This window comes from Clytia hemisphaerica, unplaced genomic scaffold, assembly GCF_902728285.1.
Source record: "Clytia hemisphaerica strain Z4C2 unplaced genomic scaffold, Clytia hemisphaerica genome assembly, whole genome shotgun sequence".
Classification (NCBI taxonomy): domain Eukaryota; kingdom Metazoa; phylum Cnidaria; class Hydrozoa; order Leptothecata; family Clytiidae; genus Clytia; species Clytia hemisphaerica.
This window is the reverse complement of record NW_027104408.1, coordinates 1-57,360: the sequence shown is the minus strand read 5'-3', so window position 1 is coordinate 57,360 and position 57,360 is coordinate 1. Positions and strand designations below refer to the sequence as shown.

Here is a 57,360-nt window from a genome sequence, read left to right as displayed (position 1 = left end):
CGGGAAACTATTATAACTTTTTTCCTCGGGTGGTTGATTTTCAATGGCCTTCAGAAGTAAGAAAACTAAGACCACCTTCTTCCAGTGTATCTCAGGTTTTATTTATTTAATTTTAGTGTAATTTTATTAGTTTATTTAACATTTAATATTTTAGCACAACAAGTAAACTTATTAAAGAACGATCATTTATGACGATTTCATAGATTTTTAAAATATGCACGACTTGAAGACGAAATAAAGTCTTCCAATATTGAAAATGAAATTTAAATAATACTTCAACATTTTTTACACTAAACTATACAAAATTGTTCCATCATAAAAATATCAAAATTATCGCAAGACATGGAACAATAGAATGAGAGCGATAGACCTTTTCATAAATTACGTTACCTCGTATTCAAAAAATTGCTATGGTAATTTCTATAAAAAACAGTTGAAGACTCAATGGATTTAATCACCTCGGTAATGGTTTGGAAACGAGGCAGTCCTTTTTCTGAAAATGATTAATAAAAAAGTCTATCGTCGGATAAATGGACCCTTTTCAGCCACGTTTGTAAAATTTATCTATTCTTTCCTGGACCATATCTGCCTCCTCCGCTTTTCTACATACCACTTGTCAAGATCTTTAGCGAACAGTCTTTCAATCTGTTTGTCCCGTTTAGAACTGTAACCTAGAGTAGGAATACTCCGATCATTAATTGTAACACGTGTGCCTGCCGATAGACTCGGCATCGTAGAATGTCTTTGTTTTAAAATTGAATGTCTTTTGAGTTTCTGTTTTTTGCCTTCATTTCTAACCTGATGCTTCTTAGATTTCTTTCTGTATAAATCTGGATTAGAAATCTTTGACCTATCATGGGTAGATATCCTACGATGCACTTTTATAGATTTTGTAGGATGATGCTTATGTGAGCTTTTCATTCTCTGGAATTTCAGCCGTTTTCTCAAAGAAGCTTTTTTAGATGTCGCCAGTTTCTTCGCAGCCACACTTACAAGATCTCTTTTAGCATTAGAAATATTATTCGTAGTTTTCAGTTTTTCTTGCATAAAACCTCTATCTACAAAAATCTGAACTTTAGCGGTGTTTCCAATGGTATTGTCTTTTGATCTACGAACCGAATAAGCTTTAACAAAACCGTGAATTGTTGGATCCAAATGTATCTGGTGTAATTTTTCAGCTGGATGCACAATATTATATTTTCTCGTGTTATTATTAGCGTTTAAATGCTTTTCATGGCCCTTAGCAATAGCTTCAGCTAGAACATTAGTTAATTTTTCCTCCAAACCATCTGTTAGGTTAGCACCTACTACTAGAGCTTTGTGTGTGATTTTCTGAATAATCCCTTTGACTCCTTCCACGGAGTTGGTGTCTTCGTCTGAGGACACTTGGTCCCGTTGTGTTTGTGGTAACTGTATATCTTGAGGTAAATCATTATTTGACGCGTCGTCGTTTGGGTCAGCTCTAGCAAAAGGCTGAAGGACTCTTATGCGGGGTTTACGCTTCCTTCTATGTCTCTTCCGCTTGCGTTTCATTTTCATGAGTTGAGCAGCAGCTGCTGATGCCAGTAGAGAGGGAGATTGAGGTAGGGGAAGAGGTGGAGGAAGGGCTGGGGGAAGAGGTGGAGGAAGTTGAGGTGACTGAGGTAGAGGAAGAGGAGGTAAAGGTGGAGGTTGAAATCCGGGAGGAGGTGCTGCTGGAGGGGCTTGCGGTGACTGAGGTGGAAGTATCGGAGGGAGTGGTGCTGGTGGAGGAGGGGGTAAGGTAGCAGCAATGACAGGTGGTGGAATTGTTGTGCTTGTTGTGTTTATGACTGGTGCTTCAGTTGGGAGAGGCTGGACAGCTGAGATTGGTGGAGGTGGTAGACTAGGTGGTGGGGGAGGAGGAGGAGGTGGTGGCAGTATAACTGGAGGAGGAGGTGGTGGAGGGGGAGCTGGAGGAGGAGGAGGAGTAGGAGGAGGAGGAGGAGGTGGAGGTGGAGGTGAAGGTGGAGGTGGAGGTGGAGGTGGAGGTGGAGGAGCCTGAAGAATTATAGGTGGCGGTGGAGGTGAAGGAGGTGGAGGTGGAGGTGGAGGTGGAGGAGGAGGTGGGGACGGTGGTGTCTGAATGATAATCGGTTGGATCTGTGGTGGTGGTGGTGGGGGTGGGGGTGGAGGAGGTTGGGGTGGTGGTGCTGCTAGAATAATAGGAGAGGATGGAGGAGGAGCAATTGGACTTTGCTGAGCAATCTGCACCGCTTTCTTTCTATGCTTTTTCTTCTTCTTCTTCTTGATGATGATCGGTGGGATCGGAGTGGGAGAGTTGTCTCTTAGAATGGGAGAGACAAGAGCGGGTGGCGATTGCATGATGATAGGTGGGGCTTGTGGAGGTGTGGCAGGGGCTTGAGCAGGAGGTGGCTCCCGTATGATTATTGGGGGTGGTGGTGGAGGGGGAGGTTGGGGCACTTGTGGTAAGGGTTGAGCTTGCTCTCTAATAATTACGGGTTGTGGGACTCGAATTACTTGAGGAGCTTGAGGAGGAACTAATGGATAACCTGGTGGACGTTTCCTACATTTACAAGGATGCAAGCATGGGTCTGCAGGATTTTTATCTTGACAAACTTCATTGCAGTTACATTGTAAAGGATTTTGGTTCCCATTTATATTATTACAGAAAGGGGGGACACAGCCTATGTTACCTGTAGTGGGAACCATCCCAGCCATAGGGTTCATCGATACTCCACTCATCCGGTTGGTGGTAGGCATACCACCTCCGAATGGGGTCAGAGCACTGCCATAAGAGCTACACATACAGGGTTGATTGTTAGGGCACATACATGACTGATCAGGACTGTAACTTGCGACTGGAAACATTTCCATACCCATTTGTATGTTGGCATTCGGATCGTTACAGTTGCAGTAGCATGGTTGTTGCTGGCAATTACATTGTTCTCCACATTGACACATAGGTTGGTTACAAGAACAAGGGTACTGGTCACACTTACATGAGGGAGGTGTCGGAGAGCATGTTTGTTTTCGTCTTTTACGTTTTCGGAACATTGATTTCAGTTGGGTGAGTAAAGATGAGTAGTCAGGCTGGGTTGGGGATGCCTGAATACCTGGAAGTTGAGCCGGCGGCGGTGGTGGTGGGCCAGGGGGAGGCTGCATACCAGGGGAAACAGGTGAAGATGGGGGAGGCTGCTGCCATCCTTGACTTTGGGTAGGCATCGGAGGTGGAGCCATTCCTGCTGCAGCTCCTTGAATTTGGGCAGGCATCAGAGGTGGAACCATCCCTGCTGCAGCCTGGTATGGGTCGTAGCTTGGTTGTTGCTGATATGCTGCTTGTTGCTGTTGCTGTTGCTGTTGTTGTGCTTGAAGCTGCATTTGCTGTTGAATTTGTTGCTGTAAAGCCATCTCTTGTTGTCCTTCTTGTTGTTGTTTAAGCTGCATTTTTGCCAAATCTGCTAAGTCTTCAGCCATCCTGTCTTTGGAGCCATCGCATGGAGGACAATCACTGCATGAACCACATCTTTGAGTGCCAGTCATAGATTCGTAGAGTTTTGGTTTGAAGAAATATGTACTTGGTTGGGGATTGAAAAGAGTATCTTTGCGTTCAGCTTTTGTAGTCTCATTTAATGGCTGTGGCTTTTTAAGCATTGAAATTGATATCAATGGGACTTTGTTATTGAAGGATTTATTTCTGGTGCTTTGAGGTTCTTCATGGTTTGCTGTATTTCTAAGGTGTAGGTCATTTTTATCACCAGGTTTCAGCTCTTTTGCAAATTCGGTTAAGATTTTCTCAACTTCTATTTTTTGTGAGCTATCTCCTGAAAGTTTCTTTAGAATATTCTTGGTAGCTTCGGTCACTAAGTTATCCACTTGTCTGGTGTTTGCTGGTGAGTTTGTTGATTCCAAATTATCTAACCTAATCTCCCGGTTAACGACTTTTGATTCGGTTGTGTATGATTTTTTAGATGGATGGTAGAGTTTCATTGAATCTTTATATAACTGTTTGGCCACTTCTTGCTCAAGAGCTATTTCGTCATCTTCTTGTGTAGGTTGGTTTAGATTGACGTTGATTTTGATATGGTGTTTAGCTGCTGTTGAATCCATTGGTGGTTTTCGATTGTCAATAAAGGGCTTGGTAGGTGATGTTGTATTGTCCGGACTTTCTTTCAATTCAGTTCTTGTTGATTTAGTAGAATTTTCGAATTTCATTAAATCTTTGTCAAGCGTGTGGTTATGTTCTTCTGTTTTGGAAATATTGATTACATGAGATTGTTTATCATTGGGTAGAGGTGACAAAATGGCGGTTCCTGTATTGTAAGAGCTAGATTTATCAATTGTTGAGTTAGTACGTTGTAAGTTTGATATATTGGACGGCTTCTCATTATTGGTTGGATGAGATGTTAAGAGGGATTTCTCAGATTTGGAAAGCTTAGATTCCACGTCCTTTGATTCATCTGAATCAAGAAGTGATTCTCCTGACTTTGGTACGTTTTGTGCATTCGTTCTTGGGTTAAATTGCAACAAATCTTCTGTTCTAGATGAAGGTTTTAATATGTTTTTGGTCGAGTTTGAATTTTCTGGTTTTGAAAGCTCAGGTTCATCATTATTCGATCCAGTCTTTGAGGTTTTCATTTCATTGCCCTTTGAATAAGATGTTAAAAGCAAATCTCCAAACTTTTCGGCCTCTGATTCCACATCTACATCTGTAGTATCACTTGGATTGTCACTTTGAAAAAGAACTTTTTCTGATGGAGAAAGTGTTGTGACATTCTCAAGCTTATTCAACTTTTGTATGACCATATCAGCTTTGTCCATGAGGGTGTTTCTCAAATCTGAGTCTGAAGGTTCTAAAGATATGCCTGTAGATTTCTTCTGCAGATGTTGTGCGGTGGGATGTATATTACGTGATAGATTCCCAGTATTTTTTTCCTACAACAACAAAAGAAATACATGTGTTCGTTCTACTTGCATTAATACACCCCTGTGTCACAGACCCGCTGGGACCCCAGCCCCACTGGAAAATTAAGCAAATATTTCGTCCCCGGTGGGGAAATACCCTTAAATTTCAGCCCTACTGGGAAATCGACTTTGATTTCATCCCTACTAGAAATTCCATGTTTAAAAATTGTACTCCAAATCCATCCCGCTATGTTTTTCAACCTTGGAACAATAGTATTTATATACCGATTAGGATTTCTATCCCCACTGAAGATAAAAAGTTCCAGCGGGGCTGTGAGGCAGGGGTGTTTTAATAGATGAACGAATGAATGGATTGGTGAATATTGCTAGGTTTTCGAGGTGATGCTTAGCCAAATAAGCCAAAATATCATCATCAATCCCCGCCCGCTACTACACCAAACGGAGAGATTAGAAAGAAAAGTAGATCTGAACTTTGGGTAATCTTAACATTAGATTTTAGACTAAAACTCGAAAATGGTCAAATAAGACTAAATATAGTCTGGAATTCTATAAACCTTTCCCAAATTAGAAATATTCGATCAAATCAGATAGCTCAAAATCAACTTTCTCGTCCGAAGCGTCCGAACTTCAAATTTTGAATATTTAGAAAATAACCAAGATTCCCAATGTAATTTGACCCAGATTGTAGTACAAAAAGCATTTACCTTTTGACTAATAGATTCCTTCTTTCTGATGTTAGATTCACCATCACCATCAATGAAGGGGACACTGGGTGCTGTGTCTCTAACTGTAACAAACTCATCATCAACAGAAACCTCTGATGATGAATGATTCATCAAAGCACCAGTTGATATATTCACCATTGTCTGTGGAACCTCTTTTGTCGAAGAGTCATCGATCAACTTATTTTGATTTGCTCGGATTACTGGAGATCTAGTTGTGATTGTTTTATTATTTTTAATAGAAATCTTACCAGCATATGATTCCATCTTCGGTTTTGTGGTCATTTTAGCTAACATTTGCTTCTTAGCTGTTGATTCAAATCGACTCATAATATGTGGCATCCGAGAGATGCTGGTCACCTCACCAATAACTTTACTGGTTGGTTGTATATCCTTTGAAGGATCCTCATCAAATGTTCTATTCTTAATTTGGTCAATATTATTTTCAATTAAATCACGACCGAGTGTTTGCCTTGATTCATCTTCATGGTCTTCTGATTGCTTCTGATCCATTGAAGTCGATTCTGAACCTAGAGATCTTGTATGGCCAGTTCCTTCCAGGCCAGAACTAGAATCAACAATAGACTTTTTAGCTGCACTTTCATCTTTTACTGGCCCCATATCTTCCCTAATCCAACTTTTTAATAGGGGTTTGCCTGGATAGAAAGATGTGATAAAGTTTTTATGCATTGATGAATCGCCAGAGCTCTCAGTTTCAACAGAATCAGCATCATTCTCCTCCTCCTGTTTTTCCAAATAAGAAGGATGTACAACAAACTTTCTATTCTTAATATATGTGCTATCCCAAACTTTAGTCTTTGATTGACGTTTTGTTGCAAACTGTACATCACCAGAACCATTTGAAACAGATGAAGATGTCTCATCAATGTTGTCATCACTATCATCTCCCGATTCTCCACTCGATTGGTCACCAGTATCACCAGAAGAATTATCATCTTCTTGATCTTCATTTTGTCCCATCGAAAGCACATCAAATTTTTTATTCAAGGTCCCCTCAGCCGAATCTTTTCCAGATCTCCAAGAACCTTTATAAATCCTTTTCTCCTGACGATAGTTCTTGGTCAAGTCATTTGGAGTAAATACATTGAAACTCAGATTTTCATTTTTTCTTGAATAACTCGTTGGAGGTATACCACCTCGAACTCGAATCCTATAAACCAACCCTTTGGCTTGCTTATCTTTTTGTCTCACTTTTCCGGACCGCATTGTTTGTCTCGATGACCCAGATCTTCTCGTTGGTTTATTTTTCGTTGATAACCTACTAGTTTTCTCTTGGACAGGTTCTGAATATGATTTTTTGTTGTCATGACTTTTAAGATAAGATGCTGCTCTTGGTTCTGGTAAAAATGTTGACAGTTGGTCCTTACCTAAAAAGGAAGGTATCATGTTGATTTCAGATTTGATTTTACATCCTTTCATTCAGTTCTTCTTCAGTCAACTTAAAAACTGAAATTTCTTAAGAGGGAAAATATTATGTATTAAACAAATTAGAGTAGACTTTATCCTTTTCTTGGTCATTTTATAAAAGAAAGTATATAACTTTCATAGACCAGGTCGATGAGAGCTTGGTTTAATCTAGCGAGCACCACACACCAAGAACCGGGATTTTTCATCTCGTTTCTTAGTGAGTTCCGCTTTGACGATTTTCGAAAAATAGAAGCCTTTCAAGTGTTTTGACGCAAATTCGATTATTTTGCTACTGCAGGAGCTTCGAAAGTTAAAAGTGACGTCAAAAAATCGAATGTTTAGAGCCCGAAAACCCGGGCTCAAAACATTCGAAAAAGTGGCAAAGTGGAATAGACGTTAATTGCGTAAAAAAACGCGGGTGACGTCTAGTATAGGCTAGGTTTAATCTTCCAAATGGAGGATGGAATTCTGTATGTTTTGTTATTTGTTTGTCCGTCTTTGGTAAATTAACTAAAATTTTCTGTCATTCTTGAAAAAAAGGAAAGCTGTTTCGTCGAGTAAAGTTAACATAGTAAAAAAAGTCTATCCATTACCGTCATTACCTTTGGTAAGTTATCTAAAATTTCGAGCAACATAGTATAAAAAGTATGAATGGATACATTCGGTTTTAGACCATGTCTAACGTATCAGAGGAAGAGATTTGTAATTGTAATTTCGTTGTTTTATAACGAGCGTTGCACTCATTCGCATGCTTCCGACGTACTTGTTCTATTTTCTTAAATCCGTCAGTGAATGGACCCCCGTTAAATTCCATAGTAGCTCCTAAGATGTGGCGTAAGGCCGAAAAAAGTTCATCCAACATGATATGGGCACGTAAAATAGACACTGAGCTTTTCATAGACCCTGGAGGCAGTTTCTTAACCCTGGCTAGCCAAAAATTCTCGATCGGAACATTTTTGAAAGTGTTACTCTAATGGTAAACATTTATGGCGTTGTTTTGATGTTTAGTACCAACCAATTCTCAGTTGTAACCACATGTCAGTTATATGATCGTCTCTGTCTGAGTCATAAAATGTTCTTTACGAGAAAAAACATAATAACAACATAAGGGTTCGATAGAAAAAATGTAGAAAAAAAAGGTTAAGATAATTAGGGCTTTATGGGCCCTAAAACCCAATTTCTTAGGAAATTTCACAATAATACCCACAAAATTATGAAACTAGGAACATTTTATGGCTACAAAAATTCAAAAAAAGTTAAGAACATGTAAAGTCTTCAAAAATGCGTTAGATGTTCTTACAAAATAAGGCGTAGACCATTTTGAGTGAACCAATGGGGGTGGGCTTCCTTTAGTGGCTCCCTATTGGTTAAAACACAAAAACATGAAATATTCTAAATCAATAAAAAGTCGTTATCAGAGTGTAGAGGTCCTGATTACCCATGACCCATGATTTTATTCCATTCTGTGAGCTGGCCTATGTCTTTACCAAGCTGGCTTAGGAGTTGTTCAAAAGCTCATCTAGCATGCGGTTAAAATCAGTCATATGTCAGTATCAAGTTTGCGTATCTTTTCGTCAGTTATTTGTCATCAGTATCTAAGTCATAAGTTTTGTTTGTTTCAAATTTATAATCGCATACCATTTTTCAATGAAGAAATTTGCCGGATTTTTGATCGTTTGATATTCTTCATAAACTCCTTTCTTTCGCTCTGACTTCTTAATCGGCTGACAGTTTTATAGAATCGGACCATATCTTCAATAGTATATTTCGCATCATCAATACCACGTTTTGTTTTCGGATGCCGGCATTTTTTGCTGTAACGGTGATGGTTTTGTTGATCTTTAACGTTTCTTTTAGAGTGAACTTTGTTTGAATTTGAATCGCTTAAACTCGAATGATCGACAAAGGGGCTGTCTCGTTTCAAACTGTTTTTGTTCATCCTGCTCCTCTTATGATCCCGATGCCAATCCGATTTTTCATACTTAACCCGACTATTGTGATTACTCGGTTCTGCTTTATCGCTTATATGACACGGTTCATCTTTCGGAAAATCCTCGAAGTTCACTAAGTCAGCAAGATCATCAACTTTTAAAATCTTTTTCCAATCCATTGGAATTTTTCCGAGCTCTTCATCATTGATTGCATTGATACTGAAGCTTTGGTCTTCAATTGGTTCGATGGGTAAGATCATTTTGTGCTCTTGTAAATGCGTGATAGCTTTTGCCTGCTGTCTCACTGAAAATTAAACAAGATACAATTGAGCAGGTAAATTATTATATACACCAAGGTCAAGAAATGGACAACTGAAGCCCTCTCTGTTCATTTCTTAGACTTTTAGGTCTTCAACGAGGCTCCCCCCCCCCGCGGTAAATCACGACATCGTGTGATTTTTTGTCTTTACGCTATTTAACAACTAGCGGTTTAAAGAACGATAAATTACGCAGTGGGCTGGAAACATTAGATGAACTAACTCATAGGCAAAAATTTTAAAGAGATTTTTCAAACTCACTTGATTTCAAAGGTTGTTTTATATCAATATGTTGATAAAGATGTGGATACCGAGTGGCTTTGAAATCTTTATGTTTATGCTTTGCTTTTTCAACCGAAGAATGCTTTTTCAGTTTCTTGATCAACGCTTCAATATCATCTTTCTTAGCCACGTGTTTCGTCACGTGATTCTCCTGCTTAATATCATTGGTTCGACCAATAACTGGAGCCTTTGATACTCGACCTCTAGCCAGTCCTATACGTTGTAGTTCATCAATATAACGTTTCATATCATCATTCTTGGATAATGTAACATTGGCATCATTTGGATTTCGTGGATCTTTGAGAGTTGCGATTGTTTTACCAGCGCTGTCACGAAACTGCACTGTATTGCGTTTTGTTGGTGCGACTTCATTGCCTTTAATGAAATGAATGATTTGTATTATTATAGGACATGGGAATGAAAACAATGGGAAACGGAATAACTTTGACAAAAATGACAACTTTCGTTACATCTATAACACCCTATGTCACAGACCCACTGGGACCCCAACCTCACTGGAAAATTTGGCGAAGATTTCTTCCCCGGTGGGAATTTTCAGCCCCACTGGGAAATTGACTTTGATTTCATCCTCATTCGAAATTCAATGTTTAAAAATTTCCCTTCCAAATTCAGAAACAACAATCATACTTTGAAAAAGATAAACTAACTCTCCTAAAATATGCACAAAATTGAAAGGTTGCATATAATCAGGTTGCATACTAAAAAGGTTCTCTGTTAAATATGGAGTTGTAATAAAATAAAAAAAATGTGGGATTTTAGATTTTCCAGTCAGAAGAAGAAAGTTGAAGTCTTTTTCTCTTGGCTATAACTTTTGAAGAACTCTTCAATTTGGCACCATTGTTGGAAAGATATTCAAAAGCACAATGTTCTGCATTACTTTTTGTCTTTTTAAAAATGAATCGAAGATGAAAGAGAAGATGAAAAAGTGAGCTTTCGATACAAGACTTGTATTTTTACAGACTTTGATTTTTTATCTTCACTAGTTTAGTTCCTTTGTTTCATAATATTTCATATTTCATCTTGGGTAAGCGATATAAGGCTGTCTAGGATTGCGGCTCATTGGTTTCAGTAATATTACCTCTTCGGTCAGCAAAATGCCTATTGGTGGTTACTGTACATTCCACAATTACCAACACCAGTAATGAAACAGTCTTCACATCCATTGTTGTCTTTGCCCAATAGATTTATCATATAATCGAATTCAAGAACAATCCATTCTTGTAAGGAATATTTTTTTTATCACTTTTTCCGAATTTTTTTATAATTAATTTCTAAATAAAGATACACGTGAAATACCGTGGCCCATATATGACATGCTATAAACAGCATTTAATCGGGGGTATTAACATGTTAACATAACATATAACATGTAATTTATATCGACATAGCGAGATAATATTTATGTCAATAGAACATGATAAAGATAATTGATATCGTCATATTATGTTAACTAGGTCACAGTGTGGATCTAAACCACACTGAAACGACCGCCTTCCATCACGCATCACGCTCGCAAAAGAGCGCGCGCACATTATTAACGTTAACGCCTACATGTCATCTCCAGTACATTTTAGATTATTCATTGAAAACAGATTACAATATAGTCATTTTTCATGTCTCGATTATTCAATTCCGAATAAAAGACATTCAGCGAAAAAAAAGAAAAACACCTGGGTAATCTAGTTAAAAAAACCGAAAGTAAATGGTAGACAAAGTAATGAGCCAAGGCAAAACGAGATTAGCGTACCACTATGAAAGAAACCGCCTCCGGCGGTCGATAAGCTAACCTTTTTATGTCGACATAATGAGACAATTTATATCAATTAGCCTCGTCTCGAAACGCGGTCAGCAAATTTTGTGGATAATTTCACAGCGAAAATGCATCCAGTGAAATGTGAGTAATGTATCATGATTCAAGTCGACTGACATAATTATACACATAATACATGTTACAAGTGCTGCGTACGGATTCTAAAGCTCGGTTATAATAAAACTACATATTACATGTTAGTAGCAGATCCGACTGACCAATGTTATTTAGCAGGTTGAAACATGAGTTTCTGCTGGAAAGATACAGTTTGTTTTCAAGTTTAGTTCGGAAAATTGCATAGATCCGCAACGTTGCGAAATTTCGCATTTTTTGCGTTGTGATATTCCGCAACGTTGCGAAATTCTGCAGCTTTATCGCTGCATAATTTCGCAGCCCTAGCCTATTGACCAAAACCGGCATTGCAGGGCCTGGACCGGGGTCCCAAAATAATGTGCATTTTGAAGAATAACCCAAAAGGAAACTTTTCACCCTAGCATTTTAATTTCCTACCTAGCGATTATTCACAATCATTTTTGGAAGAAATGCTACTTTGTTCAAATATGCCAGATTTAGCCTAATTTTGCTTCTGTTTGCGAAAATTGGTCGTCATAGTTGGTGTTCATAATTGCACACTTTCATTGGGAACGTTGTGAAAAATCGCAGCGCAAGCTGAGGGAATCGTTGCAAAAAAACGCAACGTTTAATCCCCGCAAAAGTTTATCCCATTAAAGTAGCCGAAAACGAAAGTGAGACTGTGAAAGTGTCCGCAAATTCGGGCCCAGTCCTCTTCCGAGACGGAGGCTAATATACAAGATAATAACATTTCGATTTAACAAGATGAACGAAGATATAATTATATCAACACAACGAGGGCTTTTATTAATTTAATAAATCTTATGTTAACATAACGAGATAAAAATTATGCAAATATCATGATAATATTATGATAAATAGTATGATAATATTATGATTAATATTATGATAAATATTATGATAAATTTATGATATATTATGATAAACTTATGATAAATTTATGATAAATTTATGATAAATAATATGATAAATATTATGTCAACATAAAGAGATAACGCTCCCTCGGAGGGGATTCAAAACCGGAGCCTACTCTCTCCTGTGTTTGAGTCAAAGACTGAGTATCTCGATAGTGGAGGAGTGTTATCTCAATAGTGGAGGAGTGTTATCTCGATAGCGGAGGAGTGTTATGATATAAGTTATCTTGTTATCTTGATATAAATTATCTCGTTATGTTGAAATAAATTATCTCGTCTCGTTACGTTGAGATAAATTATCTCGTTATGTTGAGATAAATTATCTCGTTATGTTGAGATAAATTATCTCGGTATGTTGAGATAAATTATCTCGTTATGTTGAGATAAATTATCTCGGTATGTTGAGATAAATTATCTCGTTATGTTGAGATAAATTATCTCGGTATGTCGAGATAAATTATCTCGGTATGTCGAGATGAAGTATCTTGTTATGTCGACATAAATAAATGATCTCGTTATGTCGACATAACAATTATCTTGTGTTTGTTATGCTATTACCCCCGATTAGGTGCTGTTTATAGCATGTCATATATGGACCACGGTAGATAAATCATTGACCGACATTGTCTAAAATACTCGAAAGAGCAGACCACTGCCAATTTTATTCTTTCTTGGATGGTATTAACCTTTCACGTCCCAGAGCTTTGCACTTTTTTTGAAAAAAATTTCAAAAGTTTCGCGAGATCTGGTAGTTCCGGAGATATAGCCTGTGGTGAAGTTAGAACTGTCTAGAACTGAAAGAATTAATTTGCTTTTTGATTGTGAAAATATGTTCCAGCTGACAAAAAACGTTGTTTCAAGGTCCATACAACGTTTTATGGATCTTATGTCATGGGTGTTAGATGAATTTTGTTTTTGTCCCTTAAACAAGATTTCTGTTAAATAAGAAAAATGAAAAATCCACTTCGAATTTTCGAACTATTTTCACTTTTCATGATAGACTTTGCTATAATATAAGACAAATCACTATCTAAGAAATAAGCCCAAAGCCGAAGAAAATTCGAAAATTGAGCTTTTTGCCGAAAAGAGTCTACAGCTGGTAGAGTTTTCCAGTACTTCGAGACTCTCCCGCCGATTCTTTTTCCGTAAACCGCCATAACGCCGTACCGCCATATTTTCCCACCTTTACCATCACTGTAACGGTCGATAACTTTGTATATTTTCATGACACCCAAAAAACTTTTCCCTACGAATTCACAATTTCCAAAAAATTCCCAATTTAAAAATAATTTTTTCCAAAACATTCGAAAACCAATAAAATTTAAATTTCCTATAAAAATTTTCCTCGAGTATTATTACAAACAAGTTACCATTTAAATTGTACAAATGGCTTTTAATTAACACAGTCTAAACTATACTTTGTTTGCAGTATTTTGCAAACGGTTTAAATTTCTGTTTAACCTCTGTTTAACTAATGAACCGTTGTTAATTTTCAAAGCAAACATACTGTATATAAAATGAAGTGTAAAACGAACAAAACCTAATTCGTTTGAAAAACATTCAAAAAATATTCCACCACAACAGTAAATATATAGAGATATCCTTTAGTTTGCATGTTTTTCGAAAAATTTGCAACGACTTTTTCATGCTATCGAAAATGAAAATCAAAATTTACATCATGTTAATATGAGTGTATATTGTTCATTTTCTATTGTCTTGATTACGCTATAAACCTCTTCCATTCTATACCAACCGAATACCAAAATGCTGAAAAAATCCTGTATCTTATCTGATATTCCAATGGCGGATTGGCGGCCGCCCACGCTAAAGCTCTTAAGGAGTGGGCCAATTTTCCATTAGTCCCTCTTTGATGCGCCGCACCCCCAGTCGGGCTCAATGAACCTTGCTCTGTTAACCTGAAAATATTTTAATTCGACCCGACAAGCACCGAAAACGACGGCTAGGTTACCATAGACTATGCTATAGTCTAATACAAGTTTCATCTAAGAGGAACAAACGTGAATACAAACTATGTTATATCTTAATAATATATTATACGGACGATAGCCTCGTCTAGGTTACCAGACCTCCCACTGCAAAATGACGCAGCTTGGCGAAATTCCGTAATCTTAAACCTTCGCAGACGTGTTTTTTCGACGAATTTCATAACGTCAAAATCAGTTTTTAGCCGATATTTTGAAATCGCCTTAGTTTAAATTTTTGACCCAGCACTTTCTGGGGGGGGGGGCGTACGGGGTTTGCGATTTCCGAAATACCGAATAATTTTGCAAAAGTTTCCGAAATTCCGTAAATAATATTTGCAATTCCGATACCGATTTTTTGGGTATTTTTCCTCGTTTTGACTAATTTTTCATCAAATTTGATTTTTCATGTAGGAATTCTGAAAAAGTGGGATAATAATTTTATAATACAAAAATTTCGAAGCAAAATTTTTTACCAATTTTCTATTCCAATTTTTCATAGAAAAACAGTCATAACTTTTTATGTATTAATTTAGAAAATTATTTTTGCAATTTAATTCTTAATTACTCTTAAGGGATTTGATTAAAAAGCAATTTATAAGGGCAATTCTTTGTTGAAAGTGTAAAAGAACCTAAAACATAACTTTTAAGTTTAAATACTTAAATCAATTTCCCGACTATGGTCAGAGCCCATAACTCACCTGAGTGGGAACGTAAAATGGAGGATAATTTTGCACTATGGGGACGGAATTTTTGCCAATTTTTCCAGTGGGAAGAGGTCCCATTGGGTCTGTGAGAAGAAAGTGTATATTAACGTAAATCTAGAGGATAAGGAATTTATTAATGACCGGGAAATAAATATTAAACACTTTCAGAGCGTGATTTTGTGTCTGTAAGGTAGACCGGGGTCACTGTAAAACAGTCCGCCAGCTTTTAGTTGTTTTTAAGGTAAAAATATAGTGTGAAGCAATGTTTTTGTTTGAAAGAAATAAAAACAAAAATATTCATGTTTATTACCCATTTTCATATTTTTCTATTCGAAGTTTTTTTTTTCAATTTGGAACTTTAATATTTTTTTTTCCACAAGTGGCGATCTCGTCAATTGCTTCTTTTTTACTTAACTGAATCAGCACCATTAAAATCAAGCAAAGTTCAGTCAGAAGTAGACTCGAATCTGTAAGGGTAACCTTTTTGCAAAATTTTACTTGTCTCTCTAAGGAAAAGCGGAATAGCAAACACTTGAATTCGGTACTTATCAAGCTTTTAAGTTTTTTTTTACTTCCTGATTAAAGTGAGGAGCTAAGAAAGGTTTTTGAAAGTTTTAAAAATCTTCCGAAATTTGGGAAATTGAAAAAATGGTTCTTTTTGTTAGTACTCACATTCTGATTGTTTAAGAAATAGCAAACGCTATTGTTTAAGCAAGAATGTAAAAACCAATTAAATCTAGTTAGAAGTGAAATAAAATGGTCCGCAATAAAGAATAAAGTTTTGCAATTTCAGAAGAAGAGATGTACGAAAAATTGACCAAGATATATTTATTTAGGGTTTTGAAAGGGAAATTTTTAAGAATCTAAACAGACAGTATTAAGCTATGAGAGTCTTTATTGGAAGTTTATCGGGGCTTAGATCACGAGATTTACGTTTGGCTACATTTCGAAAGATTCCTGTCTCTGCAGGTTGGAGGATTTTTTCTCCACTCTTTTATGGAGAGTCTTCTATATCTAAAAAAGTAAAACCTATGCAATGATCAAAATTTCTAGCCATTGAAATTTTTACTCATAGTATCTTAGATTAGACCAATGATATGATGTAGATTTCAAGACAAAGGGAGAAACATAAGGAAACAATAAAAATGGAGATATTTGATTGGAAAATGTTAATTTTGTTGCTATTCTTATACAACGTCCATTGTGGTAAGTTGTCAAGCTCACTCCCACCCAAGTTATCACTAAACGTTATTAACCCTATTCATACTAGGCTTTTAGGGGCGGTTCAGAACTAGGGGGGGGCTTTTCCTGTACCACCCCTTAACTTTTGATCTAGTAGGTTTTTTTGGATGAAATTTGGCACACAAGATCCTTGTGACGTAAGGTAACTTTTGACAAAAATTTTTTTTGATGACGTCACTCATCATGCCCAAAATGAGCAAAAACCGAAAATTTCCTTTGTTCTTATAAATAGCTATTGTATTCCAACAAAGGCTTTAGAAAAAAGTTGCCTGAGTTTAAAATGCTTATTTTATCCTAAATATTCAATAAATTACGGTTTAAACGATATATTTGACAATGAAAATAAATTTGTATTGGAAAAGTGTCAATTTTTGTGACACCTTACTGTCAGAAATGTCATCATGCTCAAGGTGTGAAAATATTTAGGTGTCAAATTTTTTTTTATTTTGAAGCTAAATAAAAGTTAGGAATTTACAGAAAATTTCACGGCAAAAGCTCTATTATTTCAGGAGCTATTAGCAATAGTTTGACCTCCGAACAGAAAGAGCCCCCCCCCCTAGTACGAATAGGGTTAAAATGTTCGTTTAATGTTTAAATGGGCTTCTAAAAGAGATACTGAATTAGATTGTTCACAGGTACACATTTTCTGTATCATCAATATATCTAGTCTTGTCTTCCAAAGTTTCTTTTTTTGGGGTTTGAAAATACTGGTACCCTTTTGATGTTCAATTTTGGCAGCTGGAATAGTGCTAAGTTATGTTATGAGGCCCCCCCCCAGCGGCACCCCTAATCACGCCATCACGCAAAAAAATTTTCTCCATCACGCATCACGAAAATCGCTAAAATTTGTCATCATGCAAAAAATAGCGAAAAATAGCCCTAATCACGCATCACGCCTCAAATTTTTGCCCTATCACGCATCACGCCAAAACCTTGATCACGCCATCACGCCGAAAAAAATCTCTAATCACGCCATCACGCAAGAAAAAAGTCCCAATCAAGCCATCACGCAAACCGCTGGGGGGGCCTCTGTTATGGATCGGTTATTCTTAATTTCAAAGCTTATCAGTAGTGAGCAAACAGGGAATTCAAAAAAGCCGGTATTTTATAAAAAAATAGTCGATTTTTCAGCATTGAAAGGTCGACTTTCCGTACTGGTCGAACACTTTTTGCCTGAAATTTTGAGAAATTCTTTGCCGGTATTTTTTATGAAAAACTACCGGAATTATGGTTTTCTGAACCCTCGGAACCCACCTCACAAAAAGCCTTTAGTTTATTGACAGCAAAATATACTTATTACTCATCTAACATTACAGGTTTTGTTGCTGTACCCACCAAGCGATCATCCGGTTCAAATATGACCTCTTCCAACAATAATCAAAACACCATACAAGACCATCTTGAACAAGCATACAAAAAGAAAACATTGACTGGTGGACAAAATACATCCACTACAGTGAACGGCGCTGTACAGAAGAAACAATGGTTAGGTACATCTCCAGATATGATGGGTGGTAACCAAGGGATGATGGTGGTTCCTATGCAACAAGCACGTGAGTAGATTTCAGTCCTTTTTCCCAAATAACACACCCCCGGAGTATTACCCTTGCTGACTGACGGGGTCGTGCGGCGCTGGGGTTAGAAAGACGGACCCTACGTGGGACTCATTTTTTGGAATATTTTGCCAAAATTTCAGAAGAAATGAATTCTCCCTGAATGAGACTGAAATTTCAAAATTTTCTCAAAATTTCCCACTTTCCACCAAAATTTCCCTGATAAAGGCACCCTACGAGGAGATGATTTCCTATTTTTGTGTTTTTGTGACCCTACCGGGACTCATTGAGATGAAAAATGATACCTTGACCAGCCGCATATACCCTTTTTTGCCCAGTTACCCCCGGGAAATCGCAGATTCGTGTAGAATAAGTACAGTGTTATCAACAGCTATCAACGATCAATTCTTACTCAGTGCTGTGACTCTTTTAAGTCTGAAAATGTTCTTAGCATGTTCTTATTCTTACCATTTTGTGGGTATCTTTGTCCATTTTCTTAAAAAATCAGGTGTTTTAGAGTCTGTAAAGCGTTAAGATGTTCTTAACATTGTTCTATTAATATTTTGGCCATCAAAGCCTTATTTTCTTATAAGGTTTGTTCTTAAAAAAACGTGTAACTATATTTTAAGCTGAACTTGTAACAGAGTGCGAGAGAGGGATATTTGAATGGATCAAAGAACATTTTCAATTTATTTTCTAGCAATGGATATGGGTATGATGAATGGTGGGATGATGCCGATGAATAATATGATGATGGATAATACAGTTGCCATGCAAGCTAACAGTAAGATATTCTTAAATACGACAAACTCCATTTTTGCTGTAAATATTAAATTTCTTTGCATTGATATTTGAGATAAAAGTCTCTTCGATTGGAATGCAGGAAGGCAGACTTTTTCCAATTCATGGCACATTCTATCTCATTTAGATCCGCCTTTATTTCCTCCACTTTTATGGTTGTTCCGCTGGGCTTGCGGAATGCTCGAAAGTTTTCCTAAAAAATCTCCAATGGAACGCAGGCCTGGTGGTAGCGTGGAGACTCGGGAAACTTCGGCCTCCCTACTTTTTAAGCAAGCGAGATTTTTGTTCTCAAATTCCTAGTGAATTTTATCTTATTTCGAGCCTTCGGCCTTCCCTTGACGGTTGTTCCACCGGGCCTGAAACGGAGAAGAAATAAAATTTTCTTTTTGCTTTACTCGTTGAATATGGAAGGCAATAGAATCTTAAACGTAAAATCTCAGTCTTGAAAAGCGATGTACCCATCCATTCTGGGATCCATTCCAATCGAAGTACCTTTTATCTCAAATATCAATGCAAAGAAATTATCAAGTCACAACCAAGAACCTCTGCCTCAAAGATAAAAAAGTGCCTGAAAGGTTTTGATTATATTCTTCTGATTTCCGAACCGAGTTAAGAGTTAATATAAGTTTAAAGATTTTTGTTTTCAAAAGTTATTCAAAGAATTTGAACCCAATCCAACTGGCTAAAACGTTGTTTCAACGTTAATCTAACGTTATATGGACGTTGTGAACATTAGATAAACGTTGAAGAAATATCGTGTGTCAGCTGGGAAAGTATTTCTTCATTCGTCACAGATTTAGGTCAAATGCAACAACCAATGATGGTGGCAAATGCTCCACCACAGCAAATGAATCACCATACAGAAGCTGAATTAACCAAAGAAGACTCAGTGGACGAAGCTGTCAATCCTCCAGGTAAAACACCAACACTGGAAGCGACCGTAGCTTGAAGGTAGAGCATCCAGCAACGGTGCGCAAAGTTGTGGGTCCAAACCCTGGCCGAGTCATACCCAAAGACTTCTTAAAAATGGTACTTGATACCTCTCCGTATTAATGCTCAGTAATTAAGGGAAGGATCAAGAGTAAGTGGAGAAATCCAGGGAGAAAGAGTGACCGCCCTCCCCATCTTCGGGTAGACAGCTATCGAAAGAGTAGCCTTCGGGTCGCCTCCGACTGCGGTCGCAGGCTTACTCAGTGGAAGTGCCTTCGTATAACGACCAAAAAATAAGGAGAATCCTAAACCTTATAGGGGCTGTTTTGACTTTTTGTTGTTTTTGTAACTCTAAAAGAGACTTTGGAAGATCAAAAAACGCTTACCATTTGCAGATATCCATATTTTTATCTAAGTACCCCAATCCGGGATCTAATAATATCTGTAAGCATGTTAATATAAATAACTTCAGATATTTGACAGATATTCTGATAATATTTTGATATTATTCTGATAATATTCGATCCACGTAAAGTCGAAGCCAATTCTTTTTTCATGCCTTCTTATGCTTTTACTTTCTTTACAAGGGGTAAAACACTGTGAGAAAGGACAGACCCGTGAGACCCGCCCCTCCAAATGGAAAGAGCGGCCAAAATATCGTTCCAGTTGAAAATTATACTCCAAATTTTGTCCTTGCTGAAAATAATCAAATATAAAAATCCTCACTCTAAATTATTGTATTATTCTTTCCCATTCCCACAAGCTTTCTGACGTGAAAGCAATGTAATTCAAATCCACAGCCATATAAAACACGGGAGTCCAGTCAGCTCAGTCCGAATCCTACCGGGTCTGTGACCCAGGGGGGGGGGGTACTGCCCTTGCCGACCGACCGACGGGGATGCTCCGCTGAGGTTCGAAAAATGGACCCAACTCGAGGCTCGTTTTGCCGAAATTTACGAAAAAAGTAACCCTGAATGGGACTGAAATTCCAAGATTTTCTCAAATTGTCTACTTTGCCCCCAAATTTTCGGGAAAGCACCCTACGAGAGACATTTTCGTGTTTTGCGACCCTACCTGGGACTCGTGGAGGTTAAAGACCCGAGGGTCTGTGAGAATGGGGTGTCTAAAAGGTGTTTTCAACTATTTTAACTTTTTTTTATTTTTTGTTCACAACAGTCAATGTCAGTTTGTCAATCATGGATCAAATTATGTCCGTCAACATTGACCCAGGTGAGCATTTTATATTGATATCAACTCATTTTTACTTTTTATCAATAAATTCTATAAACTGTCAATATTAGATTTCACTCAGATAGACACTTTATCAGGTGTGCGGTAGGCAAGGAAATTCATGTAAGATATATTTTGAGCAATAGAATGTAACATCTATAAGCTGGTAGATTCCATGCTTCTCGAATCAAATGATTTCCCTGTTTAAAGACTGGCTGATAAACATTTCATGTTGCAGATAAAAAAAATCTTCCTTTTTTTCTCTTAGAGTTGGATTTCCCAGCCACATTATCTACAGGTAAGGCGCAATTACCATTTCAATAAACTAAAGCTAGTTCTCATTAAGATATTTGCTTGAATTTTCTTTTCCCGAGTATAGCTTCTTTCTTCACAAGACACGGGACAATAGCGTAGTGAGTCGTTCGAAAATGGAGCAAACTTAGGAGGCAATTTTCCGAATATTAGTATGTCGGCACGCCCTAATATGGATAATAAAATTTGGAACAGTTACTTTGAACAAAGTGAGCTCTGATATTTTTCCTCATTCTTAAAGTCTAGAGAATTTAAGAAAGCAAAAGAGTGTTGAAATTAGAAATTAAAATTAAATTCCAGAAAAAAATTATACATGGGAGGGGGGGGGTGGAGGATATAACAATTTTCAGTGATTTACAAAGTGACTTTTGGCCCCCGGACAACGGGTTTTACCCCCGGACAACACAAATTACCCCGGACAGAGCAAATTTATCCCCGCACAGAGCAAATTTTGATGGTTTTTTGCTACCCCCGGACAATATATCCTCCACCCGGGGTGTACGAACATTTGCTGGAAGAGCCCAATCAGAAGAGCTTTTTGTGCTCCCAATCAATGGCAACTGGAGGAGTGTCACTACGCTGCTGGTACGTGATCTAAGAAATGTGACTTTATGAAATTCCCTTACAGAAAAGGAACATTCTGCTGGCCATTGCAATATATTTTTGAACTTCGAAATTTATTTGCCAAATCTATTTATTTCATCAGATGATGGTGATCTTGTGGAGCTCTTTGAAGGTGATATCATACGAAACAAAAAATTGGAGGTAACATGTAACATAATTCATCGTAGTTTAATATAAGCTATTCACTTTTCTAAATTAAGTTCAAAAGGCTTATTTATAAACTATCCTGGCGGGATAATAAGATTCTTGCTTAAAAGATTTGACAGGTCCATTACTATGATAGGGGTTTACATTTTTTAATGCTTTGTACTATCTTTTTCGTCTTTCAGGTCGAAGTATCAGACATGAAAAAACCTTTAAACCAATTAAGGTTACGTGGCATAATACAAAGTAGTCGTTGGCCTCATGCAATTGTACCTTATCGTTTCCATGGAAACTTCAGTGAGAAAGGAAGTAAGTTAACCATCATCTCCGAGAAAATTCTGATTACTCCGCGCTGGCACGTATTCACTCTAAAGCCCATGGCTCCTTAGAGAATCTGCCAAGGTTCGCGGGTTACTTTGATCTTTTTCATGCAGACTTAGGATGAATATGAAGATTTTGAGCACAGTGATTGGCTAAAGCAAATAAATTGCACCATAGTAAACTGAAAATTATAAACCCAGATCCAGACTCAAGCTGTGAAAGTTAACTATGCATTGAAATCAATATGATGCTGTCTTCTTCTAAAGTAGAGTCTCCTTAACTCGAACAAATTGTATAGTCGATTCAGTTAATAATACCTTATAAACCTTACTCCATAACGCGAAATTTCCTTAGCTTGAACAATTTTGTATTCTCCGTCCGTGTTCCAATTATAAAGACTCAACTATCTGTATCTGTTTTACTCTTAGAACAAGTGGTAGCATCAGCTATTAACATCATTGAATCAAAGACATGCGTTAATTTCAAACCGAAAAATGACAAAGATAAAAGCTTCATTGAATTTGTGCATGGTGGGGGGTGAGATAACATCTTGATCAAATCTTCAACTTTAACTTCGTTCAATATTTGACTTTTACGCATGCGCTACCTTCTGATATTAGAATGCAAATCGTTTTAGGAAAACCAGTCAGTAAACCAGAAACATAACAAAATTAACAAAACAGTTTAGAGCCAGGACTTCCTAACCTGAGATCAGATTGTGAATGTTTTCTGCACACCACGCTGAAGCTCTAAAGGGATGTGTGAAAACATAACAATCTGATGAATATGCAATCTCGAAATCGTAAGGACCGCATTCGTCTAAAAGGACTAGGAACAACAACAAAGTTGCGTGATTGTTTTTATGAATAGGGCGCCGTATCAGTTATTGACTTTCCGGCGCACAACAAGATTCTTGTTGTAGAATTTTCGCGGATGGACTATTTTCCTCAGATGTATAATTTTCAAGCGCCTTCAGAGGTTTAATGTGCGCGTAAGAAAATTACGAACAGCTGTTATCAGTTTAGGATATCCAGGCCAATGAAAGTTTTGAATACCAAGTAGGCATAGCATACCGCGACGAATCTAAAAAGAGTGACAAAACTGCACAAATGTATTCGTTTGAGCGTTTGCACGTTAGTTAATCAAAATACCAAAAGAAAGGTAATAACTCTCACGGTTTTCCGATCATTTCGAAATGCACTGTGGGATTGGAACTCGTACAAATTTCTAGTTGAAATAATTATGACGTGTGAGATGCGGTGCGCTCTTGGTTTGATGTTTTATTTTCAACTGAGCATGATCCATTGTGTTTTTTTCAGGTGTGCTTCGAACGTCGGTCGACAAGGCGGTAAACAAAAAATCGTTCTTGGCACCTCATGTTTAATTGTTGGAATAGCGCTCCATCAATTAATGCATTCACTCGGCTTCTTTCATGAAACATCACGAAGAGATAGAGATAAATTTGTTCGAATTGATTATGATGAAATTAATAAACGTAGGTACATCAAACTGTTATAGCGTGTTATGAATGGACCTTTTCATAAAGTCCGAACATCACTTGCCTTGTTTTGAAATTATTGCCATGGTGATTAACTCCCAGCTGATTTTATTAAAACTACTTTCTATTCATAGAAAAAATCATTTTATGTCTCAAGGGACATAATCACCATGGTAATTGTTTGAATACGAGGCAAGTTATTTTGTGACGTATTTATGAAAATGTCTTGGTGGTTACTCTTGTCTCCCGAATAGACGTCCCCCCCCGCTTATTGCTAAGAGAGAAAAAAATCCAACCCCCCCCCGCTCTTATTAAGACCCCCCTGCTAATTAAATTCGAATAATTCAATATTTTGTTACAGTGTAGACATACCTTAAACTTGTTAAAATTTTCCTTTTTGTTAGTATTGGTTCTTATTTTACGTGTTTATTTGTTCAAGTTTCTTTTTTGTTGTTGAAATTGATTTCAGTTAAAAAAAATTCTGTCTTCAAATTACCCCCCCCTCTTATTCTATCCCCCCGCTTATTGGTATTTGGAAAATTTTCCTACCCCCCTGCTTATTCGGACCCCCCCCGTCTATTCGGGAGACAAGCAGAGTCATTTAGTTTAAAATCCTGAAGGAACTAGAGATGAAACTATTGGATGGGAAATGAATAAGCAATATATTTCCCATCTAAAATGGATCCACGCGGTTTCCAAACGCTAGCTAGTTTCATTAAAGCTAGCTAGCTAATTCAATCATTAATTCTAAATAAGCCAAAAATCTTAAGGATTCTGTTTTTCTTGTTCGTCCTCGATATCCTCCAAAACATAAACCCACTATTGACTCGACAGCGAAGATATTAGTGGTACAGAATGTACTTGATACTCGTTAAGGCTGGTCTCCACTTGCGCGTGCTGCAATCGCACTTTTTGCTTGGAAAAAGATTACGTCATAAAAATGTAGCACGCCCTCGAAAAAAAACTTTTTTCAACCGTTAAGTCAGGATTGCGCCAATGGAATTGCTTCATTTTTCTTTTGACCAATAGCGTGGTAGCTCTGATCGAAATAGTGCGATCGCAACGCGCGCAAGTAGAGACCGGCCTTTACACTATGAAATTCCCAAGAGAAAGTTTCAGAGGAAGCCGGACTCTATTACTGTATACCTTGCTATTCGGGCATAACTTGCAGGGTTAGTGTTTGAAATTGAAGCAAAAAAAAAACAACAAAAAAAACATAAAGAACCCAGAAAATCTAAAATGTCAGAACGAGCAATTTGGTCATCACTTGCAGGGTTAGCGTTTAAAATTGAAGAAAACAAAACATAAAAAACCCGGTGAATCTAAAATGTCGGAACGAGCAATAAAAGATCTTTCAATTGTTTCATAAGTGTAGATTACGTATCAAAATATTTTATTTCACTTTTAAGATATGTGGTATAATTTTCAAAGATATCGGGATCCCGGCAGAGACGAATCTTATGATAAGTTTTCGATTATGCATTTTGGAAGGTAAGATAGAGCTATGACAAAAATTTGTATGTTCTTAATTTTTTGAGTTTTAAATCTTAAAATTTTCTTAACTTCTCTTATTTTGGCCATTGAACCCTTAGGTTCTTATAAAAACAAAACACACCCCCTTTTCTCAGACTCACTGTGGGAGTCCTTCCCATTGGAAAAATTGGCCAAAATATTGTTTCCAGTCGAAAATTATCCTCCAAATTTTGTCCCCACTGAAAATAATCATATAAAATAATCATCATTCCAAAATATTATGCTATTTTTCCTAACCCCACTGAATTTTCTGACTTGCAAAGAAAAGAAATTAAATTTACGGCCATAAAAAAACATGGGAATATCAATCCCCATCGATTTTCAATCCGTTATTTTTACCCCCACTGGCTAAAAGAATTCTACCGGGTCTGTGAGAAGGGGGTGTAAAAAATGTGTATTATCTCTATATTTCAGTTACGCATTCTCGTTAAACGGGGAGCGCACAGTTATTTCCAAATCGAACGCTAAAGAAGAGCTCGGTCGACGTTTGGATATGAGCACTGGAGATATCCAAAAAATTAATAATTACTATGATTGCAAGAAAGGAGATATCGGTATTATATCAAGCAAGGGCGTCAAAATTAATTTGAAGGCGGCCAAGGGTGGAAATAAGGGCGCGAAGTCAAATAATGATAACGCTGACGACGACGATGACGATGATAATAAGGAAAATAAGGATGGAGGTACTTAATAATTTTGCTGAACAAGAATCGTTCTTATCTTTGTCTTTTGTCTTATTACACGTTTTTTATAAGAACAAAATTTTGAAGCGTTTGGATGTTCTTAACTTTTTGAGTTTAAAGCCTCAATGCTCTTATTTTCATCATTTTGATAGTGTTTTTACTCATTTTCCTAAAATATCGGGTCTTTTAGAGCCCCCAAACCCTTAAAATGTTCTTCAATTTTGTTCCTAATATTTTGGCCATCGAAGCCATATATAGTTTGTTCTTATGAAATAACATGTAGTAGGAACAGGAGTTTTCTAAAAGTAATTTCTATGTTTTCAAATTTGTTTGCGTCGCCAATTTTTGTATGCGCATGCACTGTCCGGTAGAGGATCGTATTTTTCGGACAAGCGAGGTTTACGGTTGTAATTAGGAACCGCCACAGAGCCGGCCCACCAACGAATATAAACCCTGCTTTAATAATACAAAATAATGGAAATCAGATTCCCACCACAGACATTTAAAGGAATTATTTAAATTGGTGATTTAGGAATGTGAATTTCTCCTTGAACATTTAAAATTGGAGTGTATAAAGTAAACAACTTGAAATGGTGAAATCTTTTTTATTTTTTTTCAGAACTGAAGGACAAATATTCGTTTTGCTTCAAACTTGGTGAATTTTGTGACAATGAAAAATGGGTTAAGAAACATTGTTTGAAAACATGCTGCAAAGATCGATACACGTTTTGCAAAGATTGGACGAAGAAACAGTATTGCTTCAAGAGTGAAAATAGAAGTTGGATGAAAGCTAATTGTCCAAAGTCTTGTGAATATTGTTAGAGAATTTTTTAAATATGTACTGTAAACTTAATCAAATAAATATCTATAACTCTATAGGGTTTAGCAAGTACATTATTATCAACAAGAAACATTTTGAAATGTGTATTAATTAAGGAGAAAGAGAAATCCACCCTGAATATTAGGGATTCTCAACCCCCACGTGCCGTGTGTACCCGGGGTGGGGGTGGGGTGGGTCACTCGAGGTACGTGACCTACCGGACGTGCGGCCCTTAAGGGTAGGTTTTTTGGACTTTGGAAAGTGCACTGTAAGGGTTGATTTGTGAGCAAGTGGAAAAAAGTGCACTGTAAGGGTGTAAAATTTGAGAAAATACCAAATTTTGAGGTAAAATTTGAGAAATTTCAAAAAGTTTGCTCTAATTAGGGCAAAGAATTTCGAAAAATTTCACTACTGGGGTCGATTTTGAGCCAAATTTTTCCTGCACTGTAAGGGTCTTATTTCAAAGACCTGATTTTTGGCCGAACGTACGGTCGTTTTCAAAATCGAGTGCCCCCCCCTGGGCCTGTGTATTATCAGATTTTTTATGCATACTGATAGTGCCAGAAAATACTCTGGCATTGTACTTTCTGGCGTCTATCAGTAACGTAAATAAAGCCTGTGATAAGCTGGGACAAGGTTAAGGGATTCCAAAATCTACTTAAAAAGTAGACGATAGCAGGAGAGAAAAACGAGCCTAAAAATACAAATCTGAAAATGCAGACAGAAGTGGTTGTGTAAAAAGACTATTTTGTTAAAATTAATTAAAATTTCTGAAAGATAAGCAGATTAGGCATTTATATTGATGACCCTCAATAGTGGACTGGACATATGTACCAAAGTTATGTTTTATAACCATTTTTTCGAGGTAGAAAACCTACATATTCGAGAAAGATAATGGGTTTACCGGGGTCGCCAAAAGAAATGGAGGTTTTGTTCAGTTTCAAGGGATGAATCTACAGGCAAAAAATGTCAAAACATCTAATCATTCTTTTATCCTTTGGAGGATTATCAAATCTTTGAAAGGCACAAATGAGCACTAGAAAATAAGCCCGGCGGAACCTTTGTAAAAGTGAGGAGGCTGAAGGCTCAAAATGAGATAAAACTCGCTAGGAATTTAAGAAAAAAAATCTCATTTGCTCAAAGTTGGGAAGGCTAAAGTTCTACAGTCTCCCTGCTTCTACCGGGCGTAGAAAATCACATAGCTGATACTCTCTACAGTACTTCAATCTTCAAGGAATCAAGAATTTTATTCGAATTAGAGGAAGATTTGAATTGCAGAGAGCAATTTAAACTACCTTCCAATTCCAACTCAAGGGGACCAATACTATTAGTACAGAAAGAATTTATTAAAGAGAACTGACTTTATCTATTTCTTATTCATGTATTTCAATCAATTTCATACAAAGAAATACAAAGAAAAATTTCCTTAGCATGGTAGGTTGTAAATTTCAGCTGGTAACCAAGGCAACCGGGAATATTTAGTGCAGCAAATGGCGCGTCGTTTTGGAACACCGTTATGATCCTTATCCATCCAAAAGTTGTTGGCATTATTTGACATGCAATTAGCTTTCCCCATTTTGGTAACCCAAACAGTCAACTTGTACGGATATGTTGGGATGCTTGCTGCTTTTTGATTGCAAATGTGGAGTTGGATATCACCATTGTTTAAATCCGATTGGCACTTACTTGCAACACGGTCATTAGCGGCCGAACATGAGAGTCCAGTGAAGGATCCACAGGTCTTTTCATCCCAGTGTTTAAGAGTTTTGCTGTGAATTGTCTGGCCTTCCTTCAAGAAGCAGGCTAAATTACGACAGTTCCAGGGACCATTCTTCAGGAACCCAAAAGCTCCATTCGCCAAAAATGGCAGAAGTGCAACGAAAGTGATTGTCTTCATTTTTCTGAAAGTAGATATGATATTTTTTATCATAAGATTCTTTATTTTGGTGAATATTTGGTAGCTTTGTAATAAATCCACAGCTATCAGAAACAGACAAAGTTTTCAAAGGTTACGTGACAATTAGTTGACATTGAATTGATTATTGATTCTAGATTGTTTCTTAATAGATGAAAAGTAAGTCAGATAATATGTTACCTTGTTTTTGTGGTGTTGGTATCTTTGTTATTCTTCCTTTTGTCTTGAGATTGCTTTCTTATCTTACTCCACAACTTGTTGAGGTTGTTATGATTTTGAAGTCAAATCTGAGTCTTTTTATACTGAAGGAGTAATGAATGAGTCATTGATAGAAACTGATTTAAAAATGAAAAAGATTTTAATTACTATTAAGATTTGAAGAAGCACGCTTTCCTCAAACTTTCTTGACGTAAAGTTCCAATTCAGTTTGAACCGCGTTAAGGAAATTCTCCTAAACTAAAGCAAAGTGGTTGGAAGGTAAGATAAGGACATTGATCAAACATCCTTTGCATGTCATTCTTAACTAGTAACCAATCTTTTTTTCATTGTATTTATCTACAAATCACCGATAGAAGAAGAAAAATAGCGAAACCATTTCAAAGGACATGGGATGGTCTAACTCCTTTATTACCATGTGCTTCCGTAAATGGAAAAGCAAAAAGTTGCCAAAAAATAGGGCGATTGGATAATTTACCAACTGTTTTAATTGCTTCCTTTTTACCTGCTGAACTTACATAGATGAGGTTAAAGTTTCTGAAGGAAGTTGTCCACAATGTTGAAGATAATCTGATTATATTATATTACAATAGCTAGGTGTCACAGACTCGGTTGGAACTTTGCTCCACTCGGAAGTCTGGTCAAAATTCTGTCTCTGGGGGGAAAAATACCCTACTATTTAAGCCCCGTGGGGAAATTGACTTTGATTTCATCCTTTTTCGAAATCCAATATAAGAAATTGCACTACAAAACCATCCTCACTCGATATTTTGAGCTTGGAATGATAGAGTTTCTACTCCCATTGAGATTTTGATAATAACTTTTATTCCAGTTGTGGGAAGAAGTTCTACCGGGACTATCAGATAGGGGTATGTCTTTTTATGTACAAGTTTTGCTTTACAGTTACAGATTTGATACCTACATATTAAGGCCTGTTTGATACTTTTTTTAATATCAACTTGACGGACTGAGCGTTTTTAATGTTTCTTTTACATGAAGCAATTATGATTCAAATGTTCGATGGATAGTGGTCCAAATGGTTGAAATTAGATATCTTTTATTCCCAAAATGCTCAACCGGATTAGAGATTTTTGGAGAATGTTGGCAATGTCCGAAAACCGATTCTTAGAGCGACTAAATTTTTGTGAGAAAATTAGATTTTTCATGGTTTTCGTACCCTTAAAGAGACCCAAAAAGGAAAAGTCCCCATGATTTCTTTTAATCCTCACTTTTTGTTATCATTAGAAAAACTAGAGGTCAAAAACCTAACCTTACTGTTCTCACGCAGCAGCTATTTTGTCAAAGTACCCCCTGGGTAGGGTATGTCTGAAAAATTAATACAAAACAACCTGACCAAACCCAATCGGTCTGTCTATGCATCACCAGAATTGAATTGAGAACGAAAAATAGACAATGCTTTATTAAAAGACGAGTTGTATCGAAGAGGAACATACACGAAGGCGAGAGTATCGTTTTCGGAGGTGTTACCGTGAAATTCATTAAACCTACCACATTTCCTTTTAAGCAATCAATTGTTTCGACATCTTGCACCATATTTTAATCTGAAGCAAGTCAGGCATTAGAGACATCGAGTTTCAAGCCCAAGGGGCTAGAGACTCCTGGATAGGAAATGAAACCACTTATTTCCCATCCAGAACGCCCGCGCGTAGTTTTTATACACAAACACTTAAAAAATGTAATCTTCCAAAAAAAAGGAACTGCTAGATACAATCCGTCGTCATGATTACGGCGCGTTTTGGAAATAAGTAGCTTCAATTTCTCTTTCCTGAGAAGGGTTAAAGTTTCGCCTCTAGCCCTTCGGGCTTGAAAATCAATGATTAGAGGGGTTAGAGACAACCAACAATATGATCTAATGAAACACAGTTACGAGGGTTAGAGCGAATAGGGATATCGTATCAGAAAACTTAGATAAGAGATTGTTAATTTTAAGCCTCTTCAGAGTGAAAACAGCACCAAAAAGCACCAAAAGGTCATTTGCTAATTACAATATCCATCGACTACCCCATCATTGAAAGTCTCATTGTCAAAGATGAACGGGTAAAATTCCACTGATGATAGACTAGAGCTGGCTTTGGAGCCAGTCAGTAACGCAGCTGGCACACAACGTTGTTTCAACGTTCATCTAACGTTATACGGGTATTGTGAGCGTTAAATAAACGTTGAAACAACCTTGTGTGTCAGCTGGGAAATAAATAGTTCCAGACGGACAAGGACTGCATGTTAAGGTTGAAATTAGGTCTATCAACTCTTTCTGCTTTTTTATTACGTTCAGAGTCGATATTTTTCGGAGTGTAAGGAAAGTATCACCTTTTGTGGCCAGGCAGGGTACATAACAAGTACTTTCATTGATTGATGCCACATGTTCATTGAGGGAATGATCTTATTCCATTAATTAAATAGGAAATAAAAAGAATAAATGAACATTGCAAACAAAAGACTGTGACAGGATTGGATAATTAGAGTAAACTGCTAATTATCATTTTTACATGCTAAAAGTTAATTGAATATGGTCCATTGCATAATTATACCTCAATACCTTCTTTGCAGTCGTTAATTTCTTTTTAATTTTCGACTCGTGGAAGCACATGGAAGAAATTAGACCATCCCTTCACCTGTGAAATGGTTTCGCCATTTTTCTTTTTTTTCTGAATCGTCGATAAATACAAAGAAAAGAAGCTCGGTGACTAGACGAAGATGACATCCAAAAGACGTTTGATCAATATCCTTATCTTGAAATTTCAACCACATTGCATAGTTGAGCAGAATTTCCTTAACGCGGTTGTAACTGAATCCGGACCCTTACGTCAAGAAAGTTTGCGGAAAGCGTGCTTCTACAAATCTTAATAATAATTAAAATCTTTTTCACTTTGAAATCAGTTTCTATCAATGACTCATTCATCTCTCATTCAGTATAAATAAGACTCAGATTTTACTTCAAAATCATAACAATCTCAACAAGTTGTGAACAAAGCAATTTCAAAACAAAGGAAGAAAATCAAAGATACCAAAAACATCAATCAAGGTAACAACATTGAATTTTGAATTATCTGAATAAGATTTCATGGATTTATAACTTAGTATCAAAATATCACTTGTAAACATGATTGAATTTTGGAAGATTGTCCATTCTATCATGATTCTATCACATCTGAGCAACCCAGCTGGCACACAACATTGTTTTGACGTTCATCAGACTCAACCATTGAAGCTTTGGTGGAGGAGAAATAAATTGTAACATCAAAGATCAGCGTTTAATGCCAAATTATATTGTAGTGATTGTAGCTACCCAGCTGGCACACAACATTGTTTCGACGTTCATCTAACGTTATATGGGTGTCGTGAACGTTAGATGAGCGTTGGAACAACGTTGTGTGCCAGCTGGGAAACTAATACATATTAACAAAACAAAAGAAAGTCCGAAAAGATTCATTCTGACTTCAAGATGTCAGAATGAATCTTTTCGGACTTTCTTTTGTTTTGTGGTTTGTAAAATTATCGGCTGGTTATGGATGATACGAATTCCTTTAATACATTTTTGATTCTGATGAATACAATTATGCATCACAAAAATCGAAAAATAGTGCAAGTGGTAGCCTGTATCAAACTCTTCTTTGCTGACTGAAAATATAACGCAACACACGGCAAGTTTTTCCAAAAAAGAAAAGAGCCGTGGGTGGGGTGGTACAGGCTATGCAAGTGGCTACGGAGTACGAAATTTAACTAACATCTATGAATTCGCTGCAAGGCCACCAAATCCTAACAAACAAATGAATCTTAGAGCATTCTCTTACATTCTTTTTTTTCAGAAAAATGAAGACAATTGGTTTCGTCGCAATTTTGCCATTGTTGGCGAATGGAGCTTTTGGGTTCCTGAAGAATGGTCCCTGGAACTGTCGTAATTTAGCCTGTTTCTTGAAGGATGGTCAAACAATCCACAGCAAAACTCTTAAACACTGGAATGAGAAGACATGTGGATCATTCAGTGGGCTCTCGTGTTCAGCCGCTAACGACCGTGTCGCAAGTAAGTGCCAAACGGATTTGAACAATTCAAATCTCCAACTCAATATTTGTAAACAAAAAGATTCTATAGCTACAACACAAATGAATGTTATTTTCGAAGAATTTTTGAATAACTTTCCATTCCTTGTGAAAGTTTTAACAGCAATGTCATCTAGAAAGTGTGAGATTACAGAGGATTTGAAGCCAAAATTTGCACTTGTATACAGCATTCTTTTAAGTTCAAGATGGCATGAACTTAGCTATTTTAAGCGTATCACCACTGTCTTGTTGATTGAAGGAGGATGTAGTAAAAAAGTAAGTTTTTTATCCATGGGAAGTAATTTTGTGCTGAACTAAATTTTTGCATTTTAGATCTCAAATAGGTTTTGCAAATTGACATCAAGTTAAAAAAATTCCAAAGAAATTTAAAAAAGATTTCCAACTAATATTTCTAGAGCTCTCACTGTATGAGGAGGAATTCAAAAATAAATTTCAGTAAAAGATGAATTCTTACTATAAGATTACTTTTCACCTATGTACTTTGTATTTCAAGACTTTTTTTTCTGCTGTGAAATTTTATCATCAAAAATCTACTACCAGGGTGATTTTATGATTTTTTGGTGATCTTTTTTTATTTTCACTTTTCTTTTACGTTCAACTCTTTTAATGAAATATTTTGTGATTTTTGGTGATTTTGGTGATTTTTTCAAGGGCTTGTCAGATTTTTTTAGTACCTCACCTCTCGAAAGTGGATAGCATCTTCTGTAAACAATAAAGGGAAAAATAGAAAGTCTCAGTGTTTTAAATTTGATTATTTTTAGCTCCAACAAAGACTGAACCGAATGGGGGTTTGTCTTTCCTACTCTACCAGAGACACTCTTTTAAATGCTATTGGTAGCCATTTTATGGATAGAGCTGTTGTACTACTGAAAAAAGGTGCAACCCTTCGGGGCACTGGTGATAACTGGGACCTTAAAATCAAAATGGACCATATGCGAAAAGCAATTCAAAATAAAGATTTGCACCTATTTGCCTCCAACCTAGTGGCAAACCGTTTGGACTTTAAAGACTTTCCAAACGCCAAACCTATTGGAAAGATAAGTGAATTGAAGACTTCTCAGCTACTTCCAAATGTAAATGAGTGGAAATCTTACGTCTCATCTGTAAAGGTGTTGATTGCTCGCATTTTGTTTGAATTTTTTCCTGAATTCAAAATTTTTTCATCTTTTTATCCTGATCACATTGAACATAAATTTTCTGATGTCATGAAATGTACAGGAGAAAGTTTTGGAACATAAATTTCCTAGTTCTCCCACTTTTCCCATCAAAAAGCCAAAGTTTTGGCCAGAAAAATTGGAGAGTTTGTAAAAATTGTAAAATACCTTCCCATTTTCCCCATCTCAAAAAAGCATCCTTGAAAGTTGTAAAAATGTGAAAAATAGGACTTTTCCAAACTCTCCCAGCAAACAACAGCAATCATTTGGATTTGCAAAGTTTTGGTATTTTGGTGGGAAAATGGGATCTATGATGTCATAATTATTCCAGGCTCAAATGAAAATTATGCATACCATCCTCCAATAGCAATCGAATAAAGAACTTTCACTTTCGATTTCATGAATAAATAAATTATAGCGGGCGCATAAATTACGATTTTCCAAGGTCACCTTTACTTGAAAAAAATTATGGAAATATTTTCTATTTCGTGCTACCATGTTGCAACCATGGAAAATCCCCCATTTTTAAAAACATTTACAAAGTCTTGGTTAGGAAAGTTGTAAAAGTGTGAAAGATTGGAAAAGTGGTAAGTTTTTTTCCCAAAACTTTCTCCTGGTAAATCCGTAACAGCCACACTTCCTATAATTGATGCAGATGAGGCTAAATATCAAGACTGTGTCAAAATTTTACGTACATATGAGAAATGGATTTGGGAGTTGTATGACAAGGCTGGTTTAGCTCCTCCTGAAATCCCAGATATTGTTGTTGATGTTGTTCCTGAGAGCAATCAGGCTGATCCTGGTCAACCCATGGCACAAGTAGTGTTTACCAGTAATGACCCCATGAAAGACAATAAGATTGTATTTGCAGGGGATCAGCTTTCCAGGATTCGTTTTTCTGGAGCGAAAGATCTCCTCCAAGGGTGTTACACCCCAACAGATCGCCTGGAACATTGCTCACCTTTCAAGCCAGTTATGTGGCACACCAAAGCGTCTCTTTTACAATACTGTTTCAACTTATTGTACGTTCCAGAATCAGTAAATGAAAAAGGAACTCTTAAATTTTTTCGCGAAAAACTAAACCGCAAAAATGTCACTCCAAAGAAAGTTGTTGACAGCTACGAGGGATGTGAAGAATTCTTTATTAGTGTCGGAAAGGGTTATATTGTGGCTGCTGCTCTGAATTTATTTGGAATATCCAACATGAATGAGAAGCCAGCAGATTTTCCAGATGAAAAAGCATCAGATGATGTCAAAAAGGAATACTTTAATGGCTACTTAGAACAATTTGTCAGAAAGTTTGTTATACAGAGCGACTACGATAACAATAGTTCAGATGATTTCAAACAAAATTATGGATTAATGATTATTTTTTTAACAGTTTTGCTTTTACAGATGAAGGACACTGCTGCTGAAGCTGATGGTGATCGTAACCTCATAAATCAAAAAATTTTACTTGTTGTCTTCAAAGCTCTTAATAGTCGTAGTAAATATGCTGTTGAAATGTTCACCTCTATTGCACAAATAGAGTGCACACTAACCCCAAGGCTATCTCAAGAATTTAAGTGGGGCTTCTTCTTAAACTGGCGAGGGGGGAAAGGAAACAATATTGAGGATGATCTTGCACAAGAAATTTGCAATCGAATGAGTAAAAAAATAGTAAAACGCATGGGGGCAAATAAAAGCCTGAAGTCTATTGAAAAGATTTGCAAGGCAACAAACGGTATAAAAGATATAGTGGAGAGTTTTGATCAAGAGATATCTGTTGAGCATGGTTCTTCTCATCATACCACGAGAGACTCATTAGAAGATGAAAAAGAAATCATATCAGATATTTTGGAAATTTCACCTTTCACTTACACTGGACCAAGAGCTCATGAAAACTTTCCTGACATAAAAAGAGTACCCCAAAGATATTTAAATTATGTAGAATTTGCCAAGTGGGTTGAAGATAAAAAGAAAGAATGGTCATCTATTCCAGACATGTTAGCCAATTTTGAGGAGTAAGACTAGTATTATAAAAATACAATAGTGTATTATATTAGAATTCTTTTTAATTTCTATCTCTTTTCATGCTTCTAATTACTAAGTTAAAGAACTGAATGCAAACATTTGTTATTAATGGTTACTTTGATTAAAAATGGTCATTGTATAGATGTGGTACCTTAAGTGGATTAATTTTCGCGTGGACTAAATTTTGCGATTTGGCCTGTTTTTTACCTAATTTCTTTCATTTTCCTAGGGGTTTTGGCAAAAATTGCAATTCTAAAAATTTTGCGTGGACAAAATTTCGCGAAAATGGCCAAAATACGCGAAAATCGCGAAAATTAATCCACGCGAAAATTAATCTACTTAAGGTATTTTTCTTATAACATGTTCAATTTGCAAGTCTTCAATAAAATTGGAACCTCAGGCTTTTTTGTTGTGTAGAGGGTTGAAAATCCACAATTAATGATATGCAAATACTTGACTTATGGGAACTATTTTATGTGGGAACTAGTATTTTGTGGTGATCAATTTGATTTGATTTTTTGTGGACCTTAATTTTGCAGATACTAGACTTTCTAGATAATTTGAGCCATTCTGTAAACAAATAGCTATTGAATTTGTAATTTAAAATTTTTTACGAGAACTCAATTCAGTAGTTTGGGGTCAAATGTGCAAAAATTGCCAAATTGAGTTTCTGCAAAAACTGGTTTCCATAAGGTAGAAACACAGGAAAAAATGTTAAAAACCCAGGCCTGGGAACAGGGCATTTTCGGGGTGGGAAATGCCTGTTTTCGGGGGTGGGATTTGGGTTTGGAACATGAAACATGCCAAAGGCATTTCGCACCCCGAATTTTTTTAATTTGGAGCCGAAATTGCCCTGTTCCCAGGTCAAGGATATTAAAATTTCGGGGCCGAAAATGGCCTGTTTCCAGGCCTGTGTTTTCAACATTTCGGGGCTGAATTTGGCCTGTTCCCAAGGGCTAGATTTTCAAACTTTCGGGGTCGAAAATTGCTAGTTTTCAGGTCGGTGTTTTTAGTAGACAAAAATCACGGGTTGTGGAGCTGGTCATTTTCGGCCCCGAAATTAAAAAAAATCCGGGGTGGAAAATGCTTCATATTCCAAAGCCAAATCCCACCCCCGAAAATGGGCATTTCCCACCCCGAAAATGCCCTGTTCCCAGACCTGTACACGTTCCATTTTCCCCAGCCCCGAAAAAAGGCATTTCCCACCCCAAAAATGTACTGTTCCCAGACCTGTACATGTTCCTTTTTCCAAAGCCAAATCCCACCCCCTCAACATGGTCAAAATTACGTTAAGTTTCTCATCGGAAGCACATGAAAAAACGGATTTGACCTTTATCTTTTGGGGATAATTGCTTTTTTCCTTGGAACTATTTTACATATATTAAAATATTTTATACACTATTTATATCTTTTGTAGGCAAATAAAAACTTAAAGATAAAATAGATATTTTAAAGATAAATATCTGAAATTGTTTATCTCATATTATTTAAAATCAATGAAATATTAACAAAAGCTTTTAGCTAGTTATTTCAATTTCATGTCAATCCTGAAATATATCCAGAAAGATTTGAAAATGTGTTTAACGTGGCAATACTTTTACTACTAGTAGTCCCTACCCTACCCCAACAGGGGTATCAAATTAAAAAACAAATACAAAAAGCGAATAAATTACTAGCCTTTCAGTTTTTACACTGCTATGTTTGTTGCATTAAGCAGAATACTAATTAAAAAGACGTAACAAAATCTATGATAAAAAAATCTGTCAGTGAAAATATAGAAAAACGTTTTCGGTTTTCGTGGGTTGTAATATAAATACAAACATGGGAAATCCATCCATCCAACAATGAAAGCAATAATAAAACAAAATTTTAACAGAGGTTCTATCTTCGTAAAGAGTTACTTTGCGATAATGAAAACATCGTAAATTATACATAAACATGTTTGAGTGTTTGAGAGTATTTTGACTTGACTTCATGTTATGTTTTTCTTATCTTTACCACCACAAAATTATTCAACATAATAGAATTTATAAACTATTTTCAAGCATAAAAATATTTGGCTGAAGCAAACTTTGTACAAATTTTATATATTTAAATGATAAAGTAAAAACATCTCAAAATTTTTTTATTATAATCCTTTGTGACAGTACTTTTTCTGTTGGGAAGTTGGAAGCTTTCCACCGAACAGAATTGAGCACTGATAACTAATAATCCAAATAAAAAAATAATTTCAGACAGTGCTATAGGCATCATAACTTTGCCTGAAAATGCAATGACTACAAAGTGGATTTGTACCGTCAAGGACTCTAACTTGGGACAGTCTGACAAAACATGGGACAGCAATTCGGCAATCATTTTACCGAACCTCTACCTATTAAAAGTCATTTTAAATTAACATAGTCCCAAATCATAGAAAACAAACTTGTTGTCAACAGAGATTTAACAGTGAAAAAACAGTTCAGAAAGTCAACCATCCCATGATATGACACTCGTCCCAAGTTAGAGCCGTTGACGGTATGCCGGATATCCAAAACAATAACAACCCATTATATGATATACACAATCATGTCAATGTCATAAGGTACTTTCAATTTTTTGCGGTACTTTCAAAATTTCAGAATTTTTGGGCACTTTCTTTGCACTCGCTTATCCTTTTCTTGTCCTGGATCCAATCAAAACCTGCACGTAAAACATACCCCAAAATCAGTCACGTTTATAACATTATAACTCCGTCTTTGACGACTGGGAAGATTCAACGACAAAATTTTGAGAGTTAAAGTAAAGTTTATCCCTCAGCGCAGTCAGCGATGAATCCGATCTGACCGTTAGTGCCTCTTCAGCCATTTTTGAGATGAATAAAATGAATCATGAAATCTTTGTTATCTAAAGGGATGGGTGAAACCATGTTTGAATGAGCCTATATCTTGGATATCTCTCCTCATATCAAAACTGTTCAATGCGATCGAAAAAAATCTTTCTCAGCTGAATTCCATGATAGGGAATGTTTGTGAAGCTATTATAGTCATTGTTTGCACCAATATAAAGTTACTTCTGCAAGTTAGTAGTCTCCATCAACAGCTTTCGAAAGCAGCGAAATCGACGAAACTACTTGAGTGAAGTTTGTAAACAAAAAAGCAAGTTTCACACATTCATTATGTTAAAAAAGTATTGTCTTTTATTCCAATGTATGATAGAAGTCTATTCAAATACATTTGATGTTGGTTCCAAGTAGTATTCTTCTTCTTTCTTACCAAGAATCACCAAATCTACTCAAAAAGCACTGTTTTGCAGTGCTTCCCCAGCCAAAAATGTAAACAAAATGGCTTCCGCCTTGATTTACATTTCTGATTTTTGTCCCGACACGCACATCAACTGCAGCGCAGCGAGCGGCTCCAGAATTTGGCTAATGGAAAAACCACCCGAAAACGACTGTTTTACAGCCCCAAAACCCAGGCCTGGGATTTGGCCATTTTCGGACCCGACTTCAAAAAACCCAAGCCTTGGAAATGACCCGTATACAAGGGTGGGTTTTGGGTTTGCTTTTTAGACAATTTTCATTTTTTGAGCTATAAAAACGCAGGCCTGGGAAATTGCCAAATCCCAATGGAGTCCTCACTTTGAAAAACCCAGGCCTGGGATTTGGCCATTTTCGGACCCGACTTCAAAAAACCCATGCCTTTGAAATGACCTGTATACAAGGGTGGGTTTTGGGTTTGCTTTTTAGACAATTTTCCTTTTTTGAGCTATAAAAACACAGGCCTGGGAAATTGCCAAATCCCAATCCAGTCCTCATTTTAAAAAACCCAGGCCTGGGAAATGGTCAAATCCCAGGTGGGTTTTTCATCCGAAAATTTTTTCAGGTCTGTAAAATAGCTAAAAAGACACCCACATTTTTATTCAACTTATAGCAAAATGATAATCCCAAGGCAAAAATTTTTTTGATGAAAACCCACCCCGAAAATGCCCTGTTCCCAGGCCTGGGTTTTTAACATTTTTTCCTGTGAAACACTAGTAACATTATGTATGTGAAAACTACTTTCCTTTCTCTAAATATTGCATGTGAATTTGTGGATTTTTCCTTTTGCAAATTTTGTGTCAATTTCACTGATTTTCAAAAATGTCCCTGCTTTATCCCAAAAAATAGGTTGTGTGTAACTTTGAAAATAGTCAAAATAATTATTTTAATGTGACTTTCTTTATTTGAATGTTTGTTAGATATTCATATATAAAAATTTAATTTAGATATGTATACCGTAAGGGAACTAATTTTCGTGGGAATTACTTTTTGCTTTTTTCCTGTTTTTTCAGCAAAATTGTGAAAATTTGAACCCGCGAAATAATTTTTTCCAATATTATTGAGAAATTTGAAAAATCCCTAGCAAAATGAAAGGAATCTGCCCGAAAAGGGCAAAACTAGGAAATGCTAGAATTTTTCAATTTTTTATTTTTTTGACTGCAAAAATTAGTTCCAGCAAAAATTGGTTCCCTTGCGGTGTACATATCTAAATTAATTTTTTATATATGGTAAGGTATATATTTTTTATTTGATTTTGCAAATTTCTGATTTTTGAAAGAATTTCAATCGTTTTGTACTTTTTCAAAAGCTACAAATTTATACTTTTTGTTTCTTCTAATTTCTAAAAAAATTTTCAGGGCTTTGATTTTGACATAGGACTAAAATCGTTTAAATTTGCTAAATTATTGTTTCAACTAATCAAAAGAGTAAGTAAAATTATCATTTTATAAATTATATATCAATTTCATAATAATCCATTTTAAAGAAAATTCTAACTCTAGTTTGATTTTCTTTTCATCTATTTTAAAATTTTCTTTTATTTATATTTGTATAATCATATGCCTGTTGTCATGTACAAGGTTCTCGATCCTAACAGGCGTTACGTGGAAGTCCACAAACTAAAAGTACATGAATTTTCTTTATTTTGCACCTTTCTTTTTCCCTGTAAGAAAGGAAAGAGCAAAATATTGGATTTAATTTTCAGCTTCAAATTTTATATTTTCTTGTTCACAGATTGGCAAAAATATACATTCATGCAAGATACTAATGTATATTTTGATCATCCCCATATCATTGGATTTTATTTATCTTTCTAGCCTGGGTCTGGTTGACCATTTCCTGTCAAGGAAAAAGTAAAAGTTCAATTCTTTTAACAGGCTTTTATTTTACTTGAAATTCTCGTTTGCTTCTTGATTTTTACCTGAACTGAGATAAAATTCACTTTGAAGGAAGAAATAAGAAAGCTAAGCCTGCATGACAGCAGAATTTTGTGAGATTGGCTGGAAAATAACATGAGGATTCTGTATATTTGAAGGACTATTGTATTTGTTAAAAAGGACTATCTGTATTTTTTAAGGATACACTTTTTTTTATAAGCAACTCTAATTTTGGGGTTAGGCCTGGAGTTGCTAAGGATTTTTCAAAATCCAGGCCCAAAGTTGCAAAAAAATTTTTAAGCTTAAAGCACATTTTTGTATTTTTCAGCACTTTTTCAATTTTAAATGGACAGTACAGGCATTTTTCGGAGATTTTTGAGGCTTTCTATTAAATTTGTGTCAAGATTATTTTTTTTGCTGAGGAAAAAAGTTGCTAATTTGGATTTGAGGCCTCAGGGTTGCTAAGCAAGTTGCTTATTTTTTTGGCCATTTTGAGGCCTGAGCCCTTAGCAACTCGGTTGCTTATAAAAAAAATGTGTAATCATATTGTGTATTTGAAGGACAATCCTATTGTATCTTTAAAGGAAAATCGTACTGTAGTACAGTATTTAAAAAAAACGTCCCATTGTGCTTAAAGAAAAATCATATTGTATATTTGAAGGAAAATTCTGCTTTATGTTCGAATGGAGATCCTATCATATGCTTTGGAAGGAAAGTGCTACAGTACTTTTGGAGAAGATCTAACCATATTTTTTGAAGTGAATTATTATTGCCTTTGAAGAAAATTCTGTTGTCCTTTGAGGAAAATAGTAGCATACAGGAGACTAGAGTTGATGTAGTTTAAAATTTGAAAGGGAAAGGTGTATGGAATAATGTGAATTCCCAGATTGGAAGTAAGAATGATTAGATATGAGTAAAAATAGCAAGTTGATCTCTTTCTTTTCCCACCAAGAGATAACTTTTAGTAAAGTGACAAAGATCAAAAATAGAATGTGGAGGCTTGATATATGTTTTATACATATGTTTTGCTTATGCGTCTACTTTTGAAAAACTATAGTATGTGTTATGAATGTATGAAAGGTAATAGATAATGAGTGATTACATATTTTGTGTGTCAGAAATGTGTCTAAATAATAGGAATCTTGAGGTTGGACATTTTGCCTGATGGAGAGCTAAGAAGCCTCAAACCCTTTTACTGAATTTTTTTAAATCTACCACGACTTAAAATTTCAAAATAAAACAATAATTTGTAGCCTTGGAAACTAAACTAACACTTTTCCTACTGTCATGTTTTCTATGAAACTTTCTTATCCCAACTCCTCATGAAGTATTAAAACTCAACAAGGAGAAATGATTAGAATGATCATTTAAACAGACAAGTAGGATGCGCTAAAACAATCTGAAGATTTTACTAGCCTTAAGAGGACAAAAGTTCTAGTTCTATTAATTAATCACATAATACGCAAACGTACATTATAATGATAAAAGGTATAACTAGTAATACAAAGCAATGATCTCATGTAACTTTAAATTTACCAAAAGTTTTTGTTAGAATACACAAAACAATGTCAAATCCAAAAAAGATAATTTTCTGAAAATTAGTTATATGATAATACAATTGGTGCATATTTGTCAATTATTAATAAAAGTTCTTTTCTACACTCTCTATGAAAGACATCAAAATTATATAACAAATCTAGCTCTTCTAAAATATCAGCAACATTTTGAACTATCATACTTGAAATATCAGACTTGCTTGATTCCTGGTCTGGCATTGTCATATCGAAGTAAAAACCATTTTTGATTTCATTGTCAAATTTAGCAAAACATTTGCAGTTAGTCACACTAGGAAATTAAGCTTTCAGAAAAAACAACATCAGTCATCTACAGGATGTATTTCAACAACAAGGATGAGAGTTACCTGAATCAAGTTCAAGATCCCAAGACAATCAATTAAAACTTGCAAACTTAAAATGAGACAAAATTACCGATTGCGAACGTGCAGCAGCCAAATATCAACCAACCAAATTTTGTCATTCAATTCCCGAGACAGCGCTTCGATTTTTAAGGCCTTGTTTATACGCTAAAGTAAAAATAATTCTGCACATGTAAATGGGTCATTGTTTGAGGTCCGGCAAAATTTCCGGGAAAAAGCCTATCCGGCGGTGCGCGGATCTAGGTGGGTTCCGCCTCCCCCGTAGATCTTTTTCTTGGGAAGTTGCTCTTCAAATTAGTTTTCAAGGTTGGCTTGGCTTAAATTTTTTCATCTATGACTTAAATTTTAGGCAACTTCTCAAAGTTTTTGAAAATGTTATTTTCATTAAAAAGCGCCGGGTTATTTTTTCATGAATCCCTTTAGAAGTTTTGCGGCGCATTTTTTTGCTTGAGAGTCAAGTAAACGATATAGCGCTTTCGCAGCATTAATCTTTGATATTCATTTTGGCGGGAAGCTAGTGTGACTAACTGATTTGTCAATCTCTTCTTTGAATACCTCAAGTGTTGACTCATCAGCAATTCTTTTTCTAATTTCCAACAATTCAAAATATGGGAAAACTGTATCAGGATTACAGGTTGAACAGCATCTTTCTTGTTTTGGACTGTAAAAATCAAAATAGTTTGTTAACACTTTTCTTAGACAGCCTTCTGATAAACAATAACCTCTCATGGCCTTTTCAGTATGGGTATTGGTAGCAATATCTGAGTTGTTGTAGAAAAGTGTTGCCCATGAATCACATTTTGTTCGTCCAGCCCTCCCGATCTCTTGGGTGTATGCTTCCATTGAAGAGGGAGGTCCAATATGGATGACATGGGAAATATTTGGTGCATCTACTCCCATACCTAATGCAGTTGTTGCAAATAAGACCCTAGTTCTAGAGTCTATTTCTTTAATCTCTTCTAAGATATAATTTTTCTCGCATGTAGGTGATGGTGAATGGAATTGATTGAAAAGTCTTGTTTTGCAGGATATTTCACCGTTGACATACTGATTCTCAGCCAAAATTTTATCGAAAAGAGAATATGCTTTTCCACAAAAGTCAAGTTTCATGTATATTACTGTCATTGGAAATTTTCCTTCAAAATCAACAAATTTCTTGCTATTGGCTCAAGAATTTCAGCAATACCAACAAAACCGTATAAGGAAGGTTTTCTCTGAACTATTGATAAAAATATGTTTGGACGGTTAGGACTGACACAAACGATTTTCAAATCTTTCATACAGAGTGTTTCAGAAAAATGTTTTGTTTGGGACTTTGTAGCAGTTGCAGTTACAGCAAGGAATTGTAACTCAGGCATAAATGATTTGAGAACTGCTAACTCGCTGAAATCTGTACGAAATTCATTTCCCCAAATTTCAACACAGTGAGCCTCATCAATGGCACATGCAACAACACGTTCTTTAAAGATTGAAGATTTTAACAATTCTCTTCCTTCAGTACTTAGAAAAGCTTCTGGGTGTCCAAATAAAATGTCAATTTCACCTGATTTTATAATGTCTGGTATTTTTGACAACTGTTGCTTCTTCTTGTCCTTAGCCTTTCCATCTTTTTGTAAAAATAGTGATGGCAAAACATCATGGGGTTTGTCTATTAAAGAGTGTGGCAGCATCTCTGCCTTTATCCCTTTTGCTAAAAGCATGGAAACTTGGTCACGTATTATTGATGAAAGTGGACAAATTACTAAAACAATGTTTGACTTCTTATTCTTCTATTGCGGTAGAATCCATGGAAGGAGATGGAAGATCAGAGATTTACCATATCCAGTTGGAAGAACAGCAATGACATCGTGACCTTTCAATAAGTACTCAAAGCATTGGATCTGCTTGGGTTTGAAATAAAAACTGGAAAATGATGAACATTCAGCTTGAGATGACAAAATTGAGCCCAGCTTTTTAAAAACAAAAATTGGTCCATTGGCATTATCCATAACAGTACTGTTACCTTGTTCAATATTCAGCTTTCTGTCCTGTTTAACTAGCTACACACAACACACCTCTTGTTGTTTTTTTCCCATCTTCTTCTTTCTTTATAAATCTACAAACTATTTTTACTTCACTATAGCTTTTTTTCTATTTTTAATGTTGTTTTTCACCTAACTAATCTACTTTAAACAGGTATAGCAGGTATATGCTACAAATGTCTAAGCTATAAATTATCTAAATTTTGTATAAAAATATAAACAGGAAAGCCTTCTTCTTTCGATAGATCCCTGATTGTAAATGGCGAAATGGGTCAGTGGTGCAAGGCTGATTCTTCTTTATTGTTTATTTTTTGACGAATCCGATCCGCTGACCTTTCACTGCAAAATCGAAAGTAGTTTTGAAATATGGCTAAAATCTGACTATTTCGCATCCCTTTATCCGACAATTTTCCCGCCAAAAATGCCGCGCTCTGATTGGTTAAAGAGCTGGCCTAGACCAGNCTACGATAAAAGTTCTCGCGGAAATTACCTGCCCTTTGGTTTTCTCTCGATTTTATCTCTCCATAAGGGTTGGTGGTCAGATATGCTTGTATATATTCTGCTCTGAAAATATTCCAAAATCTGCAACTGGAAAAATCGTGTTGAAAAAAATATAATATTTTGTCTTTCAAACCTTAGGAGTAGGTTCAGACAAATCCAAAAAACTCTCAATTCAAATTATGCTTACTCAAATGCTTGGACTCCAATCATACGATTTCCATTGATTTTATTGAAATTTTACAAATTAATCATGGAGGGAATTTATCTAACTAATCGTCAGCCGTGCAAAATTACTCGAATCTGATTGGTTTAGAGGAGTGCAATTAATCGTTAATTGCACTATTACCACTTTTTGCACTCTTCGGCGGGGGGACACTTTTGTCCCCTTATTCTTTTCTCTCCCAAGTCCTGTGTCAGAGACTTTTTTTGGCCCAGAGCTTTAGCGTACTGGGCCTTTCAAGAGAGTCGTGCTCGTGTGTTACGCTAAGCTATTAGCCGCATTCCGTCATAAAATAAAAAACCATCCAGGCTGTTTGGCTATAATGGAGAGGCTTGAACAGATAAATAAAACAATAATTGAGATCTACAGCTTCGCGCTATATTTTTTGTTCGGGAAAGACTAACAGTTTGATTTAGAACTTAGATTTTCGTTCAGACCGCAATGTTCGTTATTGGCCCAGCAGCGCAGCGTAGTGGGCCTTTCATCTGCACAGTGCCCGTTTGTTAGTTACGCAAAGCAATTAGGCGGTGTTCCGCGAGAGTACATATATTTTCCAGGCTAAACTCAGCGCTATAATGTAGAGGGATCGACAGGGATCGTCTGTCGGCTAGCATACAATTATCTATCCTCTAGCAAAGCCGAGCAAAGCCATATGTTGATATATGGCTGAAGACCGTATCTTGTTATTGTCTGTATTTCGTATAGTCCTACCTACATAGACTATCTTCAACTCAACTCAACGTGGAGTGTTGGTTCAACTTCAACGTGATCTCTTTCATTCAGTCTTTTTCTCTCAAAGACTGAGAATTAAAGAGTTCAAGAAGTAAAGAGGATAAATCAAGATTTTACTGTCACTGACTGCTGCTGCCATTCGTAAAGGTAAATCTCTATTGTGTGTGCTCCAGTAGTATCATAAGAATATTGCTATTGGCCTTTAGCAACAAGACACTCTGCGAAATACAAACAATCTGCAAGGTTAATTCTCAAATTAAGGGCTAGGTAGGAGGGGTAAGAATCAGGCAATTCCACTTACAAAAAATGCAGCGCAGATCACTATCAGGTTGTTTGGCGTCGGCTTTGACCAGACAATTTCAATCGAACAAACGCAATCGACCGATTGAAATTCGATTGTCGAATTTTCAGATTGATTTTCGATTGCGTTCGATTGCGTTCGTTTCGATCGTCGATTCATTGACCCCCGGATTGTTCATCGCATAATTTCTACGGGAAATCGAAAGTAATTTCATTGGGCTTGTGATGTTTGAGAGCTTGGATGTTGGGAAGCTGGCAAGAATAAAGCCAGCCGATCTCAATCGGATGGAATCAACGATCGAACCAGTCGAACAACAATCGAACCAATCGAATATTACCAAGAATTTTGACGTTCAATTGAAATCGGTCGATTGCGTTCGATTTGGTTCGATTGGTTCGATCGTCGATTCCGTTCGATTGAGATCGTCTCGCTTTGACTTTGAAAACAGATATTCTATCTATTACTTCCGTCTGCCAATAATAGGTCGGTCAGTCGATACTCAATCGAACAGAACCGATGATCTAACCAGATAGAACCCAAGCGAACGATTAAAATTTTATTGTTGAACGCAATTGAATCTCAATAGAATATTAGGCCGATGGTATTTAATGCTATGTTTACCGTAAGCCGCCCGCATGTCAAAAAACTGCCGCGCCAAGTTGCCATTATTTTGTTATTTTGGCGCTTCATCAAGATTTTGAAAGATCAAAACAAACGGTCCGGCAAATATCCGGTTAAAAAAACGAACCGTACGGACCTACCATCTCTTTAAAAGTGCGCTTCTTTGATTTTTATAATTATGGAGATGATTTTTTTTTGCTCGCAACTTATTGAGAATTTTCTCCCTAAAATAATGAATAATGAAAACTTGGTCGCATCGAATTCGATTGGGTTCGATTGCATTCGATTCAATCACTCGAACGAAAATCTCAATCAAACGAATCAAATATTACCTAGAATTTGGTCGTTGGATTGAGATTCGATTGCGTTCGACAATCAAATTTCAATTATGTTCAATTAAAATCGTCTGGTCGAAATGGAGAAAAAATTTTTACTTGAGGTAGCAAAAACTTGAAATTCACCAATTTCAGTTCTAACCAAAATTGATTCTTGATGTCAATCATTAAAAAAAGGTAATAGAAAGGCAAGAATCATATTTGTTTTTCTTTTTGTACAGTTTTGGACCATCATCATCCATATACATCAAGACTGTTATCGTACATCATATCCAGACTGATTGGTTCCCACTGATTGATTGATACTCAATCTTAAGGTGAGTTTGAATTTGATTTTCTTCAGGATTTATCATTAAAAGGCTTGGTAACCTAATGACTTTAAGTGAAAAATCAAGTTGTGTATTACATTTACTGCAAAATCTTTGTGAGGTTGGGGGAAGCGTGGTAAAGAGCTGATAAAATATGAAAATTGGCTAAAAGATTCTTTCCACGGTCCTTAGTAAGCCCTCCAAATATTTTTGAGAAATAACATTCCAAATTCAAGATATGACAATTAGAAATCTCAGTTTTTCGTACCTCACACGTACCTCATGTTGAAATTCTATTGTTTTCCAGCAGAAATTAAAAATGACCTAAATATTTCGAAAAACAAGTAGCATGTAAAATTTGGAGGTTTTGCTAAGGACTATGGAAGGAATCTTTGGGCTGAATTTTATTTTTTATCTGGTTATCCCTTTAAGGTAGCTGCCCTGGAAATGAGATTTTCACTTGTATTTGTAAAACATCATGATCAGATTTCATCTCGGGTTCTTTATGTTGTGCGAAAAAATTGTGACCTATACATGCTTGCATGCCGCAATTTTCAACTAAAAGCAAGTATCTTCCTAACAGGTGGACATAATTATGAAAGTCTTCCAGAACTTGGAACAAGCTTACGCTGCACTTGAGCTTTACGATTTATGAACATGGTAGTATACTCCAGTTGAACGCGACTGTTTGGGTAATTTCGTTTTTGTTTTTATTTTTCAGGGTTCATCAAGTCCACATCATTCAGTGTATATAGCTACTCTGGTCAATGGGCTCTTCCAGAAAAAAACCATTCATGGGGGTGGAGGATAATATTGTCCAGGGGTATTGAAAAAACCCTGAAAAACTGCCATGTCCATGGGGTGAATCTGCGATGTCCAGGGGTAAATATTTGTGTCCAGGGGGTCAAATTGATGCTTGTCCAGGGGTAAAACACGTGTCCAGGGGGTGAAAAATCGAAATGTCCAGGGGTAGATCACAGAAAAAATAATATATCCTCCCCCCCCCCCATGAACGAATTTTTTCTGGAAAAGCCCAATCTGGATTTACATTAGATAGCTTGGTTATACAAAGCTAACTTGGATTTACACAGTTAACTCAGATTTAAAAGGTTCCCCTCGATTCACTTGGCTCACCAGAATACACTTGGAATACTTTCTTTTACTCAATTGATACTACTCGGCTCACTTGATATTACTTAGCTCACTTGATATTACTCGGCTCACTTGATATTACTCGGCTAACTTGATAATACTCGGCTCACTTGATACTACTCAGCTAACTTGATATTACTCAGCTAACTTGATATTACTCGGCTAACTTGATATACTCAGCTAACTTGACACTACTCAGCTAACTTGATATTACTCGGCTAACTTGATAGTATTCGGCTCACTTGATTCAATTAACTTGTGTTTCATTTGGGTAACTCAGATTTCCGAGGCTAAACCGGAATTTATGATTTTTTTTTGACATTTCATTGTTTAGCACTTACTTGCTCAGCTTTTTTAACTTGTTAAAAAACAATATGCTATTAAAATAAATATACATTATATTTGAAACTGACGTATTTATCATTTTTTTACATTCCCCTTTTCAAAACATGATATCAATCGAAGCATCCCGTAGTTCAATCGGCAACTTTAACGGGACAAGGCAATATGATCTCCGCTCAATTTATCGTCATTTAGTAGTCAACTCTTCTATTTCAAGCAAAACTTCAAAACTTTCTTTGTCTGTGGTCATGGTAGAACTCTCCATATCAGACAACTTGTGAAATAGTGAGAATCAATTTTGCAAACGAAGGGTACAATTTTCCCTTCAAAAAAAAAGGGGGGGGGTGGGGTGAAATAGTGAAGGGAGATTTTTTAGTACCATTAAAAAGTGACAATGTCTAGATATATTACATGTTTAAAAACTGCTATTGATATTTACATATTCAGGAACTCTTGCTCCTTACACAACCTCTTGGGAATGCAAATTGGGTCGTCCAGTTGTTTGATCATCGATCCCTACAATGTGAAAAAAAACAGTAGACTCCCGGTTATTCGAAGCTCCAAGGGGGATAAGAATTTACTTCGAATAACTGAAAAATTCGTTTTAAGATTAATCAATCAATTCATTTTAATCAATCTACTGTAAGTCATAAGATAAAACAAAAGCGGAAATTATAGAAAAATCAATTTTGCGGATTATTTTTCAAATTAACCCTGTAGCAAGTATCCTTGTATTTTGTCTCTATTACAGATTTTTTTAGCTGGGCCTTCACGCCCTTGGGCGCCTTGTTTATAATCAAATCAGCCTATGCCCAGGCTAGCTCTCAACAATGTGGCTGGATTTCTGCGAAACTTCCTTTCAAAATCTTATCGAGAAAGAAGAAAGATGCTTGTATACAATTTCTGTTTAATTTTTTTTTGTCATTCAACTGTGTTGTGGCAACATCTCTCCTGCTTCCAAGTACCATGAACAATAAGGATTAATTTTTGAAAGGTATGTTGGTTTTTTCTGGCCGTCAAAATAGATTTTTACCTCACTCGCAGACAAACATGAAAAGACTCAAAGTGAGGAACAAAATAAGTTTGTTTACATGCATCCAACTTTACAAGCACATGTTCAAGTTTTTCGCACTTAGACCTTTTTATTAAACTTCTTCATCTTTACCCCTGCGGACGACATAGCTTTTCGTAAAAATTAGAGCCTGTTGGAATTTCCTTCCAGACCCAGCTGCGCTCACAATAGGATCTATCATCAGACAGCTTGATGACAGATCGAGATGTGATTGATGGATTACTTATTGATCCGGATAGAAGATCGATCAAAGATCGATACTCAAGATTTTATAAACTTATGATTAATTATCGATTATACATCGATCTATCATCGATGGATCTTTTATTGATCATATTGATTTTATCGATTCTTTCTAAAGATTGAGCTCTATTGATTTACAATCAATATACTCGATTGAACTACTTATACTACATGTTTTTTCTTTTATAAGCATAACGTTTATAAGCATATGCAGGCTCAGTTTTTGGTACCTAAACAATGGCTCTATTGTTTGAGAACAATACAATGCTAAGCATAATGCGAGCCTGATGTAGGGGCAGACACTTGCTTATAAAAAAAACATGTAGCTCAATAAATAATCAGCAAAGGATCAATACTCGAGACTTTTTTATGGCTGAATCCTCTATCAATCTCCTATCCGGATCGATAAGTAATCCATCAATCAAATATCGATCTGTCATCAACCCATCCCAATAATCAATAGGATCGATCACATAGGCCAGTATGGTCCACGAAATCTCGCGCCAAAGATATTGTTCCGTATACAACAAGCCTCACGCCAAGCAAAATTTCTTTTGTACCAACATTTAATTTTTCAATAAGGGTGGTGCACGATGGGAAAAGAGGCGCATGCGCCAACATAATTAATAAATTTACGCGAGCGTAAACGAGTGAAAGCAAATTTAGCCAAATGAAAGCTAAAAATCAATGGATTATGGAGTCATTCACGCCGAGCTGGAATTATTACTTTATAAGCCAACTGAAAATCAAACAATCTTTGTAAGTACCCTTACGCCAATGCGCCAAAAACGTTTCAGTTGTACGCCGAAGGTTAGTTACACAAAATCCATACTGGCACATAGGTCTGGTTCCTTCTTAAAACTTAAATACGTTTGTAAATTACACTTTTTTAGAGGAGGCATTGGAAATTCCATGTTTTTCTCATTTTTCAGAAAATGTCCTAAGTTTTTCAAAAATAATTTTAACTTAAATTCTGTGTCGCCCCCCCCCCACAGACTGGAATCGCAGACATTTTCATACGCTTTGGAACAGGGGCAGGAGTACTCAATTTTTGACATTTTCAGTGCACAAATACAATGTGGACAGCCCCAATAGTGGTTTAAATTTTCTTATCTATCGCATGGATACAAAATAGGGGATGCATAAGATTTTTTATATTGTTGCTGTAAAATCAAAAGGTCTACAGTATTGCTGGTATTTTATTGGTATGATTGTCGTTTTACTGGCTAGTTCGAAATACAACTCAACTCTCTCAAAAGAACGTGGTAATAGAGCAACAGTACTCTGAGGCCAGAAAGATTACAGTATATCATTTAACCCAGAATTCCCTCTCACCAAACCATTTTCAAAAAGTAGCCCAGGAGGGGTAGTGGGTTTGAGTCTGCCCTAAATTTAAGAACCTTTGTTTTAATCCCAGATGCGTCCAAAAAAGCAGTAGCACAAAACAAGTCAGGAGAAGTTTTAACTTAGGCGAGAACTGACTTGGGTGTAATCAGTGAAAAAATGACCACCCTGGAGAGGGTTTATTTTCAGACAGATACTAATAATCTTTTTGTTTTCTTTACAGCGTCCTGGTCTGCTCAATCAACCTTAAAGGCATAGGCAACAGAAATCAATACTGGTACCCAATTTTAGGTGAGTTCTCTGTCACTTTCTCAGATTGAAGTTGAAGATAACACTTGAGTGATTCTAAATAATCACACTTTGTCCAAAAACATACCTGACCTTTACTATGAGCGTACTGAGGCCACTTTTTTCATCTACTCTTCAAGCCCTACCAGTTGGTCATATTAGTTATGAGAATTTCCGACCTCCAAATTTTCGTTTGTAAAGGGGACCCTTGATGACCATTTCAGTCCAGAGACCCCCTGTGGGGCCCAAACAGGGCCTGTTTGGCCCATCAACCCTGTGGATTTCTAAATCCTACGTATCAGTGGGAATAAAAAACACTAAGATAATTTTCTATTGAAAAGTGGTGCGACAGCGAGTCATCGCCTGGTCTATTTCCCCAAGATTAGTCAGTCATAGTCCGAACCCCTTCAAAAGAAACTTTAAAGTGCAAAAGAGGGGGGTCTGGGAGAAAAAGCTTCATAGAAAGGAGATGCAACAAATACTTATGTTATATAATTAATGAAACTCCTTGGCAGTGATAAAATTAAGTAATTATTCTTTGAAGGGGGCTCAATTGCATAGTAGAATCACATCAACAGATCAATGTTGTTTTATTTTAACACACCCCTTTTAATTGAAGATCTTGAGATGTATACATTTAATATATTGAACTTTTCCTGTTTTAGTTATCATTGCATCATCATCAGGTGGAGTGCAACAATAGTATAAATCAGCGAACTTGTATCTATTCAGCTTATACGGATTTACTCGGCAAACTCGACTAAACTTGAATCTATACTCGACTCAGATTTATGTAGCGAATTCAACCCATCTTGCAGCTTACTCAGCCAATTCGAATTCCTTGAATTTGCTCGGTTTAAAAGAAATAAATACATTGATATTGTTAATTAACTCTCATTTCTTGTACCTGTTCCCTTCTAAATTTTTCAAAGCATGATTTTTGCGATCCCACCGTGCGAAATTTGTGTGAGTAGGGACTAAAACCCGGTCTTCAAGGAGGCGAAAACAAACTAGATATGAAAAAGCCCTGTTTATTGGTTTTTAGACTCTGGGCCTTCATGCCCTTGGGCCTCTTGTTTACTATATAATAAAAAACAAAGACATTTTTTTTCTTCAATATAAAAAAGAACAAAGAAATTTTACGTTACAATAGCTTCTTTTGATTGAAAACAAAGAAAAATTACACTGCAATGTTTTCTTTTTAAACAAAAGAAAAAAAGGAGGTTTTCGAATGTATTTACTGACGATTACCTCGGAATCGTATGTTTTGTCGTGCAATTAACGATTAATCACTCGTAACAAAGGAGAAAATACCGTAAGTTTCTGAATTAATCACACGCATACGTAATTTGCCGTTCTTTTAAACCACGTGTACTCTTGTCTCCCGAATAGACGTCTCCCCTGCTAATTGTTAAGAGAAAAAAATCCATCCCCCCGCTCTTATTAAGACCCCCCCACTAATTTAATTCGAAAAATTCAATATTTTATAACAGTGTAGATAGACCTTAAACTTGTTAAAATCTTCGTTTTTTTTAGTATTGATTTTTATTTTATTTTATAGTAATTTGCACGAGTCCGAAGGACGAGTGCAAATTACGGTATTTTCTCCTTTGTTACGAGTGATTAATCGTTAATTGCACTCCAAACCATACGATTACTAGTACAAATCCTGTATTACTAAAAATAGACAAAAAGAACGACAAATTCTGCCGTCCACAACCTCGACCGAAAGTGACTGTATACCTCTACGGATTCATTCATCTTTGTTTATCACGGGAATTAGCTATTCTTGTCTCCCGAATAGACAGGGGGGTCGGAATAAGCAGGAATTAATAAGTGGGGGGTAATTTGAAGACAGAATTTTTTTTAACTGATATCAATTTCAACTACAAAAAAGATACTTTAACAAATGAATTCGTAAAATAAAAATCAATACTAACAAAAACGAAGATTTTAACAAGTTTAAGGTCCATCTACACTGTTATAAAATATTGAATTTTTCGAATTAAATTAGTGGGGGGGTCTTAATAAGAGCGGGGGGATGGATTTTTTTCTCTTAACAATTAGCAGGGGAGACGTCTATTCGGGAGACAAGAGNGTACTAGTAATCGTATGGTTTGGAGTGCAATTAACGATTAATCACGAGTAACAAAGGAGAAAATAGTAATTTGCACAAGTCCGAAGGACGAGTGCAAATTACGGTATTTTCTCCTTTGTTACGAGTGATTAATCGTTAATTGCACGACAAAACATACAATTCCGAGGTAATCGTCAGTAAACACTCGAAAACCTCCTTTTTTTCTTTTGTTTAAAAAGAAAACATTGCAGTGTAATTTTTCTTTGTTTTCAATTAAAAGAAGCTATTGTAACGTAAAATTTCTTTGTTCTTTTTTATATTGAAGAAAAAAAATGTCTTTGTTTTTTATTATATAGTAAAAAAAAGTCTCTGACACAGGACTTGGGAGAGAAAAGAATAAGGGGACAAAAGTGTCCCCCCGCCGAAGAGTGCAAAAAGTGGTAATAGTGCAATTAACAATTAATTGCACTCCTCTAAACCAATCAGATTCGAGTAATTTTGCACGGCTGACGATTAGGTACAGTAATTCCGCACTTTTTCAACTTTTCAAAGAAAAACGAATCGAAACGAAATTAAAAAAAAAATTATGTTGTATTAAAAATTTGTCTTGCAAAAATTTGATTTTTTTATTGTGATTGTTTCGGTGACTCGAACTTAAGAACGAAATACGAAATTTGTTTTTAATTAAACTAATTATTTTCTCTTTTCTTCATATGTGTGAGCATTTACAGTGGGGCTTTCGCATGTCTTTACACGTACGCGAACCTTGTGTGTCAGAGACTCGCAAGCGGCTTCTTTCACTATTGAAAACCTATTTATTGGCGACTCGTAGCCTCGAATTAAAAGGGACACTCAAGCTATTTAAAACAGGTCAAAAGCCTATTATAATTTGCGAGCTATTATGTAGTGCAAACAGAAAACAATAGTCTGCGTGTTGAGTGTCGCAAGTCTTCTTATGTGCGAGTGCTCCTATTGTTGGACGCTTAACAGTTGCTCAAATCGTTTTATAAAAATGTATTGTGCTTAGGATGGAACTAAAGGGCTTGAAATGAAAGAAAGTAAACTTTTTTCTTTTCTCCTTTTTAATTCTATTTTACTTTTCTTTCAGTCTAAAATTTCGAAATGTAGTAAGGAAACAACGAAAACAAATGTTGTTGCTATTAAAAGAATTGAATATAGAAAATTAAATGAAATTAAATGAAAAACACTAGAAAATTAATACAAAGTATTGAATTAAGACTTCCTAATCTGAATTTGACGTTCTAATATACAAATACCAGTGGATACCCCTTAAAACCCACAATAAAAAGTGGTACCCTCTATCTCATTGTTATCGTTGGAGTGTAAGGCTGAAACTTTTTGTGTTGGAAAGTACGTTGTCTATGATTGTCTTCCCTAGGTTCCCGATGTTTTGTAGAAACGTTTTCAGTTTTTCACGAGGAAGTGAACAAGGGCAGTTTAGCTATTTCCCCTTAAAACCTACAAAATGGTTTTTCTCGAATAACTTTTACAAAAAAGTCTTTTGACCCAAATTTTGAACAGTGATTCAGTTAATAATGTATGAATATACCATTAGTACCTAACTGATCTCCAAAAATATGTGTTTAAAATCAAAAATACCCCTTAAAACCTACAAAAATAAGGCTAAAAACCACAAAGTCCGACCCTTGCTAACGGGATACTCAGGCTGATGGATACAAATTTGGTGTTGTTTCCTGATTCAACGGTTCAAAGACTTGCTAGAAATTCATTCCCACAACAATATTTTAATTTTTCAGGATTTCATGCCCATAATGCAATTGTGTGTGTTTTTTTCGTCAAAAACGGCTACGAAAGGCCAAAACCTTCATTCCCTTCATTTTTGACCTATGGTTCTAATGTTTTTCTAAATCTCCATCAAATTTGTGACATTTTGGTATGCAACATGAACAGGTTTTGAAAAGTCGATTTTCGATTTTATTGATCATCACCATAAAGTGCTTTAAAGTAGACCTTTTAAGAGCCTGTCATTTTCGTTGGGGTTATTCACGAAGATGAAAATGATTTTTTCATACCTACATAAGGTATCTAAAAAGTATAGGTTTTATGACCTTAAATTCAATTGGTAATTTCTAGGTCCAAAAAATTTTTTGAAGGACTTTTTGATAAAATTTTGAATAACTTCGAATTTTAAGATACTTAGCATTTTAAAACCTTTAAAATTTGGTATTTTATGAAAGAACATTTATAAGAGGTTGTAAAAAAGTGAAACATACCACATAAATTAAATCTGGTAGTTCTGAAAGCCAAAAATGCAACATTGTGGGTTTTAGGGGTATGTGGTTTTAAGGGGTATCCACTGGTACTGGATATTTTTAACTTGTCCCCTGTCCAGAAATTTTTCTGGAAGATTCGTTTGGAAAGAAGTTTTAACCTTATTTTTTCACTCTGACACCGTTACAAAAAAAATGCTGAAGCTTTACCCCTCGTTTAACCACTTTGGCAATTACTTGTTTATATGGTTAACGTCCACGG

At 36.1% G+C, this 57,360-nt stretch overlaps 3 protein-coding genes, 1 long non-coding RNA gene and 1 pseudogene across 4 annotated transcripts; 2 read left to right on the top strand and 3 right to left on the bottom strand.

Moving 5' to 3' along the window:
* Window positions 1-314: 314 nt before the first annotated feature.
* Window positions 315-4,093, bottom strand: LOC136820148 (mucin-2-like; annotated as a pseudogene).
* A 63-nt stretch (window positions 4,094-4,156) lies between these two features.
* LOC136820146 (dentin sialophosphoprotein-like) lies at window positions 4,157-6,854 on the bottom strand. Its single transcript, XM_067076387.1, has 3 exons — window positions 5,610-6,854; window positions 4,249-4,914; window positions 4,157-4,162 (listed from the first exon to the last, which is right to left on the bottom strand). The coding sequence occupies exons 1-3, from the start codon at window positions 6,852-6,854 to the stop codon at window positions 4,157-4,159; spliced, it is 1,917 nt and encodes a 638-aa protein (XP_066932488.1).
* A 1,613-nt stretch (window positions 6,855-8,467) lies between these two features.
* LOC136820160 (uncharacterized) lies at window positions 8,468-10,879 on the bottom strand. The gene is made up of 3 exons (XM_067076397.1): window positions 10,685-10,879; window positions 9,565-9,960; window positions 8,468-9,290 (listed from the first exon to the last, which is right to left on the bottom strand). Exons 1-3 carry the CDS (start codon window positions 10,767-10,769, stop codon window positions 8,680-8,682), a joined length of 1,092 nt encoding a protein of 363 aa, XP_066932498.1. The 5' UTR covers window positions 10,770-10,879; the 3' UTR covers window positions 8,468-8,679.
* Window positions 10,880-16,185: 5,306 nt separating this feature from the next.
* On the top strand, window positions 16,186-26,894 carry LOC136820157 (zinc metalloproteinase nas-13-like). Its single transcript, XM_067076395.1, has 13 exons — window positions 16,186-16,318; window positions 17,671-17,907; window positions 18,608-18,691; window positions 19,503-19,622; window positions 20,815-20,868; window positions 21,137-21,166; window positions 21,887-21,945; window positions 22,134-22,257; window positions 22,698-22,806; window positions 23,589-23,764; window positions 25,177-25,258; window positions 25,715-25,983; window positions 26,603-26,894. Exons 1-13 carry the CDS (start codon window positions 16,258-16,260, stop codon window positions 26,803-26,805), a joined length of 1,608 nt encoding a protein of 535 aa, XP_066932496.1. The 5' UTR covers window positions 16,186-16,257; the 3' UTR covers window positions 26,806-26,894.
* A 19,612-nt stretch (window positions 26,895-46,506) lies between these two features.
* On the top strand, window positions 46,507-49,138 carry LOC136820156 (uncharacterized). Its single transcript, XR_010848534.1, has 3 exons — window positions 46,507-46,910; window positions 48,242-48,337; window positions 49,050-49,138. It is a non-coding gene; the product is annotated as an uncharacterized lncRNA (long non-coding RNA).
* The last annotated feature ends 8,222 nt before the right edge of the window (window positions 49,139-57,360 follow it).

Excerpts from the sequence above, each read along its gene's own strand:
- LOC136820146 (XM_067076387.1), bottom strand. The coding sequence starts at position 6,854 with ATGCGGTCCGGAAAAGTGAGACAAAAAGATAAGCAAGCCAAAGGGTTG. Across the intron at positions 4,915-5,609 it reads AGGAATCTATTAGTCAAAAG|GAAAAAAATACTGGGAATCT; the intron begins GTAAATGCTTTT and ends TTGTTGTTGTAG.
- LOC136820160 (XM_067076397.1), bottom strand. The coding sequence starts at position 10,769 with ATGGATGTGAAGACTGTTTCATTACTGGTGTTGGTAATTGTGGAATGT. Across the intron at positions 9,961-10,684 it reads GCATTTTGCTGACCGAAGAG|GCAATGAAGTCGCACCAACA; the intron begins GTAATATTACTG and ends ATTTCATTAAAG. Across the intron at positions 9,291-9,564 it reads AAAACAACCTTTGAAATCAA|TGAGACAGCAGGCAAAAGCT; the intron begins GTGAGTTTGAAA and ends TTTAATTTTCAG.
- LOC136820157 (XM_067076395.1), top strand. The coding sequence starts at position 16,258 with ATGGAGATATTTGATTGGAAAATGTTAATTTTGTTGCTATTCTTATAC. Across the intron at positions 20,869-21,136 it reads GTCCGTCAACATTGACCCAG|AGTTGGATTTCCCAGCCACA; the intron begins GTGAGCATTTTA and ends TTTTTCTCTTAG. Across the intron at positions 22,258-22,697 it reads AAACTTCAGTGAGAAAGGAA|AACAAGTGGTAGCATCAGCT; the intron begins GTAAGTTAACCA and ends TTTTACTCTTAG.